The 72,089-nt window shown below is 36.6% G+C and overlaps 1 protein-coding gene and 1 long non-coding RNA gene across 2 annotated transcripts in view; both read right to left on the bottom strand.

The window, feature by feature from the left end:
* LOC125805035 (uncharacterized) overlaps nucleotides 1-15,184 on the bottom strand; it is a 15,231-nt gene extending 47 nt beyond the window's left edge. Inside the window, exons 1-3 of the long non-coding RNA XR_007441312.1 lie at nucleotides 15,149-15,184; nucleotides 14,720-14,986; nucleotides 1-65 (exon numbers count right to left, since the gene is read on the bottom strand). The exon at nucleotides 1-65 is cut by the window's left edge and continues 47 nt beyond it. This is a non-coding gene — a long non-coding RNA (uncharacterized LOC125805035). The remainder of the gene's footprint in view (nucleotides 66-14,719; nucleotides 14,987-15,148) is intronic.
* A 17,120-nt stretch (nucleotides 15,185-32,304) lies between these two features.
* LOC125804988 (uncharacterized) lies at nucleotides 32,305-42,296 on the bottom strand. Its single transcript, XM_049485125.1, has 9 exons — nucleotides 42,267-42,296; nucleotides 41,899-42,129; nucleotides 37,711-38,046; nucleotides 37,401-37,619; nucleotides 35,617-35,730; nucleotides 35,435-35,534; nucleotides 35,052-35,067; nucleotides 33,405-33,631; nucleotides 32,305-32,350 (listed from the first exon to the last, which is right to left on the bottom strand). Exons 2-9 carry the CDS (start codon nucleotides 42,002-42,004, stop codon nucleotides 32,305-32,307), a joined length of 1,164 nt encoding a protein of 387 aa, XP_049341082.1. The 5' UTR covers nucleotides 42,005-42,129; nucleotides 42,267-42,296.
* Nucleotides 42,297-72,089: the final 29,793 nt, after the last annotated feature.

The following is a 72,089-nucleotide window of genomic DNA, read 5'->3' as shown; positions in this document are numbered from 1 at the left end:
ACCTTCCAGAGCACACACACTATCAGGAGTGTAAGTCACTCCCCACTGCTTCTCACCCAGTTCACCTGGAACACAGAATTACAGTCAGTACAGTGCTGATCAGTCAGTACTGAAACAGTTCTGAACAGTAAAATCAGAAACAGTTAAATGAAGAATAATATTTACTAAACACATCAGTGGGAACAGCAGAACTGAAATACTGAGTGTGAGTAAAACACTGTAATATCTACCCTACCTGTGGGCAGATCTGCACTGATTGTGGGCGGAGCTTCTATTCTAAATCAGATAAATCAGTGACTGTGTTCTGCTTTTGGTTCTATAGTGTAGTTTTAGTGTTTAGCTTCATTCACTTCATTACATTTTATTATATTTAGTTAATCTCATGAATCACTGAGGAAAGCAGGGCGTCTTCTGTCTTGTTTTTCCTGTTGATTATCTAGACAGACAATTTAATCCATTTTAAATCTGAGGTTGTTTTGTTGTTTTGGTAAATGCTCAATCCTAAAGCAATATAGCATGTTCATCCTGACATAATGTTTTTTTTTTATTATTACATTTATACTGTGTCATAATATAAACAGTGTCTCTTATTTGATCTGGAAGAAGATGAAAGCACTAAATTTATTTCATAGATTGATCATAATAATGATGATAATAATAATATTAATAATAATAATAATAATAATAATAATAATAAGAAGAAGAAGAAGAAGAAGAAGAAGAAGAAGAAGAAGAAGAAGAGCTTAATTTGTAGAGAATGTTTAATATATTGAAATGCATGAAAGGTGAAAGATGGAAAATTGCTTCACAATGCAGCACATTAAAACATTAAGCCGTGTATTTAAAACAATAAAAAAGAATAGAAAAGGGGTAATAATGTATGTGAATATGTGTAATATGTGTAATATATATCTAAAAAAGGTAATAATAAAACGTTAAAAACAAGATTCCCTGCCCTGTTAGTTCTGGAGAAATCACTGCCTTGTTACATTTGTTGGAAATCAAGTACTGGTATCAAGTACTGAAAAGTCTGACAACCATCAAGACATGCCTGAAAATAATTTTTAAACAGTTTTTACACCAAAAATCTGAATCCTCTCCAGCTCACACTGTCTGTCAGAAACTAAATATTAATAGAATAATAATAATAGATGAACATCAATTAAAGCACTGATACTGGACTGAGTTTTCTGACTTAGTCCTGCTATTTATTACATATTTTCCTTCTTTTTTCCACATTTCAGGCAGCTGAACATTTTAAAAAGTAGTCACGAAAATGTTCAAATTAGAAATATAAAAATATTCAACATAAATAAATAAAAACAAATAACTTAAAAACTCAGTGTTCAGAAAATGAATCAGGATAGGGGTCAGTGTGAAGCTGCTGGTGTTTCCTGGGCTTTACACGGAAAAGCAATTTCTCATATCAGGCTTACTCTCTGAAATGAAATATGCAGTCACTGTTCTTACAGCACTGTTGTTAGCATGGCTTCACTGATGCTGTTGTGTTTGTGGCTGTGTTCCTCTTCTGCTGGTATTTAAAGGGTTCTGTAGGTTTCTCTATTAGAGAAAATCTTTATGCAACCTTTGTTTATTCATATTTATTTTAGTACTAATTAGGTTTAATAATTAATTCTGAATAACCAACAAAAGCTGCATAAAATCACAGACTTACTACTGCTAAAAAAGATTAAGATTTTAGAATGGATAACATTTTGAGTAAGTGAGATCTGAAATAACTTTAGTATAAATGTTCTCCTCAATTTAATCAGCTCTCAATTAAAACCTTCAGCAGATAAAAACGTGGGAGGAGACTAAGAGGCAGTATCACAGTCAGCTTCTGCTTACAGCTAGAAAACTAGACCTCCTCTGATAAATACAGACTGAGACACACTACTGAGTCAGAGGGAGGAGAGGGGGGGTGGGGTTACACCAAAAACACATGATTTATAAAGTGTTAGATTAAGAAGGGGAGTAGCTTCAGGGATTAAAGTTATTTCATAACTTCACTTAAAATAATGAACAAGAAAATTATCTGAATTATTATTATTATTATTTATTGTACAGGAATCGAAAGTATTAATATAAGGAAACTAATTATTCTACTGAACTCAAATCTTTGGTACTCAGTTTCTCAGAACTGCACAGAATACAGAATGAACCTCATCGTTCTAAAGTAGAACCTGATTTCCTGGTTTTAAACAGTCTGAATGATTCTCTTTAGTGACACTGAGAGACAGACTGACTCTGTACTTACAGTCTGAAGGAGGCTGGATGTAGTTATTGACAGTACAGGAGTATTTGTCCTGAATAGATGAACTGGTGGATTCGATCCAAACTGTGGCAGTAGCTGAACATCCCATGTTAGCTGAAGTCTGCCAGTAACCTCCAGCTCTGTACTGGTAGTCTGAGATCCAGCGATGTCTGAACCAGATGTAGTAACAATTTCCACTGCAGGTGGGACTACAGGCTAATTTTTTCACTCCGTGTCCTACAACCTGCTGATCCACCGTCCCCTGCTGAGCTACACACACACACACACACACACACACACACACACACACACACACACACACACACACACAAACACAATTATTATTATTTTTTTTCAGGAACCCTTGTTGTGGCACAAGGAGTGTGTGTGTGTTTGTGTATGTGTGTGTGTGTGTGTGTGTGTGTGTGTGTGTGTGTGTGTGTGTGTGTGTTTATTTACCTTCTTGTCCAGATGAAGCTGGTATCTGGTGGCCTGGTGGAGAGAGTGTTAAATCCACAGTGTTAAATACTGCTGCTTATATTTAATATATAACATTAACAGAATCATGAGCTGCACAAAGACATGTGAAGGTTGATGGAGATTTTTGATGAACACAGAAGAACTGAGCTCAGTTTATAGTGTTTCAGAGCTTTACAGTACTAACATCTCCCCCTTAAAACTATAGGACATAATTTATATAATTAATCTTTTAATCCTGAAAGTAATCAGTAGATTTAATGCTCTGATTAAATAATGACTTGGACTGGACAGCATACAGTACCTGCCTGTCTACCTCACTACCCCATAATTTCTGCAGTGCATTTCCAGAGCATGTTCATGAGGCAGATTTTTAAATGTCACAGCCCATTTCACACAAACACACACTATTTACTGTGTTAGGAGCTAGCCTTACAAGCTAACACAGCAGAGACCGTCTAAAAAAAACAAGATAATCTTGTTTTAACACCCTTGATTGGTGGACAAAACAAAAAATTAACAGCTCTCCCAATACTTTAGTTAATATAGTTCTGGATTCATTGAGTCTTTTAAAATCTATACTCAGAAACACTTATATATATAGTCTATAATCAATATAAAGTCCTCAAATAATGGTAATACCCTCCTAACATTCTTATTGCACCTTCTATCTTTAGCTAGAGAACAGTATGTGGGTGAAGAGTTAGTTATCTGATATTAAATGTGAGAGATTATTAATGTTTTTCATTCACTGTGAGGCTAAGCTTCACTCTCTACTGTCTGTGTGTGATGTGGTAAAGGCTTAGGGCCCAATTTTAGAGATATGTAGGTGAGCCATAAACCAATCAACATGTGTATTGATTTAGGGTGTGTCAGTGTGTCTTTGCTTTCGGGAAAAGTACACCTTGTGCGGCTCGAAGCTCGGAAAGGGCATGTACTTACTCTCTTAATTAATCATGGGTGTGTTTTGGGCGTAAAGTGAAATAAACCAATTAGTGTGTTACTTGACATTCGCTTTAAGAACCAGTTGAGGTCTGACTTTGGCATTTTGGTATTTTAATGTCGCAGATACCTGGACGTGTCCAGCTCTTCTCAGCAGAGGAAACCAATCAGATCATTTACGAGAACACCAATATTTATTTATTTTGTATAATGTTTATTTTTTATTTAAAAGATGAGTTTGTGCACTTCAGCATGTCCTTGTGTGTGTGATAAGTGGAAGTATACACACGTTGAGCAGATAGTAACTAACATCATAATGTGTCTTGCGCAGGGTGTAAGAATAAGTGCCCTTAATTTTCTATTGATTGATCAGTCTGAACCATGGTTCTTCTAGTAGAAACTCATATAAACATAAAACATGGTGGTGGTAGTGTTATTAATGTGGGGATGTTTTCCCATCTCAAAACCTGTACAACCTTCTTTTATTAAATAAATTCTGAATTCAAATCCTGAATCCTGTATTAAAGAAATATTAATTAGTCTGTCTGTTCATGAGCTGAACATAATCAGGTTCTGCAGAAAATCAAAGACTCAAAACAGAAAAGCAAACCCACATCTGAGCAGCTGAACAGAAACTATATGAATATTTAGGAGAGGCCTGGTTAAAGTTTCTGCAGAGAAAAGTGGAGTTTAATTTTCTCCACAATGATGTGAATGACTGAAATATGTTTTACACACAGGTGATTCACATATTGGTTAATATTACTCCATAAATAAAATGTGTTTATTATTTATCATGGATTAATTTAGCATTGTGCTTAAAGATCTACACACACTCACTGTAACAAATCTGCAACAATAAAGAAAATCAGTGAGATAAAAAAAACCTGACTCAGACTTAGTCTAAACACTTTCAGTTCACACACATGCATATTAAACACTTGAAACTAATTAATATGAAAAAGATCAGAAATGGTAATAAATATAAAAGTTTACCTGCCAGTAAAATGAGGATCACTGCTGCTGTGATATTTGCTGATCTTTGGGGAGACATGGCAGCATCACTCTTTAAACACAGCTGATATCAGAAGATCCAGAAGATCCTCAGTCCTACTGTCCTTCACTTCTGATCTGCTCTGGTCTAAATAGAGAGAAGAGTCAGAAGAAAAGATGAAGGCGTGTTCTGCAGTTTTAATTCTGTCCTCACATCTCCCCATTTAGCTCAGAGATACTTCCTGTCCTCTGCTGCTCTTTTTTTACTCCCCTTAAGACTGAAGGGACTTTTAAACATTATATTAAAATAGTCAGTAGATCAGTAAAGGGCTAATGATGTTCTGCTATCAGATTTGGGTTTTTATTTATCTGTGGGGAGAATTTGTATGAATAATAAAGCTGTAATCTCACCGTGCAGTGAATTCTACACTTAATACTCTAATATAGAAGAGATGCAGAGCTGTACATGTGAATGAGGCGTAATGAAACAGGAAACAGAAGATGAGAAACGAGCTCATTTCACACAGTCAACAAGTGCAGTGTTTGACCACATGACTTTAGACACTCTTTAGACAACTCTTATACTGGGGAGATCTTTATACAAGTTTATTACCAGTAGTTTTAATAATTTCTTTGACTGCTGCTGAAATATTAACATAATGATTAGTAGAGGTGTAAGAAAATATTAATAAATTGAAGTATTGTGACATTATAATTGAAGTATTGTATTCATTCCTAAAAAACACTGTATAGATTTTGAATTAATGATTTATTTAGTATTATTTAGTGTCAGACAGTGGATCATTTCATTTTGTGTTTAAACCGGTATGAAATAATGTTGGACTGATTTGACTGGATAAAAAGTGTGATTTTGATAAAAGTCCATTTTTATTCATATAATATTGTGTTTTTCATACCATAATAGTTTTGCTATTTTCTTTTAAATAGCAATATATTGCCTTTTTTTCAGTACAACAATATATTGAATCAGAATGTATTATTGTATCACTAGGTTGTTTCTAGTACACAGCTCTTGGTACAGATACAGATAATAATAACTATAATATTAATGTTACACTTACTGCTGGACAGGAGGCATGAAATAAACTATGTTTACTGATGTTTTTATCCAAAGTCTGATCTGTAGCTTTAAAAAAAATAATAAAACATTGTCACTTCCTTGTTTAATCTACCAATTAATCAGAAAATCATTTTTCAGTTTTTTATTTCTTCGTGAAAAGAGAAGAAAACTGAGTCACTATGTGTTCATACTGTGTTGAATCTACACAGATTAGATACGGTAGTTTATGTGACTGTCAGACTCTGAATATTTAATAATGATAAGTATAACATTTGCTGAATAAAAATACAGTTAGTGTGAACAGAATACAGGTGTTTCCGTTATTGTGTCCAGCAGTAGCTCTGAAACAGGGCAGGAGACAGCAGGTTCCAGTGGACTGAAGCAGAAATGAAAGGGAATCCTGACTGTTAGAACTTGCAGACCTTAAACTAGAGTAAATATCCAACACTATTAAAATATGATGTATAAAACAATCTAATTAAACAGCTGGATGGAAATCTGGACCCTGCTGACTTTAACATGGACTGACCTCATATTACTGACAGGTTGATCTACACAGGTGGAGTTTGGGAGGTAAACAGGTGGAGAACTGACTCCCTCTACTGGATTTATGGTGTTAAAACTGCATCTCTGTTCACTTCCTGCTCTCACTGCAGTCCTGTAGCATAGCAAAGAGTCTTAACTATCAATACGTAACTAAAAAACACAAAAATATTATATATTAATAAAAACAATAACAACAATAATAATGATACATACAACAGTATTGCTTTATTACTTTATTTTCAGTCCATGTTAGAAATAACAATAATGCATGAAAATTATGAAAAAAAGTAAATATATTTATGTACAACTTTGAAAAAAATAAGAGACCACTTCAGTTTGATAAAATAAAAATATTGTAATTTAGAGCATTTATTTGCAGAAAATGAAAAATGGCTGAAATAACAAAAAAAAAACTTTCAGTCCTCAAAAAATCAATTCAAGCAGTTCAGCTTGGTTTGCTGGCTTTTGATAATCCATCTTCCTCTTGGTCATAATTTAAATTTGTTAAAATCAAAGAAACTCATAATTTTAAGTGGTTTCTTTTTTTTCTCAGAGCTGTACATGTATGACAAATTAAAAATTAAAAAAATATATAAAAAAAACGCCCAATATAAAAGTAAGTACAATATTGACTAAATTAGTTAAGACAAACGAAATAAAAGCATCTTAAGATATTCCTTATTTCTTACTGCTTTAGATAAAATATAAAAGTTCTCATTTTCTGAAAGACTCATGAAACTAATTTATATTTCTATATTTATTATATATAAAGAAACACTATTATACAGCAACAACTTTGATTACAAAGTTGATAAAACATTATTTACAGATAATACAATTTTATACAATAGTGAGTTTATCCACTTTATTTTCTATGATTGGTGAGGGGGACTGAAAGAAGAGGAGAATTTCACTTAAACAGCAGAGATTCAAATACAAGACTAATAGACTAATAGATGAGAGTTTTGTGGAACTCCATATAACTTCTATCCACCACCAGACAGAGGAGCTTTGAGTGAATCTGACTGAATCTCTTTATGACTTTAGGACAGAATCTGATGAGTGATGATCTCTAAAAGCTGTCTAATCCCAGAAATGCTCCTCTGTTCCTCTATAAAGATCTGAATCTTCAGCAGTGAATAAAGAGGAACTGAACACGGCTGTTAGTTATTCTCCTCGTCTGGAGCTCCGCTCTGCACCGGGGGAGGACCAACAACCTGAACACAACACACACAGATCACAGAAACTGTTATATACTGAACACTCACACACACACACACACACACACACACACACTGCAGGCTTACCATCAGAGTGTCGTACTCAGAGGACGTCCTGGTTGCAGGGTTGAGAGTTGAGTATGTGTCGTTGGCAGAGTGTGTAGCGTGCTGAAGATAAAACAATATTAACATTATTCATAACTAAATATACTTCATTTGGTTGATGTTATATCAGTTATTTAGGATATCTGCAGGATAGAAACAGCTAATAGTAATAGTATAATGGTTTCTCTTTAACATTAAGAAAACACGTACAGTAATTTAACTAATTTAATATTTAATTATTACATGTTTTAAGATATTACAGATGTATTTCAGTGTATTTTCAGTTCAGGAATCAGTGTTTTATAGTTTTACAGTATTTTTGTGTTTATCAGGTTGGTGCTTCATCTCTTTGACTGGGAAAATACAAGTGATACCTGAGTGTTCCTGTTCTGCACTGTGTGAATGTAGTCTGATCCCAAAAGAAAGTTTCAGAGCTGGATTCTTTTTGTTAACATCTTTTTATTCATTTTAAATTTTCTTACAATTAGTAAGAGACCACTCCAGTTTCTGAATCAGTTTCTCTGATTTTGCTATTTATAGGTTTATGTTTGAGTAAAATGAACATCACTGTTTTATTCTATAAACTACAGACAACATTTCTAACAAATTCTTGATGAAAATATTGTTATTTAGAGCATTTATTTGCAGAAAATGAGAAATGTCTGAAATAACAAAATGTATGCAGATGAAAGATGCAGAGGTTTCAGACCTCAAATAATGCAAAAAAATAATAAAAACAAGTTCATATTCATAAAGTTTTAAGAGTTCAGAAATTAATATTTGGTGGAATAACCCTGGTTTTTAATCACAGTTTTCATGCATCTTGGCATCATGTTCTCCTCCACCAGTCTTACACACTGCTTTTGGATAACTTTATGCTGCTTTTCTCCTGATGCAAACATTCAAGCAGTTCAGTTTGGTGGTTTGATGGCTTGTGATCATCCATCTTCCTCTTTATTATATTCTAGAGGTTTTCAATTTGGTAAAATTAAATAAACTCATCATTTTTAAGTGGTCTTTAATTTTTTCCAGTGCTGTATATGACTATGTTTTGTATTTAAAGTAATCCTAGGGGAACGCTGGTGGCCGTCTGAGATGTTTTGCTAAGGGATCTGTAACGTAATGATGGTCCACTGTGGATTAAATTCAATGTCATCTAAATATACTATCAATAAGAACACACAAACACACACATACACTGCACTGACTTACTGTCAGAGTGTCGTACTCAGAGGACGAGGTGGTGGCGAGGTTTAGAGCTGTGTACGTGTCGTCTCCAGGCTTTGGAGTCTTTTAGAGAGAGATGAGGAAACACAGATTAAAGTCTATATTCAGTAAAACTCTATAGGAACATTTTCATAAACAGCTTCAGTAGAATCTTCTCTCAGTACCTGAACATCAGCACCTCTCTCTGCTCTCCTCTTCCTCCTGATCTCACATTAAACACAAAACACATCTTTAACTGTTTCCATTTGAGGCTGAAGTTTTATTTTGAGGTTAAAACTGTATTTAGACAGACAGTTCAGATATTCAGTGTAATAATAAAAGAATAATGTTACTCACTGAACGCACAGAACAGCAGTAAGAAGAGAGAGAGCCAGAGCAGGAACCAATCCAACAGCTGCCCAGGCTGCATACTGCTTCCACCAATCAGCTAAAAGAGATCAATTAAATATTCAGCACTCAACATTTAACTTGCTGCAGTTAAGCCCCACCTATTCAGCCTACAGCAGTTTAGCTCCACCTATGCAGAATTGTTAAGGTTTCAGATTTGGTATTTATATATGCAGTCCACTCCAAAAGTATTGAAACAGTGAGGTCAATCCCTTCATTTGTGTTGTAGACTGAAAATGTTTTATGAATATGAGAATATGAAAATTTTATATTTCCAGTTATTTACATCTGGATCTGAAACACACTTCAGAAAACAACACCTTCTGTCTGAACCCACCCATTTTTCATGTGAGCAAAAGTATTGGAACATGTGACTGTCAGGTGTGTTTTATTGCCCAGGTGTGTCCTGATACATTGATTATTCAAACAACAATTAGCGCTGAATATCAGATTCAGATTTGGGTTTTGCCTGTGCAGACTGAGCACTTACAGAAAAGCAGAGTGGTATGTGAATGAAAATAAGCAATTGTGATGTTAAGAGAAGGTGTAAAAATCAGAGCCATTGCAAAAATGTTGGCAATAGCCGGTTGGACATTCCATTTGTAATGTTCTGAAGAAGAAAGTCGTCACTGGTGTACTGCATTAAAGATGTTAAACAGGTAGACCAAGGAAAACAACCACAATTGATGACATAAACATTGTGTCTGCTGTAAAGAAAGACGCTAAATCAACTATAATGGCATCAGCAACAACCTACAGGCCAGAAGTCAGACTAATTTTAATAGAAAATTCATGCTACCCCAGAAGATGAAAACCACAATTAGCAAGAAGAATAGGAAGGCCAGGCTGAAATTTGCCAAGAAGTACAGAAACAAGCTTATTTACTGATTATGGACTGATGAGACAAAGATTAATCTTTACCAGTGTAATGGAAAGGCTTAAGTGTGAGAAAAAAAAGATCTGCTCAAGATCCCAAACATACCAGCTCATTTGTGAAACTCAGTGAACTCATTAATCTTCAATAATCTTTGCAGCAGGAAAATTAACTCACAAATCTAGAGAAACTTTTTTTTTCTGTCAGTTTAAAAGAATCAGCAACCAAACGGACTGGGAGATATTTTATCATGCAGCAAGATAATAAAAAAAGAATACAAAAGTTTAGTGATTTCAGTGATTCAAAGGATTGATGCAGTTATTGCAAGCAAAGTATTTTTAACTAAATATTAATTATTATTTATTATTATTTATTATTATTCACTTAAATCTATTTTACATTTATGTGTTACAACAGTTTTGCTCACAAAAAAGGATGTGTTCAGGCAAAAGGTGCTATCTTCTGAACTGTTTATCAGATCCATAAGTAAATACCTGGAAATTAAAGCCGAAATATTGATCATATTTAATGTCAAATCCAAATATTTTCAGTCTACAGCAGAAATTGGCCTCACTGTTCCAGTAGTTTTGGAGGGGAGTGTATATGTAAATGACACAAGTAGCAGAAGTAGAAAATATTTGTAATGAATAGCTGATAATAGTGCAAAAAGTGATTAATGAATCCATAACACTTCGGATGTAAACGATCAGTAGAAAACTCCAGCTGTTCCAGCAGCTACAGTTAAATTAGAGCCGTTTCTAAAAGGTTCAGAGCTGCTTCCTGTCTTCCTGAACCAGGTGTAGGAGCTGGCAGGGTTGGAGTCGCTGACGCACACCAGCGTGATCGAGCCGTTAAACCCGTTAAACTCAGATAGAGATGGAGGTCTGGGAGGATCTGAACAGCACAGAGACTGAGCTAATCACTGAACTTCTTACACTCAGAAGAAACAGGATCATACAGAACAAACTGCACTTACAGAACACGTCCAGACGGGCGGGTGCAGAGCTGTGCTGTCCGAGCTGGTTGAGAGCGGTGCAGTAGTACAGTCCGCTGTGCTGGGAGCTGATGTTGGTGATGCTGTAATTCTGGCCTGTTCCCAGTGATTCATTTACACTTTGTTTAAACCAGTTGAAGGTGAGAACAGGAGGATCTGCATCACTGCTGCAGGTCAGAGTCACTGAATCTCCCTCCTTTCTCTCTCCAGAGGGAAGAACAACTGCTCTGGTGTCTTTAGGAGAATCTGAATGAAGAACAGATATTAAAATACTCCTGATTTTCTACAAACTACTAAATGGACAAAAACATAAATACATCACTAACACGCTGAAAGAAGGTAGCTCTACTAGAATCTCAGTTTACATGGTCAGATAAACATGATAAAGCTGTTCTTACTCACATTAGCTATTTGTTTCAGTCCAGACGACTGACTAAGAGGTAAATTTGTGAATGGTAAAAGACAGTTTAGAAGAGAAAAATGAGATGAAAAGGGTAAGGCTGTTCTGTCTTTAAAATATATGGGGATGGGTGGAGCTACACATCATACAACAGCCAGCTAGACCTGTGGTGACATCACTTTTGAGAGACGATCCACTGTCTATTTTTTGTCTATTGTTTAGACAGTGTTTTACTGCTCAAATACTACAGTATCACATGTGGTCACTGAGGTGTTGCGACTTCTAATACAAAATATGAGAGTAACTGAATAAACTGAGTGTAATCCAGTAGAATCTGACAGTGAGATGATAACAGAGTGAGTGCAGTGTAAAGTGATGTCTTACAGACAGCAGCAGAGCGGATCTCCTTGTGTTCTTTCACAGCACAGGAGTAGCTGCCTGCATCCACAGTGCGGTCCCTCAGATACAGTACAGCTCTGTTCTGCTCAGATACAGGCTGTTCGTTCCTGTACCAGATGTAGGTGGGGTTAGTCAGAGTGCAGGTGGAGCTACAGTTCAGCTGCTTTCCTCCTCCCTGTGTGTCTGATACTTCAATCTTCAGACCTGCAGGTGATTTTAAACAGGATTTAGTCAAACTTTTATCTGTAGAAATCTCTCATAGTTAAATAAACTTGTTTTATATAATCCAGAACTACCTGTGACAGACAGACGGACTCCAGATCTGCCAATGTATTTACCATCAGGATCATCAGTGATGAATCTGAACTTATATGTCTGAGCATCGCTCACTCTCAGACCAGTGATTCTCATTCTACACTGAGTCTGGTTCTGGTAATACTGCACTCTCCCCTTATACTGATCATCCTCTCGCAGATCTACATGCTGCTCATTAATGAACCAGAATGATTCAGTCACTGTGAGTCCTCCAGGGTGTTTATAAGAGCAGGAGAGATCAACTGATGAACCTTCCAGAGCACACACACTATCAGGATTGTAAGTCACTCCCCACTGCGGGAGACCCAGTTCACCTGGAACACACAGAGTCACAGTCAGTACAGTGCTGATCAGTCAGTACTGAAACAGTTCTGAACAGTTAAATCAGAAACAGATAAATGAAGAATAATATTAACTAAACACATCAGTGGGAACAGCAGAACTGAAATACTGAGTGTGAGTAAAACACTGTAATATCTACCCTACCTGTGGGCAGGTCTGCACTGATTGTGGGCGGAGCTTCTATTCTAAAGCAGATAAATCAGTGACTGTGTTCTGCTTTTGGTTCTATAGTGTAGTTTTAGTGTTTAGCTTCATTTACTTAATTACATTTTATTATATTTAGTTAAACTCATGAATCACTGAGGAAAGCAGGGCGTCTTCTGTCTTGTTTTTCCTGTTGATTATCTAGACAGACAATTTAATCTGTTTTAAATCTGAGGTTGTTTTGTTTTTGTTGTTTTGGTAAATGCTCAATCCTGAAGCAATATAACATTTTCATACTAAAATAATGTTGTTTTTTATTATTATTAGCCGTGTCTCTCATTTGATCTGGAAGAAGATGAAAGCACTCTTAATTTATTTTAATAGCGTGATAATAATAATAATAATAATAATAATAAGAAGAAGAAGAAGAAGAAGAAGAAGAAGAAGAAGAAGAAGAAGAAGAAGAAGAAGAACAAGAACAAGAAGAAGAAGAAGAAGAAGAAGAAGAAGAAGAAGAAGAAGAAGAAGAAAAGCTTTATTTTCAGAGAATGTTTAATATATTGAAATGCTTGAAAGGCGAAAGATAGAAAACTGCTTCACAGTGCAGCACATTAAAACATTAAACTGTGTATTTAAAACAATACAAATAGAATAGAAAATTTACTAAAAAAGGGGTAATAATATTTGTAAAATAAAACGTTAAAAAACAAGATTTCCTGCCCTGTTAGTTCTGGAGAAATCACTGCCTTGTTACATTTGTTGGAAATCAAGTACTGGTATCAAGTACTGAAAAGTCTGACAACCATCAAGACATGCCTGAAAATAATTTTTAAACTGTTTTTACACCAAAAATCTGAATCCTCTCCAGCTCACACTGTCTGTCAGAAACTAAATATTAATAGAATAATAATAATAGATGAACATCAATTAAAGCACTGCTACTGGACTGAGTTTTCTGACTTAGTCCTGCTATTTATTACATATTTTCCTTCTTTTTTCCATATTTCAGGCAGCTGAGCATTTTAAAATGTAGTCACGAAAATGTTCAAATTAGAAATATAAAAATATTCAACATAAATAAATAAAAAGAAATAACTTAAAAACTCAGTGTTCAGAAAATGAATCAGGATAGGGGTCAGTGTGAAGCTGCTGGTGTTTCCCGGGCTTTACACGGAAAAGCAATTTCTCATATCAGGCTTACTCTCTGAAATGAAATATGCAGTCACTGTTCTTACAGCACTGTTGTTAGCATGGCTTCACTGATGCTGTTGTGTTTGTGGCTGTGTTCCTCTTCTGCTGGTATTTAAAGGGTTCTGTAGGTTTCTCTATTAGAGAAAATCTTTATGCAACATTTGTTTTTTTTCATATTTATTTTAGTACTAATTATGTTTAATAATTAATTCTGAATAACCAACAAAAGCTGCATAAAATCACAGACTTACTACTGCTAAGAAGGATTAAGATTTTAGAATGGATAACATTTTGAGTTAAGTGAGATCTGAAATAACTTTAGTATAAATGTTCTCCTCAATTTAATCAGCTCTCAATTAAAACCTTCAGCAGATAAAAACGTGGGAGGAGACTAAGAGGCAGTATCACAGTCAGCTTCTGCTTACAGCTAGAAAACTAGACCTCCTCTGATAAATACAGACTGAGACACACTACTGAGTCAGAGGGAGGAGAGGGGGGTGGGGTTACACCAAAAACACATGATTTATAAGGTGTTAGATTAAGAAGTGGAGTAGCTTCAGGGATTCAGTTATTTCATAACTTCACTTGCAATAATAAACAAGAAAATTATCTGAATTATTATTATTATTTATTGTACAGGAATCAAAGTATTAAGATAAGGAAACTAATTATTCTACTGAACTCAAATCTTTGGTACTCAGTTTCTCAGAACTGCACAGAATACAGAATGAACCTCATCGTTCTAAAGTAGAACCTGATTTCCTGGTTTTAAACAGTCTGAATGATTCTCTTTAGTGACACTGAGAGACAGACTGACTCTGTACTTACAGTATGAAGGAGGCCGGATGTAGTTATTGATATTACAGGAGTATCTATCCTGATCAGAGGAACTGGTGGATTCGATCCAAACTGTGGCAGTAGCTGAACATCCCATGTAAGTTGAAATCTGCCAGTAACCTCCATCTGTGTACCGGTAGTCTGAGATCCAGCGTAGTCTGAACCAGCTGTAGTAACAGTTTCCACTGCAGGTGGGACTATAGGTCAATTTTCTCACTCCGTGTCCTACAACCTGCTGATCCACCGTCCCCTGCTGAGCTACACACACACACACACACACACACAATTATTTTTATTTTTTTCAGGAACCCTTGTTGTGGCACAAAAAGTGTGTGTGTGTGTGTGTGTGTGTGTGTGTGTGTGTGTGTGTGTGTGTGTTTGTGTATGTGTGTGTATGTGTGTGTGTGTGTGTTTATTTACCTCTTTGCCCAGATGAAGCTGGTATCTGGTGGCCTGGTGGAGAGAGTGTTAAATCCACAGTGTTAAATACTGCTGCTTATATTTAATATATAACATTAACAGAATCATGAGCTGCACAAAGACATGTGAAGGTTGATGGAGATTTTTGATGAACACAGAAGAACTGAGCTCAGTTTATAGTGTTTCAGAGCTTTACAGTACTAACATCTCCCCCTTAAAACTATAGGATATAATTTATATAATTAATCTTTTAATCCTGAAAGTAATCAGTAGATTTAATGCTCTGATTACATAATGACTTGGACTGGACAGCATACAGTACCTGCCTGTCTACCTCACTACCCCATAATTTCTGCAGTGCATTTCCAGAGCATGTTCATGAGGCAGATTTTTAAATGTCACAGCCCATTTCACACAAACACACCCTATTTATTGTGTTAGGAGCTAGCCTTACAAGCTAACACAGCAGAGACCGTCTAAAAAAAACAAGATAATCTTGTTTTAACACCCTTGATTGGTGGACAAAACAAAAAATTAACAGCTCTCCCAATACTTTAGTTAATATAGTTCTGGATTCATTGAGTCTTTTAAAATCTATACTCAGAAACACTTATATATATATATATATAATCAATATAAAGTCCTCAAATAATGGTAATACCCTCCTAACATTCTTATTGCACCTTCTATCTTTAGCTAGAGAACAGTATGTGGGTGAAGAGTTAGTTATCTGATATTAGATGTGAGAGATTATTAATGTTTTTCATTCACTGTGAGGCTAAGCTTCACTCTCTACTGTCTGTGTGTGATGTGGTAAAGGCTTAGGGCCCAATTTTAGAGATATGTAGGTGAGCCATAAACCAATCAACATGTGTATTGATTTAGGGAGTGTCAGTGTGTCTTTGCTTTCGTATCGACAGGAAAAGTACACCTTGTGCGGCTCGAAGCTCGGAAAGGGCATGTACTTACTCTCTTAATTAATCATGGGTGTGTTTTGGGCGTAAAGTGAAATAAACCAATTAGTGTGTTACTTGACATTCACTTTAAGAGCCAGGTGAGCTCTGACTTTGGCATATGGATATTTTAATGTCGCAGATACCTGGACGTGTCCAGCTCTTCTCAGCAGAGGAAACCAATCAGATCATTTACAAGAACACCAATATTAATTTATTTTGTATAATGTTTATTTTTTATTTAAAAGATGGGTTTGTGCACTTCAGCATGTCCTTGTGTGTGTGATAAGTGGAAGTATACACACGTTGAGCAGATAGTAACTAACATCATAATGTGCCTTGCGCAGGGTGTAAGAATAAGTGCCCTTAATTTTCTATTGATTGATCAGTCTGAACCATGGTTCTTCTAGTAGAAACTCATATAAACATTAAACATGGTGGTGGTAGTGTTATTAATGTGGGGATGTTTTCCCATCTCAAAACCTGTACAACCTTCTTTTATTAAATAAATCCTGAATTCAAATCCTGAATCCTGTATTAAAGAATTATTAATTAGTCTGTCTGTTTATGAGCTGAACATAATCAGGTTCTGCAGAAAATCAAAGACTCAAAACAGAAAAGCAAACCCACATCTGAGCAGCTGAACAGAAACTATATGAATATTTAGGAGTGGCCTGGTTAAAGTTTCTGCAGAGAAAAGTGGAGTTTAATTTTCTCCACAATGATGTGAATGACTGAAATATGTTTTACACACAGGTGATTCACATATTGGTTAAGATTTATCCATAAATAAAATGTGTTTATTGTTTAAAATGGATTAATATAGCACTGTGCTTAAAGATCTACACACACTCACTGCAACAATAAAGAAAATCATTGAGACTCAGACTTAGTCTAAACACTTTCAGTTCACACACATGGATATTAAACTCTTGATACTAATTAAGATGAAAAAGATCAGAAATGGTAATAAATGTAAAAGTTTACCTGCCAGTAAAATGAGGATCACTGCTGCTGTGATATTTGCTGATCTTTGGGGAGACATGGCAGCATCACTCTTTAAACACAGCTGATATCAGAAGATCCAGAAGATCCTCAGTCCTACTGTCCTTCACTTCTGATCTGCTCTGGTCTAAATAGAGAGAAGAGTCAGAGGAAAAGATGACGGTGTGTTCTGCAGTTTCCATTCTGTCCTCACATCTCCCCTTTAGCTCAGAGCTACTTCCTGTCCTCTGCTGCTCTTTTTTTACGTCCCTTAAGACTGTAGGGACTTTCAAACATTATATTAAAATAGTCAGTAGATCAGTTAATGATCTACTATTAAAGGGTTAATGATGTTCTGCTATCAGATTTGGGTTTTTATTTATCTGTGTGGAGAATTTGTATGAATAATAAAGCTGTAATCTCACTGTGCAGTGAATTCTACACTTAATACTCTAATATAGAAGAGATGCAGAGCTGTACATGTGAATGAGGCGTAATGAAACAGGAAACAGAAGATGAGAAATGAGAAATGGGCTGATTTCACACCATCAACAAGTGCAGTGTTTGACCACATGACTTTAGACACACTTTAGACAACTCTTATACTGCGGAGCTCTTTATACAAGTTTATTACCAGTAGTTTTATTAATTTATTTGACTGCTGCTGAAATATTAACATAATGATTAGTAGGGTGTAAGAAAATATTAATATATTGAAGTATTGCAACTTTATAATTGAAGTATTGTATTCATTCCTAAAAAACACTGTATAGATTTTGAATTAATGATTTATTTAGTATTATTTAGTGTCAGACAGTGGATCATTTAATTTTGGGTTTGAATCGGTATGAAATAATGTTGGACTGATTTGACTGGATAAAAAATGTGATTTTGATAAAAGTTCATTTTTATTCATATAATATTGTGTTTCTCATACCATAATATTTTTCCTATTTCTTTTAAATCTCAATATATTGCCTTTTTTTCAGTATAACAATATATTGAATCAGAATGTATTATTGTATCACTAGGTTCTTTCTAGTACACAGCTCTAGGTACAGATACAGATAATAATAACTATAATATTAATGTTACACTTACTGCTGGACAGGAGGCATGAAATAAACTATGTTTACTGATGTTTTATCCAAAGTTGTTATATATCATACTCCTGCCAGTAGGTGTCACTACTAAGTTAAAAAGAGCTTCATGTACTAGAGTGGGCAGAGTGTGTGAGAGCAAGTAAAGGAGAAGAACCTAAACTCTACTGCTGAGTCCTTTGTGTTATTTTCTACATTTATTTCACCACTACACAACATATTGGCGACGAGGATGGCTTTACTTGGACTTCCACCACCACCTGCTTTTCTGGAGAGCCCTGGTGAGCCTGCTATGCCATTTAACTCCTGGGTTCGAATGTTTGATAACTACATTGTGGCACTCTGCTCAGACGACGTTCCAGAAACAAGAAAGAGAGCTTTACTTATCCACTGCCTTGGTACAGAGGGCCAACGCATATTCTACACTTTGGAAGTGGAGAATGATACTTACGCAGCTGCATTAAGTGCCCTGAAGTCATTCTTTGTGCCCAAAATCAATGTAGTTGCTGAACGCAATAAATTCCGTCAACGTGCTCAGAGACCGGGTGAGTCTGTTGTCCAATTTGTGGCTGCTTTGCGTGGACTGCTTGTGAACTGTGATTTTGGTGCTCTAGCAGATGACATGGTAAGAGATCAGCTTGTGGAGAAAACATGCAACCCTCGAATTCGAGAGCGCTTGCTCTTAGAGACTGATCTTACTTTGCAAAAGGCTGTAACAATTGCAGGACAAATGGAGTCGGCAGTTACTGAAGCTAAAGCAATGACATGCCCAGGTGATGTTACAGTAAAGGCTGTAAATGCTCGTGCACATTCAACTGTAAAGCCTCAGAAATTTTCTCAGTTTGCGAAGGCACCAAAGCAGCTATCCAGTTCTCATCGACCAGCCCAGGGTAAGATGTGCTATCGCTGTGGTTCATCTTCACACCTAGCAAACTGTTCAAAATGTCCAGCAAAGCAAGTGAAATGCAAAAAGTGTGCGAAAATAGGTCACTTTGCAAGGGTCTGTCGTAGTTCTGAAAATGCATGCAATATACAAGAAGTGACCATACCAGACCTTACAGTTCTGAGTATTGCAGACCCACTTACTGAAGAGCAAAGGAACAAACTTACCTGTAAGGTGACTCTGAGTGATGATGATGGACAGTCCATTCATGTAGACTTGCTTGTCGATACTGGTTCTGCTGTTTCAATTCTGCCTGAACACATTTACCACCAGTTCTTCGCTACTCTGCCACTCTCTACCCCAAAAGTTCGTCTGATGACATACTTGAAGAAGCAAATTCCGGTGCTGGGGTGCATTGCTCTAAATGTTGCATGTCATGCTCACTGTACACGACTGGACTTTTACATTGTGGAGAACGGAACACCATTGCTTGGCATGGACTTGTTCACTGCACTGCAACTTGAAATACGAAATGGCCTTGTAATGCCTCAGAATGCTGAGTGTCCTGCTGCTGTCAACCTTACTGATACTTGTGGTGTAGCTGTAGGATTTGTACACAAAGTCAAACTGCGCTCAGATGTGCCACCTGTGCAACAAAAGCTGCGCAGACTTCCATTTGCTGTGCGTGACTCTGTCTCACAAGAGTTAAAAAGGCTGGAAAGAGAAGGCATTATTGAGAAAGTAGACTCCTCTGAATGGGTCTCACCCCTGGTGGTCATCCAAAAGAAGTCGGGAGGGATCAGGTTGTGTGTTGACTTGAGAGAGCCAAACAAAGCTGTTGTGATTGATAGCCATCCATTACCCCACATTGAAGAAGTTTTTACAGATCTCAGGGGGTCAGCTGTGTTTTCGACTATTGATTTGCAAAATGCATATCACCAAGTGACTTTGCATGAGGACAGCAGAGACCTTACAGCGTTTATTACGCATGATGGATTGTTTCGTTTCACTCGGGTCCCATATGGACTGGCCTCAGCACCTAGTGCATTCCAGAGGATGATGTCTCAGATCTTGGATGGACTGGTCGGCGTCCAATGCTACCTTGATGACATCATAATTCATGCTGACACACCTGAAACACATGAGCGGAGACTTCGTGCTGTGCTACATCGCCTACAAGACCGTGGCCTTAAGCTCAACATGGAGAAATGCTCCTTCAGAAAAACAGAGCTTCCTTTTTTAGGCCATGTCATTTCGGCGGCTGGCCTTCATCCAGATCCTGAGCATGTTCTGGCCGTGACGCAAGCCCCGCCTCCACAAGACGCACACGCCCTACGCTCATTTCTTGGACTGACAGGATGGTATTCCAAGTTCATACCAAACTATGCTACTTTGGTGGAGCCCCTCCGTGCTGTGCTGCGTAAATCTACTGGATTTTGTTGGACAAATGAAGCACAGGCAAGTTTCTCCTGTGTAAAGCAGATCATTTCCACCAGCCCTGCTCTGGCACTGTTTGACCCCTCCTGCCAAACCACTGTCACCACAGATGCGTCAGATTATGGCATAGGTGCAGTGCTTACACAATGGCATGGTGACACTGAAATGACAGTTGCCTTTGCCTCGAGAACGCTAACTGAATGTGAGCGAAAATACTCTGCAACTGAGAAAGAGGCCTTGGCATGTGTATGGGCTACTGAGAAATGGCGCACATACCTTTGGGGACGTCATTTTACACTGCAAACAGACCACAGTCCTCTAACAACCTTGCTCTCTACAAAAGGTCTTGGTAGAGCAGGTATGCGAATTGCCAGATGGTCTGCACGCTTGCTATGCTTTAATTACAGCATTGCCTACAAACCTGGAAAAGAAAATGTAACTGCTGACTGCTTATCTCGTTTGCCATTACCCAACGTGAAGGGAGAACAAGAACAGGAGCCTGAAATGGTTGCACTAATTTTACCTGATTTTGCTGCTGTAACAGCTGCTGAACTTCAGCATGCTGTTGACCACTGCCCTGTCTTACAACAGGTTAAGGCTTACATGCTGAAAGGATGGCCTTGTACTGCTAAAGGCATGGATTCAAGATTTACACCCTTTTACCGCTTACGAGATGAACTTGCTGTGCATGAGGGATACATAATTCGTGGCACTCATCGCATAGTGGTACCTGCAGCTTTGCAGCCCCAGTTCATTCAACTCGCACATGACACACATCAAGGAATTGTCAGAACAAAACAGCGCTTGAGAGACCTCTATTGGTGGCCAGGCATGGACTTGCAAGTAGAAGATGCCATTAGAACATGCACCACATGCTTGCAGCATGATAAGACCGCCATAACTCGTGCAGCCCCGCTCCATCCAGTACCTACCCCTACAGCGGCTTGGGAAAAAGTTGCCATTGACATTGTTGGTCCCTACAACCATGCTTCTCATGATTGCCGCTATGCCATTACACTGATTGATTATCACAGCAGATGGCCTGAGGTGGCATTTGCATCTGAAGTTACCTCTGCTACGATCATTGCTTTTCTTTCTGCTGTATTCAGTCGTGAAGGAAATCCCTGTGAGATTGTTACGGACAATGGTTCGCAGTTCACCTCTTCTGAGTTTGAAAGCTTTCTAGCAAAGAGAGATATCAAGCACTGTCGCAGCTCAGTGTACTATCCTCAAGCTAATGGGGAAATTGAGCGATTCAACAGGGTTTTTAAAGACTGCCTTCAAACTGCCACCATCGAAGGTAAGCCATGGAAATCCTTTGTCACTGACTTCCTTCACATTTACAGGGCGACACCCCATGCAGTCACTACCTGTTCCCCTGCTGAATTGCTTCATGGTCGCACAATCCACACAAAACTTCATGTCCGAGATCTTCCTGCTGGGGTACCTCCACAGTCCACGAAGTCCTGGAAGTTGACAGTTCAACGTAAGCAGCAAAAGGCAAAAGTGTACACTGACAAACGTCGTGCTGCTACTCATCCTGGGATTCAGGTGGGTTCCTTTGTCCGCATTAGGAAACCAGGAATTGTGAGCAAAGGACATTCCAAATTCAGTCTGCCTTATAAAGTCGTCGCAAAGCGTGGCTCAGCCACTTATCTTCTATCTGATGGGAAAGTGTGGAATGCTGCTCATCTTGCCCCAACATCGTTGTCCTCTGTTGCTCCATCCACATCAACGTTGCCTGAGGACACTTACATCCCACACCAGATGCATGTGCCTGATGCTTTGCTTCCGGACCCTCCTGCTACAAACCATCGACCTAGGGTTCGCCGTGCTCCCTTCTGGGCTAAGGACTATGTTACTTAATAGTGTAGAAAGAAGGAAGTAAGAAAACTAAAACTGTTCAGTATGTTTTGTATATGTGCTACAAGAAAATTGTTGTTCAAAAGAAATGTTCATTCTGTTTTGTATACTACTGTATATGCACAACATACATGTTTAAGTGGTTTTTTGTGCACAGTTCTTGTGAAGAAACATTATGCTTTTCTACATAAGGGGAAATATGTTATATATCATACTCCTGCCAGTAGGTGTCACTACTAAGTTAAAAAGAGCTTCATGTACTAGAGTGGGCAGAGTGTGTGAGAGCAAGTAAAGGAGAAGAACCTAAACTCTACTGCTGAGTCCTTTGTGTTATTTTCTACATTTATTTCACCACTACACAACAAAAGTCTGATCTGTAGCTTTAAAAAAAAAAAAATAAAACATTGTTACTTCTGTAATGTGTGGCATACAGAAATTAAACACTGTCACTTTTAGAGAGTGCTGAGTTGAAAGTAGTTCCGACCGTTGTTGTACTGTGGGCATTCAGAGAGCGGAGGTTGAGGAATAAACACCCTGTTAAGTGAACGCAGACTGTCGTCTCCTTTTATGTCTCGTGAGATATACGGACATTACATGGTGTCAGAAGAAACTGGTGCCTGAAGGAGCAGTTACTTGTGCGTTAAAGGAAGGCAACGCTATGGCGAAGTTTAATCCACCGAGTGAGTTCAAGTTTGACCGCCCAGCGGAGTGGCCGGAGTGGAAACAGAGATTTTCGCGCTATCGGCAGGCAACGAAGCTGAGTAAGGACAGCGGAGAAATACAAGTGAGTTCTCTCATTTACTCCATGGGGAGCGAGGCTAAAAAGATATTTAGCTCGTTCCACTTCGCCAGTGAAGAGAAAGACTTTGATAAAGTTCTCAAAAAATTCGACGAGTACTTTATTCTCCGCCGTAACGTTATACATGAGCGGGCATGTTTTTATCAGCGCAGCCAGCAGCCTGGGGAAACCGCGGAGCAGTACATACGCGTGCTGTACGAGCTGGCGGAGTACTGCGAGTTTGGGGAAAGGCGAGATGAACACATCCGAGACCGCCTAGTGGTGGGCATTTTAGACAAAGACCTGTCTCGTAAGTTTCAGCTTAAAGCGGATTTAACGTTAGCTGAAGTCATTGATCAAGTGCGGCAGGCGGAGGAGATTACTAAGCAGGTCAGTCTCCAGTCTAACCCACCGGAGCCGCAGTATGCAAGCGTGAATGCGCTACGTCATCACGGCAGCCCGCAGTCAGACAGACGGGGGAGGGGCAAGCAGCGGCAGAGCGGCAGCAGCCACCAGGGGCGCTATGAAGCAGAGAGTTGTGTGAGATGTGGAAAACCCAAGCACAGTGATATGAAAAGGTGCCCTGCACTCAAGAGTAAGTGTAATAAGTGTCAAAAACAAGGACATTGGGAGCGTGTGTGTCACTCGAAGCAAGTGAGAGAAGTCACACAGGAGGTAAAACAGCCATACTTCCTTGTGGAAATCGGCAGAAAGACCCACAGTGAGGAAGATTGGACAGTTAGCCTGGAGGTGAGCAATATCCCAATCACCTTTAAAATAGACACTGGAGCAGATGCCACAGTTATCAACCTGAACACATTTAAAATGATGAAGCCTAAAATCAAACTTACTCCACCCGACACCAACTTTATTAGCCCAGGAGGACACCTCAGCTGCATGGGGCTATTTCAGGCTATACCACAAAATACAAGGAAAAGCAATACTCCTTTAAAGTATATGTTATGAGAGGTCGAGTCAGTTGTCTTCTAGGCCGTCCCGAAGCTGTTGACATGGGTCTCGTGAAACGAGTGGATGAGGTCAACAGTGTCTTCAAGTCAGGGGGACTACTGAACACAGAACCAGTGGAAATAGTCCTTCAGGATGATGCCAAACCATATTCGGTGCACACGGCAAGGCGGATACCTTTGCCGCTTGTCCCTCTTGTGAAGACAGAGCTCCACCGTATGGAAAGTGAAGGCATCATAGAAAAAGTGACTAAGGCAACCGAGTGGTGCGCGGCCATGGTGCCGGTTCTAAAGCCCAACAGAAAGGAGGTTCGCTGCTGTGCAGATCTCCGGAGGCTCAATCGAGCAGTGAAACGCGAAAAGTATGTGCTACCTACTGTCGAGGAAATACTGCCTAGACTTGCAGGATCGACTGTATTCACAACACTGGATGCAGCAAGTGGCTTTTACCAGATACCTTTACATGAGAACAGTAAAAAGCTCACCACCTTTATCACACCGTTTGGGAGGTATGCCTTCCGGCGCCTTCCGTTCGGGATCACGAGTGCACCAGAGATTTTTCAAAGAAAAATGGTAGAGACTCTGGCAGGATTGGAAGGGATAGAGCTGTTTATGGATGATATCCTCGTTCATGGAGAAAGCGAGGAAATCCACGACCAGCGTCTAGCAGAGGCTCTGAAGGTCATCGAAGCATCAGGGCTCAAGTTGAACGAGCACAAGTGCAAGTTCAGGCAGACCAAGGTCCGTTTTCTGGGCCATGTCATCGACAAGACCGGCGTCCGGCCCGACCCGGAGAAGGTGGCTGGGATAGAGAACTTTCCCCAGCCAAACAATGTCACGGAACTGAAAAGATTCCTGGGGATGGTGAACTATTTGGCCAAGTATGTTCCAGAGCTGTCTACAGTAGCAGAGCCACTCTACGCGCTGTTTCAAAAGCTCCAAACCCTGTTGGCCACAGCCCCAGTTCTAGCTTTCTATGATGTGACGAAACCCACTGCCGTGTCAGCTGATGCCAGCAGCTACGGGTTGGGGGCTGTTCTTCTCCAGCACGGTGACCAGTGGAAACCTGTGGCCTATGCGTCTAGGCGGCTGAGCGACACTGAGACAAGGTACGCCCAAATTGAGAAAGAGTGCCTGGCCAGCGTCTGGGCGTGCGAACGATTTGACAAATACCTGTTCGGACTTGCCAATTTCAGACTCATAACTGACCACAAGCCCCTTGTACCCCTTATTAACAGTAAAGACCTAGATAATGTTCCCATTAGGTGTCAGAGGCTGTTGATGAGGCTTATGCGGTTTAGTGGAGTAGCTGAGTATTGTCGTGTGTTATTTCACGACTCTTCTAGGCCTCCCAGAAAGGGAAGCCTGGGCTAGCTTAAATGAGCTCTAACCTGGCTAGCTTAAATGAGCTCTAAAACTTATCTAGTCATGCATCACTACAAAAGTTTTAAATTCAAAAGAAAGAAGATAAACATCAGACGAGTGCCTTGAGTCAAAGAAAGGAGAAGACGAGTCGTTCCGAAGTTCTAAGTTAATCTTTTATTGTCTTGAAGTCAGCCAGATTCAGTCAGAAGGATTCAGTCTTCTGATGAGACAATGGTTTACACACATTTTTATACAGTCTTTGGGTGAACAAAGGTGGGGGCTTTAAGCACCACCTTTAGACACCTGGTATGACTCAGCAGTTATGAAGAGCTTTCCTGGGCCCTTCTCCAACTATGGCCAGTCCTTATCGCATTTCTTAACTGTCTCCCCCTCAGTTCACAGCAGCCTGGTACAGACTGTACAGGCCTCAGAGATAGGGTCAGACACCTGTTTTAACAGAACTTAGTGAACTCTAGACTTTTTATCCAAATATACTATTATAAAGGTAATATAGCATATATTGATCACCAATTTAGGGCCCACAGTATGCACCAGGGAAAACACTAGCAGTGGCTGACGCTTTGTCTAGAGGCCCAGAGCAGTGTTATGGTGAGGGAGATCTTCAAGATGATGTGGCAGCACACATAGATGCAGTTATAAGCCAGGTACCAGCCACACCACAAAGGTTCAGTGAAATAAAGCATAGTACAAATAATGATCCACAGCTTCAGGCAGTACGCAGCTTTATTAGGTCAGGTTGGCCTGAGTATGTAGACAGAGTTCCAGAGTCAGTAAGGGATTTTTACCAGGTCAGAGGAGAGCTATCTGAGCTAGATGGCTTGGTAGTGAGAGGGAATCGCATAGTTATCCCAGAGGGTATGAGAAAGGTGATTCTAGAGAGAATTCACGATGGGCATCAAGGTCTAAGTAAGTGTAGAGAGAGAGCACTTCAGTCAGTTTGGTGGCCCAAAATGGGACAGGACATTATTACCAGAGTGCAGCAGTGTTCATTCTGTGTAGAGAATAGAAACACGCACAGGAAAGAGCCTTTAATTTCAACTGAGTTACCATCTAGGCCGTGGCAGAAAGTGGCAGTAGACCTATGTGAGTTTAAGAAACAGAACTACTTGGTTGTTTCTGATTACTTTTCTAGGTTCTTAGAGGTCTTACATTTACCTAACACTACTAGCAGCCAGGTTATCTCGAGGCTTAAGGCTACTTTTGCACGTTACGGTATCCCAGAGGTGTTAGTGAGTGACAATGGTCCTCAGCTAGCTTCTGTAGAGATGAGAGAGTTTAGTAAGAACTATGACTTTACTCACGTCACTTCTAGTCCCCATTTCCCTCAGAGTAATGGCCATGCAGAAAGGGCTGTTCAAATTGCAAAGACTATCCTACGCTCAGGACGACCCTCTTCTCGCTCTGTTGACATATAGAGCTACACCCAACTCCTCTACAGGAGTCAGTCCAGCTGAACTGTTAATGGGCAGGAAAATCAGGACAACCTTGCCGATGCTACAGGATAACCTGAAACCTTGCTGGCCCAACATGGACAAAATTCAACAAGCTGATGGAAGAGCCAAGCAACGGCAGGCGTACTATTACAACAGACGCAACGGAGTGCGTGAGTTGCCACCGTTGAACACAGGAAATTCTGTACTCACGAAACTGGATGGACAGAAACAGTGGACAACTCCTGCTGTTGTTCATGGCACAAGCTCCACACCAAGGTCTTACATTGTGGAGACAGCAAAAGGCGAGCGTTACAGAAGGAACAGACGGCACCTACTGGCTGTTCCCGACCATCACACATCAGACAGCAAAGATTCTGATGTGGCTACTACATCAGTGGAGGTTGACATTGACGGGACCACTGAAACTGTGACGCCGACTTGTGTCACACAAGAGACTCTTACACCTGGACATACAGTCACACGTTCTGGCAGAATATGCAAACCGGTAGTTAAGCTTGATCTGTAGCCAGACATGTTTAGCCATGTTGATAAAGTACAGTGGTTCAGGTGCTGTAAGAATCTGTTTTTTCATTTTGTTTTCCCCATGGTAGGGAGGTAAAGATATTGCAGGATTTTTTTTTGTTGCCAAAGTAATCCACTGTGTGTTAGGTAAAGTTTTTCTACTTTCAGAAAAGGGGGGATAAGGATAATGGAATGAAAATTTGTGATTACAGTAAATGATTTTCAGTTACCACTGATTCATTTTTGAATGTTAGAAAGCATTTACAAAATAAGTTAATTTGATTGTTTACATTTATATATATATATATATGCTATTCATGTTTATACAGAGGAGCTCTTTTAAAGAGGGGAGATGTAATGTGTGGCATACAGAAATTGAACACTGTCACTTTTAGAGAGTGCTGAGTTGAAAGTAGTTCCGACCGTTGTTGTACTGTGGGCATTCAGAGAGCGGAGGTTGAGGAATAAACACCCTGTTAAGTGAACGCAGACTGTCGTCTCCTTTTATGTCTCGTGAGATATACGGACATTACAACTTCCTTGTTTAATCTACCAATTAATCAGAAAATCATTTTTCAGGTTTTTATTTATTTGTGAAAAGAGAAGAAAACTGAGTCACTATGTGTTTATACTGTGTTGAATCTACACAGATTAGATACAGAAGTTTATGTGACTGTCAGACTCTGAATATTTAATAATGATAAGTATAACATTTGCTGAATAAAAATACAGTTAGTGGGAATAGAATACAGGTGTTTCCGTTATTGTGTCCAGCCGTAGCTCTGAAACAGGGCAGGAGACAGCAGGTTCCAGTGGACTGAAGCAGAAATGAAAGGGAATCCTGACTGTTAGAACTTGCAGACCTTAAACTAGAGTAAATGTCCAACACTATTAAAATATGATGTATAAAACAATCTAATTAAACAGCTGGATGGAAATCTGGACCCTGCTGACTTTAACATGGACTGACCTCATATTACTGACAGGTTGATCTACACAGGTGGAGTTTAGGAGGTAAACAGGTGGAGAACTGACTCCCTCTACTGGATTTATGGTGTTAAAACTGCATCTCTGTTCACTTCCTGCTCTCACTGCAGTCCTGTAACATAGCAAACAGTCTTAACTATCAATACGTAACTAAAAAACAGACAAAAAAATTATAAAAAACAACAATAAAAATACATACAACAGTACTGCTTTATTACTTTCTTTTTAAATCCATGTTAGTAATAAAAAATACATGAAAACAATAAAAAATAAATACATATATTTATAAACAACTCTGGAAAAAATTAAGAGACCACTTCAGTTTCTGATTCAGTTTCTCTGATTTTGCTATTTATAGGTTTATGTTTGAGTAAAATGAACATTATTGTTTTATTATCTAAACTATAGACAACATTTCTCCCAAATTCCAAATAAAAATATTGTTATTTAGAGCATTTATTTGTAGAAAATGAGAAATGGCTGAAATAACCAAAAAAAAGAGAGCTTTCAAACCTCAAATAATAATAATAAAAATATATAAACATTTATTATAAAGTTTTAAGGGTTCAGAAATCAATATTTGGTGGAATAACCCTGGTTTTCAATCACATTTTTTATGCATCTTGGCATTTTCTCCTCCTCCTCCTCCAGTCTTACACACTGCTTTTGGATAACTTTATGCCACTCCTGGTGCAAAAAAATCAATTCAAGCAGTTCAGCTTTTCCTGACAAACTTTAAATAAAGAAAATATAAAAAACAGCCCAATATAAAAGTAAGTACAATACTGACTACATTCGTTAAAACAAACAAAATAAAAGCATCTTAAGATATTTCTTATTTCTTTATATAAGAGTTAAAAATTCTCATTTTCTGAGAGACTAATTTATATTTCTATATTTATTAAATATATATAAAGAAACACTATTATACAGCAAAACCTTTGATTATAAACTGGATAAAATATTTTTTACACATAATATAATTTTATGCAATAGTTTAATAGTTAATTCATCTTATTTTCTATGATTGGTGAGGGGGACTGAAAGAAGAGGAGAATTTCACTTAAACAGCAGAGATACAAATTCAAGACTAATAGACTAATAGATGAGAGTTTTGTGGAACTCCATATAACTTCTATCCACCACCAGACAGAGGAGCTTTGAGTGAATCTGACTGAATCTCTTTCTGACTTTAGGACAGAATCTGATGAGTGATGAAAATTGTATGAATAGAAAATATTTACAAAAACATTTTGTTCAACAGCAAATTTCACAACCTCACAAGCAAAAAAAAAAAACACACAAAAAAGCATTGTTGAAATAAAAAATATATATATATGGCTTTCCCCACAGCATATTTGAAGTTTATCAAAATATCTATTTAATTCAACAATAAAAAATGCAGATTCAAATATGTATAAAAGGACGGGACTCTTATTGTGACGTTCTAGCTCCGGTAAATCTTAATTGTGCCTGATTCACTTACCTGTTCCAGAAACAGAGCTGACCACATTTAGTAGGCTCAGAGTTAAAGTTAGAAGCTGACCCTCATCCATCTTAATCTTAGTTCTTCAAGTCTTCATAGTACATTTCTCACAGTCAATGATGAAACGTAAGTCATGCTGTTGTGTTTTTTGCATGTATCTCCGTTTCTGTTTACTTTTTTATCCGTATATATGCTGAGCTAGTCAGGATATTGTCTGGATGTATTGTGTAGCCTACATTTCCTAACATGTCTTAAGGTGTAGAGTATAGTCCCTACATGATTCTAAGTTACATGTTATAAGTGTTTTAGCACTATCTGCCTCGATGTTATGTGAGAATATTACGAGTTAAAGTTTCTTTGTCCTCGTGAAATACACGTCACGTGCGTGCTCTAGTTGCGCTACCTAATTTGGCCACTAGGGGGCTTCAGAGACTGTTGAATAGCTGCTCTATGACTGAGCTGTTCTCTTTATTAGAAATTCCCAGTAATTCAAGTTTGCATTGTAAAAGAAGTGTGGCACTTATGTACTTTATGTATGTAAAGTAAATGCAGACCCTTATTTTTATTTTATAGTGCCTTATTTCTTATTACTATTTCTTTTCTTTTCCTTTCCAGACTGTAGATGTATATGTAAACCTTAAAGGGGATGTCCAGTAAATGTGAATGTGAACCTGTGAATACATGTGAATTCAGATCTGAGCTTCTTCAGTAAATGTTATCATCACCTTTAAAAATAAACCTCATCGTCTCCTCATCATTCCCCTACCTGGCATTCTAATCGATGCCCCATCTTGGATAACTCCTAATACCTAAACGAACCTCCTATCCCGAAACCCTTCTCAATAAAATACTTAGGCCAGTTTTAAGCTCCATAACCTTTAACACACTTATGGGCTATCTTTGTTGTAATTTCAGCAGGTTTTAATAGCCAGGGTAGATTCACACTTCTCTAATAATACTCTCGATTGCTAGAGAAGAGCTCTAAATATAGGTTTGTTTGCTAAAGCTTGTAAACCGCTGCACTGGAACTGGGTTACTGACCAAAGTATTGTGGGTTTGATGACCAAGTTCACTAAGCTGCCACTGTTTTAGGTTATACATTAAGAGCCATAAGAAAAAAAACAGGTTATGAAAGTCTCATGCATGTTACAATATTGTGATAGGTTAAGGTAAAAGGAAATTAAGGTAAGACAGTTTTCCTGCACTAATACATTTCCGGTCAAACTTTATTTTAAGGAACACAAATTAGGCGCTTATTAATGTCTTATTATTTGCTTAATAAAGCCTTAATTAGACATTTGTAAATTGTGTATTCACTACTTATTAGGCTTTATTCTGTGCAAGTGTTATTGGTGCTTAATTAGGGGTCTGTGATTGATTAAATATTTATTCAGTTCTTTTTAGTGTGTAATTAGTGATGAACAGAAGCTCATTTTAGAATATGGTACTTTAGTCACATCTTGGTCTATTAGTGATTATTAACCCCTTATTAACTCTTATAATAAACTCCAGCACAGCCATAACCTTACCAAACTCACACTCAGATCAAACTGCTGCCAATTATAATAACACTAATAACATGTAGAATTAGCTAATAGTTAATGCTTAATAATCTGTTTACCAGGGTGCAGACATAACTGTTCACTGTGCACTATAAGAACTAATACAGCCATTATTAATCATTTCCACATAACAGACCACTAATTAAGCACCAATAACACTTAGAGTAAACACACAGAGTAAAGCCTAATAAGTAGAGAATAAATCATTTACAAATGTCTAATTAAGGCTTTATTAAGCAAATAATAAGACATTAATAAGCACCTAATTTGTGTTCCTTAAAATAAAGTGTTACCACATTTCCTTGTAGGCAAAGGAGCAAGAATAACACACTAAAATTCATTTTGGTGAAAAACAAAACAATAATAAAGCAAAGTAAAATCACAAATACAATATTTACAACAAAAATGAAACAATGCTGTATATGATTTAAACGGATAAAGCCATTAAAACATCATAATCTGTAAAATAAATAAAAAAAATCCCTCCATGGTCACACCCTCCGAGATGCCTCATTATACTATTCATATTTTTTACCCTATTCTGCACTACTAGCTAATCTAATCTCACTAGCCTATCTAATCTCAATTGTGGGTTACCACTCAGAAGGTAAATTATCAAACTAAATCTGTAATATAATACCAGTACCAGTGTAAAATAGAGAGCACAGGATGTAAACAATGGATATTTTCCTCTGAATATTTTTATATAGTTTTAAAGTGAAGTGCTGTTTTAATATGGATCTGTGTATTTGCTCTTCACTCTAATAAACTGCATCTGTTTGGAGAGGCTGTATGTTGATGGTGGAAAATGTTAATCTTAGGCAGAGTTCTGGACCATGCTGTAGACTGGGGATTCTTCATACCTGCAACATTTAAAACATTGAGATTATATATTATTTTCGTGCGGTGGCAAACTCAAAACCAACTATCAGAGAATCCGTGACTAAGGGGTTTTAAGAACGCATACGTCAACATCAACAGAATCAATTCTACTTTCAAATACAGCTCTGGAATAAATGAATAGACCACTTCAGTTTCTGAATCAGTTTCTCTGATTTTCCTATTTATTGGTATATATTTGAGTAAAAAGAATATTGTTGTTTTATTCTATAAATATGGACAACATTTATCCCAAATTACAAACAGAAATATTGTCATTTAGAGCATTTATTTGCAGAAAGTGTAAAATGGCCGAAATAACAAAAACAGACGCAGAGCTTTCAGACTTCACATAATGCAAAGAAAACAAGTTCATATTCATAATGTTTTAAGAGTTCAGAAATTAGTATTTGGTGGAATAACCCTGGTTTTATTTACAGTTTTCACAATTGGCATTTTGGCATGTTCTCCTCCACCAGTCTTACACACTGCTTTTGGATAACTTTATGCCTTTACTCCTGGTGCAAAACATCAAGCAGTTCAGTTTGGTTTGACGGCTTGTGAACATCCATCTTCCTCTTGAATATATTCCAGAGATTTTCAATTTGGTAAAATCAAAGAAACTCATCATTTTTAAGTAATCTCTTTTTTTTTTCCAGAGCTGTACATACACCTCTTAAACCGAGTACTACTTTACACATCTTCCCTTAAATAGCTTTAAACTCTAACTCTATAAATGATCAGACTGTTCTTCACACCCTTTTTGTCACAGATTTGTGCTTCTAGGAAAACTAGTAAACAGTTTTATTTGTCTTTACAGTTCTGGACCTTCTGTTTATTTTAATAAAAAAAATGAAAAGTATGAAGTCAGCATGAAGCTGAAGGTTCTGCTTTCGAGTTGGTCTATCTGACAGTGTATGTGACATTAATAATCAGATTTCACAGAAAGCAGAATTGGGTTGTGGGTGTGTAAAAGAGAGAGAGAGGGTTTGAAAGAGAAGGAGAGATAGAGATATATGAGTGATCTGTATTGCTTACCGAGCAGTTTCTGCTCTAGCTTTGTTCACTGTGGCGTACTCAACTTCCTCTTCTTTATTAAAAGCGAGAGTCTGATGAACAGTGGGGCAGAGAGGCTCTTCCTGTGGGCGAGACTGTTTGAACTGAATGGTTGAGTACTGAACTTCATCTGAGGATGCAGCTCCTGTGCAGGGCCTGGAGGTCATAGCCAGATCTGAGACGGTTTCATACACTGGAGCAGAAGCTGGCTGAGAGAGAGAAGAGAAAGAGAGTATTAACCATCTATGGTATAATGTTGCCCTCGGGCAACAAACCTTATTGTTATTACAGCATTCTACAACATCCATTTTTCGAACTTTAGGGCGCACCCAAAATCCTTTAATCTTGCCAAAATCATCAGTGTGCCTTGTAATCTAGTGCACCTTATGTATGAATTCTACCAGTCAGGTATTAGGGTAAAATTACTCCAATAAGTTTACTGTAAATAAACAGAAGTCCTTTACTCTCTCAAATGAACTCTCTCAAATTTCTCTCAGGAGAGAAATCTTTGTAGATTAACATTCAGCACTTGTTTGATTTAAAAAAAAATGTTTTTTTTTTTTTTTTTTAGAATTACAGTTTTATTTACTTAGCCTAGCTCTTAGTTACCCCCTACCACCACTTAGCAGCGAGAGCTGCTGAATTAGAAGGGAAAAATGGCGACACCCCTGTTCCTTACTAGTGTAATGTTATAATGCGGTGTATCTTATGTATGAAAATTGACCAGAAAATAGACATTGATAGTGATAATGCGCCGTCTAATCCGGTGCGCCTTATAGTGCGAAAAAATACGATAGCTTATTTTTTCTGTATTTTTATTTTAGTCCAATACAGTAAAGCATACAAGTAGGTCATAATTGCAAATAGGTAAATAGCAAGAATGTGTAAAGAAATATATTTGGCTGTTTATATTTTTACAATAATCTTTCATTCTTGTTGTTAGCTTACTAACACTATTTTTTTGCCTGTGGGTAATATCTACATCACTTTATTTAATACCATCATGATAAAATAGCAGTGATTGAAATAATCAGCTTGTTATCAAAATAATTTAAATTAAATTTAAAATATTAGACTTCACATTTTATATCACATTATTTAAAAATCAAATCTCAATTTCAGAAACAAAAATAATACCAGACTCTTACAGTGCTCATATACAACAATATAAAACTGAACTAATTAATCATTAGACTCATTAAGGATCTATATTTGATGCATTAGATATTTTATAATTGTTTCTCTGCTGTGTGTTCACTCCAGCATTAAAACTCACTCCATCAGTGTTGTCTTCACTTCGGCTGTGGGACAGAGCTGCTTTTCTCCTGTAAATGACATTAGTGTAAACACAACTTTTACCACAAAAATGCTCGTGTTCATATTTTGTGACCATGTGTAGTGCCTTATGAAATCTTTCACATTGTTTAAACTCATCTATCTATCTATCTATCTATCTATCTATCTATCTATCTATCTATCTATCTATCTATCTATCTATCTATCTATCTATCTATCTATCTATCTATCTATCTATCAAAAGACTGCAGGAAACAAAGGGCTACTGTGTATTAGACTGTTCAGGATGTAGCATTAGAATATCTTAAATCTCAAATGTTCAGAAATTCTTACCTCATCCACAAAAGGACTGTGAGGAATATCAGAAACAAAACCACAAGGACTCCAGAAGCGATATATAGTGAAGATGTTTTATCTGTATTAAAGTGGAGAACTCAACATGTTAAACAAGAGTAAAATGGACCAAAATTAAATGTCTAGTAAAGCCATCAAACAGACTGAAAACTAGAGCTTTAATAATCAATAACCACCCAGCAGAGAAAAAAAAAACAATAAAATCAAACTATAACACATCTGATGTAAACATCCACTCTGATGAGTTGGATGATCCATATTGATTCTCTGCCAGACAGTAGAAAACTCCACCAGTTCCAGCAGGTAAAGTTAAATTAGAGCCGTTTCTAAAAGGTTCAGAGCTGCTTCCTGTCTTCCTGAACCAGGTGTAGGAGCTGGCAGGGTTGGAGTCGCTGACGCACACCAGCGTGATCGAGCCGTTAAACCCGTTAAACTCAGATAGAGATGGAGGTCTGGGAGGATCTGAACAGCACAGAGACTGAGCTAATCACTGAACTTCTTACACTCAGAAGAAACAGGATCATACAGAACAAACTGCACTTACAGAACACGTCCAGACGGGCGGGTGCAGAGCTGTGCTGTCCGAGCTGGTTGAGAGCGGTGCAGTAGTACAGTCCGCTGTGCTGGGAGCTGATGTTGGTGATGATGTAATTCTGGCCTGTTCCCAGTGATTCATTTACACTTTGTTTAAACCAGTTGAAGGTGAGAACAGGAGGTTCTGCATCACTGCTGCAGGTCAGAGTCACTGAATCTCCCTCCTTTCTCTCTCCAGAGGGAAGAACAACTGCTCTGGTCTCTTTAGGAGGATCTGAATGGAGAACAGATAATAACATTCTCCTGATTATATATTAATAATTAAACAGACTGAAAACTAAACACATAATTGGCATGTTGGAACAAGAATACAACTCCACTAGAATATTTCAGTTCACATGATCAGTTAAACATGATAAAGCTGCCTTCAGTCACATTAGTTATTTGTTTCAGTCCAGACGACTGACTGAGAGGTAAAATTTTAAATAATATAAGAGTTGATTATTATTATTTTTTAAATAATTATTATTATTATTATGTATTGGCATATCAAATCTGTTGTATATTTAAATTTTCTCCACTCTTTTTTTAAAAAAACTTTGGGTCCTGCGCTTTTAATTTTTTTCTACTGAGAGCACTTCTTACAATGCTGTTTGTTTATAATAAAGAATGTAACTTTACGTTTCATGGAGATTTTTGGCAGAAGTTAAGATAAACGTTAGACCTCAGGACTTGTGGTCTTACTGTGGTCGTACTGTGAACCACAACTGAACAGAAGCCAGGATAGATCAGTGTTTCTACACCCTGTTCCTGCATATTCCCACTGTTCTGCATATTCGAGTTTTCTCTGCTTTAAAGGCACCTAATAAAGTAAGTGGTGGTATACATAATGACTGATTTATGATCCATAGGGGCTAAGAGATTTTAACAGGTAAACTCAGTAAAATGACTGTTTATTAGCTAATCAGTTGGATCTGGTGGAAAACACAATTTTAGGGCAGATATCATGGTTAAGAAACTGCTAAACATAAAGTTTTGTACTAAATTCTGGCTATCCTCTACATCCAGCTTCTAGCAAACTAGTTATCTAAATGAATTGTTGTTCATTATATCTTACAGTAAGTCCTGCAATCCTAAATTAATAAACACAGTTTGAAAATGAAATAGTGATTAGCTGATCAAGTACATCAGGGCAAGTTGTGCATTGCATATATAGTTATTTTTTTCTTAAACCTTGACTCCCTATTTAGGTAATTCCAAAGTTAAGATAACTGACTAACACAGCTGAATTAATCACACAGTGAGTTTAATCTGTGTGTTTTGATTCGGAGACGAGTCTTTTTAATCAGAAACAGTGTCATCACAGTTTACATGGTTAGCTCTGTTACCTTTCTTAAAAAAAAAAAATCGCCGTTTATCCAGATCTGTTTTAAAATCAGCTGCTGCTTTCCGATCACGCTGCTAAATCTCACAGCAAAGGGCGGGCTTCACCACACCAGCACACTGACTTTACTCCGCGCGCCAAAAACCAGCAAGCTGATTGGCTGTTTCTACTGAAAGGCGGAACTTAATTCCTGAACCGGCTTCGTAATTGGCTTTAAGAGATTTCCCATTTACACACAGCGATCTGTCTCCTCATTAATAATACAGCTGAGCTGAGCGATCATTTTGGTGGGGACAAATCCACCGGTTTCTAATCCCCCCGGTTCCTACGCCAATGTGGCTGAATATAATCCAGCAGAATCTGACAGTGAGATGATAACAGAGTGAGTGCAGTGTAAAGTGATGTCTTACAGACAGCAGCAGAGCGGATCTCCTTGTGTTCTTTCACAGCACAGGAGTAGCTGCCTGCATCCACAGTGCGGTTCCTCAGATACAGTACAGCTCTGTTCTGCTCAGATACAGGCTGTTCGTTCCTGTACCAGATGTAGGTGGGGTTAGTCAGAGTGCAGGTGGAGCTACAGATCAGCTGTTTTCCTCCTCCCTGTGTGTTCAACACTTCAATCTTCAGACCTGCAGGTGATTTTAATCATGATTTAGTCTATTTTTATCTGTAGAAATCTCTCATAGTTAAATAAACTTGTTTTATTTCATCCAGAACTACCTGTGACAGACAGACGAACTCCAGATCCAATACTGTTAATACCATTCACATCATCAGTGATGAATCTGAACCAGTATGTTTGAGCGTCGCTTGCTCTCACACCATTGATACTTGTTTTGCATTGGTTCTGGTAATACTGCACTCTCCCCTTATACTGATTATCTTCTTGCAGAACCACAGGCCCAACTTCATTCTTGTTAACAAACCAGAATGATTTAATCACTCTGAGTCCTCCAGGGTGTTTATAAGAGCAGGAGAGATCAACTGATGAACCTTCCAGAGCACACACACTATCAGGAGTGTAAGTCACTCCCCACTGCTTCTCACCCAGTTCACCTGAAATACACAGAATTACAGTCAGTACAGTGCTGATCAGTCAGTACTGAAACAGTTCTGGGGTGGGTTTCCCGAAAGCTTCGTAACGCTAAGAACTTCGTTAACTCGTACTTAAGATTGATCGTTAATTAAAGAGTGTTTCCCAAACCCGTGCGTAACTAAAGTACTACGTAAACTCGATCGCAGATTAACGAGTGCCCTCACGCAGTCATTATTTCTAACGAGCTTCTTTAGGGGATCTCGACTTGCAGTTCAGCACCTTAAACACCAGGGACCACCAATTTTGAGGAAGAAAAATGATAATTTCCGTGTTTGAAGCAATTATATTACATTACTATTAATCATAATCAATTATATTACTATATAATTATTAATATTATTATATTATATTATATTACTATTAATTATAATCAATTATATTACTATATAATTATTATTATATTATATAATTATTATATTATATTATATTATATTATATCCCGTGTCTGCGGGTGCTCCGGTTTCCTCCCACAGTCCAAAGAAATTAGTTCAAGCTAATTAGATGTCGGATAAAAATAGCCCCTTAGGTGTGAGTGAATGTGTCTGTGTGTCCGTCTGTGTCTGTCTGCCCTGTGATGGATTGGCATCCTGTCCAGGGTGTATACTGCCTTCAGCCCGATGCCAGCTGGTATAGACTCCAGCCACCAAGCATCGACTCCAAACCCCCCCCCCCTCCCCCGCGCCCCTTAACGGATAAAGCGGTTGACGAGTGAGTAAATGAATGAATAAGTTATATTATATTATATTATATTATATTATATTATATTATATTATATTATAATAATATATATATATAATGCCAACTATGGCTTGTAGTCTAACTGGGCAATCAAACCAACGAGTAATTTATTTAAATCCAGATTAGCGATGATAGAAGTCTTGACATTAATGCTGCAAGAAATGCAATCAGTATGCAGATGATGCTCACGGTCTAAGCAAAGCTGCAAAGTCACCAAGTTCATCTGGGCAAACTCTGGGGTGTGTCAGCTCGCAAATATCAGTCAAAAGTTGGACATGTCTCATTCCATGTTCTTTTTTTTTTTTACATTGTCGATTAATATTAAAACCATGAAAACTAATTGACGCAAATGGAATTAGTAGACAAAAAGGTGCATGGCTTTGACAATCCCCTGACATAAACCCAACTGAGATGGTGATTGCTGGAGCTTCACAGTATAAAGTACAAAACATATTTCTGTTGGTTTAAAATGTAATATATATATATATATGTATATGTATATATACATATATATATACACACACACACAGGAACATATGTATTATTATATTATTTTTATAATAATAAAAAATTAAAATAATAATAAATTAATATTACTATCAATATTACTGTTAATAATATTAGTATAATATCTATTAATATAATATATATTAACAATAATAGTTTTAAAAATGTAAAAATAAGTTTAATGTTTTAAAATAGATTAGATTTTCGAGTATTTATTTAGTCATATGTATCTTTAGGAGTATAATGTTGTTAATTACAACACATTTCTACGTTTTTATGGTGTAATAGTGAATAAATACTGCATATTGCAGTGTTGAATCGATATTTGTGGATCGATTGAGTGCGCTGTTTCGGGGGAGGAGTCAACAAAGACGTTCTTTAACCTCGTTCGTTAATTTTCACTTTGCGAAGCTCTTTGGGAAACACTCGCAGAACTGGCTCGTTCTTTACACACGTCATTCGTTAGTTCATTCGTTATTCCCTAAGATTGATCGTTTTCGGGAAACCCACCCCTGAACAGTTAAATCAGAAACAGATAAATGAAGAATATTTACTAAACACATCAGTGGGAACAGCAGAACTGAAATACTGAGTGTGATTAAAACACTGTAATATCTACCCTACCTGTGGGCAGGTCTGCACTGATTGTGGGCGGAGCTTCTATTCTAAATCAGATAAATCAGTGACTGTGTTCTGCTTTTGGTTCTATAGTGTAGTTTTAGTGTTTAGCTTCATTCACTTCATTACATTTTATTATATTTAGTTAAACTCATGAATCACTGAGGAAAGCAGGGCGTCTTGTTTTTCCTGTTGATTATCTAGACAGACAATTTAATCTGTTTTAAATCTGAGGTTGTTTTGTTTTTGTTGTTTTGGTAAATGCTCAATCCTGAAGCAATATAACATGTTCATACTAAAATAATGTTGTTTTTTATTATTATTAGCCGTGTCTCTCATTTGATCTGGAAGAAGATGAAAGCACTCTTAATTTATTTTAATAGCGTGATAATAATAATGATAATAATAATAATAAGAATAAGAAGAAGAAGAAGAAGAAGAAGAAGAAGAAGAAGAAGAAAAGCTTTATTTTCAGAGAATGTTTAATATATTGAAATGCTTGAAAGGCGAAAGATAGAAAACTGCTTCACAGTGCAGCACATTAAAACATTAAACCGTGTATTTAAAACAATACAAATAGAATAGAAAATGTACTAAAAAGGAGTAATAAAATATGTAAAATAAAACGTTAAAAAACAAGATTTCCTGCCCTGTTAGTTCTGGAGAAATCACTGCCTTGTTACATTTGTTGGAAATCAAGTACTGGTATCAAGTACTGAAAAGTCTGACAACCATCAAGACATGCCTGAAAATAATTTTTAAACTGTTTTTACACCAAAAATCTAAATCCTCTCCAGCTCACACTGTCTGTCAGAAACTAAATATTAATAGAATAATAATAATAGATGAACATTAATTAAAGCACTGATACTGGACTGAGTTTTCTGACTTAGTCCTGCTATTTATTACATATTTTCCTTCTTTTTCCATATTTCAGGCAGCTGAGCATTTTAAAAAGTAGTCACGAAAATGTTGAAATTAGAAATATAAAAATATTCAACATAAATAAATAAAAAAAATAACTTAAAAACTCAGTGTTCAGAAAATGAATCAGGATAGGGGTCAGTGTGAAGCTGCTGGTGTTTCCCGGGCTTTACACGGAAAAGCAATTTCTCATATCAGGCTTACTCTCTGAAATGAAATAAGCAGTCACTGTTCTTATAGCACTGTTGTTAGCATGGCTTCACTGATGCTGTTGTGTTTGTGGCTGTGTTCCTCTTCTGCTGGTATTTAAAGGGTTCTGTAGGTTTCTCTATTAGAGAAAATCTTTATGCAACCTTTGTTTATTCATATTTATTTTAGTACTAATTATGTTTAATAATTAATTCTGAATAACCAACAAAAGCTGCATAAAATCACAGACTTACTACTGCTTAGAAGGATTAAGATTTTAGAATGGATAACATTTTGAGTTAAGAGAGATCTGAAATAACTTGAGTATAAATGTTCTCTTCAATTTAATCAGCTCTCAATTAAAACCTTCAGCAGATAAAAACGTGGGAGGAGACTAAGAGGCAGTATCACAGTCAGCTTCTGCTTACAGCTAGAAAACTAGACCTCCTCTGATAAATACAGACTGAGACACACTACTGAGTCAGAGGGAGGAGAGGGGGGTGAGGTTACACCAAAAACACATGATTTATAAGGTGTTAGATTAAGAAGTGGAGTAGCTTCAGGGATTAAAGTTATTTCATAACTTCACTTAAAATAATGAACAAGAAAATTATCTGAATTATTATTATTATTATTTATTGTACAGGAATCGAAAGTATTAAGATAAGGAAACTAATTATTCTACTGAACTCAAATCTTTGGTACTCAGTTTCTCAGAACTGCACAGAATACAGAATGAACCTCATCGTTCTAAAGTAGAACCTGATTTCCTGGTTTTAAACAGTCTGAATGATTCTCTTTAGTGACACTGAGAGACAGACTGACTCTGTACTTACAGTATGAAGGAGGCTGGATGTAGTTATTGACACTACATAAGTATCTATCCTGATCAGAGGAACTGGTGGAGTCGATCCAAACTGTGGCAGTAGATGAACATCCCATGTAAGTTGAAATCTGCCAGCGTTGTCTGAACCAGTTGTAGTAACAGTTTCCACTGCAGGTGGGACTACAGGTCAATTTTCTCACTCCGTGTCCTACAACCTGCTGATCCACCGTCCCCTGCTGAGCTACACACACACACACAGACAATTTTTTTTTTTTTTTCAGGAACCCTTGTTGTGGCACAAGAAGTGTGTGTGTGTGTGTGTGTGTGTGTGTGTGTGTGTGTGTTTGTGTGTGTATGTGTGTGTGTGTGTTTATTTACCTCTTTGCCCAGATGAAGCTGGTATCTGGTGGCCTGGTGGAGAGAGTGTTAAATCCACAGTGTTAAATACTGCTGCTTATATTTAATATATAACATTAACAGAATCATGAGCAGCACAAAGACATGTGAAGGTTGATGGAGATTTTTGATGAACACAGAAGAACTGAGCTCAGTTTATAGTGTTTCAGAGCTTTACAGTATTAACATCTCCCCCTTAAAACTATAGGACATAATTTATATAATTAATCTTTTAATCCTGAAAGTAATCAGTAGATTTAATGCTCTGATTACATAATGACTTGGACTGGACAGCATACAGTACCTGCCTGTCTACCTCACTACCCCATAATTTCTGCAGTGCATTTCCAGAGCATGTTCATGAGGCAGATTTTTAAATGTCACAGCCCATTTCACACAAACACACACTATTTATTGTGTTAGGAGCTAGCCTTACAAGGTAACACAGCAGAGACCGTCTAAAAAAAACAAGATAATCTTGTTTCAACACCCTTGATTGGTGGACAAAACAAAAAATTAACAGCTCTCCCAATACTTTAGTTAATATAGTTCTGGATTCATTGAGTCTTTTAAAATCTATACTCAGAAACACTTATATATATATAGTCTATAATCAATATAAAGTCCTCAAATAATGGTAATACCCTCCTAACATTCTTATTGCACCTTCTATCTTTAGCTAGAGAACAGTATGTGGGTGAAGAGTTATTTATCTGATATTAAATGTGAGAGATTATTAATGTTTTTCATTCACTGTGAGGCTAAGCTTCACTCTCTACTGTCTGTGTGTGATGTGGTAAAGGTTTAGGGCCCAATTTTAGAGATATGTAGGTGAGCCATAAACCAATCAACATGTGTATTGATTTAGGGAGTGTCAGTGTGTCTTTGCTTTCGCAACGACGGGAAAAGTACACCTTGTGCGGCTCGAAGCTCGGAAAGGGCATGTACTTACTCTCTTAATTAATCATGGGGGTGTTTTGGGCGTAAAGTGAAATAAACCAATTAGTGTGTTACTTGACATTCACTTTAAGAGCCAGGTGAGCTCTGACTTTGGCATATGGATATTTTAATGTCGCAGATACCTGGACGTGTCCAGCTCTTCTCAGCAGAGGAAACCAATCAGATCATTTACGAGAACACCAATATTAATTTATTTTGTATAATGTTTATTTTTTTATTTAAAAGATGGGTTTGTGCACTTCTGCATGTGTTTGTGTGTGTGATAAGTGGAAGTATACACACGTTGAGCAGATAGTAACTAACATCATAATGTGTCTTGCGCAGGGTGTAAGAATAAGTGCCCTTAATTTTCTATTGATTGATCAGTCTGAACCATGGTTCTTCTAGTAGAAACTCATATAAACATTAAACATGGTGGTGGTAGTGTTATTATTGCGGGGATGTTTTCCCATCTCAAAACCTGAACAACCTTCTTTTATTAAATAAATCCTGAATTCAAATCCTGAATCCTGTATTAAAGAATTATTAATTAGTCTGTCTGTTTATGAGCTGAACATAATCAGGTTCTGCAGAAAATCAAAGACTCAAAACAGAAAAGCAAACCCACATCTGAGCAGCTGAACAGAAACTATATGAATATTTAGGAGTGGCCTGGTCAAAGTTTCTGCAGAGAAAAGTGGAGTTTAATTTTCTCCACAATGATGTGAATGACTGAAATATGTTTTACACACAGGTGATTCACATATTGGTTAAGATTTACCCATAAATAAAATGTGTTTATTATTTATCATGGATTAATATAGCATTGTGCTTAAAGATCTACACACACTCACCGCAACAATAAAGAAAATCAGTGAGATAAAAAAAAACCTGATTCAGACTTAGTCTAAACACTTTCAGTTCACACACATGCATATTAAACACTTGATACTAATTAATATGAAAAAGATCAGAAATGGTAATAAATATAAAAGTTTACCTGCCAGTAAAATGAGGATCACTGCTGCTGTGATATTTGCTGATCTTTGGGGAGACATGGCAGCATCACTCTTTAAACACAGCTGATATCAGAAGATCCAGAAGATCCTCAGTCCTACTGTCCTTCACTTCTGATCTGCTCTGGTCTAAATAGAGAGAAGAGTCAGAAGAAAAGATGACAGCGTGTTCTGCAGTTTTCATTCTGTCCTCACATCTCCCCTTTAGCTCAGAGGTACTTCCTGTCCTCTGCTGCTCTTTTTTTACTTCCCTTAAGACTGAAGACATTACATTAAAATAGTCAGTAGATCAGTAAAGGGTTAATGATGTTCTGCTATCAGATTTGGGTTTTTATTTATCTGTGTGGAGAATTTGTATGAATAATAAAGCTGTAATCTCACCGTGCAGTGAGTTCTACACTTAATACTCTAATATAGAAGAGATGCAGAGCTGTACATGTGAATGAGGCGTAATGAAACAGGAAACTCTCTTTTCACACAGTCAACAAGTGCAGTGTTTGACCACATGACTTTAGACACACTTTAGACAACTCTTATACTGGGGAGCTCTTTATACAAGTTTATTACCAGTAGTTTTATTAATTTATTTGACTGCTGCTGAAATATTAACATAATGATTAGTAGAGGTGTAAGAAAATGTTAATATATTGAAGTATTGTATTAATTCTTAAAACACTGTATAGATTTGAATTAATGATTTATTTAGTATTATTTAGTGTCAGACAGTGGATCATTTCATTTTGAGTTTGAATCGGTATGAAATAATGCTGGACTGATTTGACTGGATAAAAAATGTGATTTTGATAAAAGTTCATTTTTATTCATATAATATTGTGTTTTTCATACCATAATAGTTTTCTTATTTCTTTTAAATCTCAATATATTGCCTTTTTTACAGTATCACAATATATTGAATCAGAATGTATTATTGTATCACTAGGTTCTTTCTAGTACACAGCTCTAGGTACAGATACAGATAATAATAACTATAGAATTAATGGTACACTTACTGCTGGACAGGAGGCATGAAATAAACTATGTTTACTGATGTTTTATCTAAAATCTGATCTGTAGCTTTAAAAAAAAAAAAAAAACATTGTTACTTCCTTTGTTTAATCTACCAATTAATCAGAAAATCATTTTTCAGTTTTTTATTTCGTTGCAAAAAGACAAGAAAACTGAGTCACTGTGTGTTTATACTGTGTTGAATCTACACAGATTAGATACAGAAGTTTATGTGACTGTCAGACTCTGAATATTTAATAATAATAAGTATAACATTTGCTGAATAAAAATACAGTTAGTGTGAACAGAATACAGGTGTTTCCGTTATTGTGTCCAGCCGAAGCTCTGAAACAGGGCAGGAGACAGCAGGTTCCAGTGGACTGAAGCAGAAATGAAAGGGAATCCTGACTGTTAGAACTTGCAGACCTTAAACTAGAGTAAATGTACAACACTATTAAAATATGATGTATAAAACAATCTAATTAAACAGCTGGATGGAAATCTGGACCCTGCTGACTTTAACATGGACTGACCTCATATTACTGACAGGTTGATCTACACAGGTGGAGTTTAGGAGGTAAACAGGTGGAGAACTGACTCCCTCTACTGGATTTATGGTGTTAAAACTGCATCTCTGTTCACTTCCTGCTCTCACTGCAGTCCTGAAACATAGCAAACAGTCTTAACTATCAATACGTAACTAAAAAACACAAAAAACTGATTAATAAAAACAATAACAACAATAATAATAATACATACAACAGTACTGCTTTATTACTTTATTTTTAGTCCATGTTAGAAATAACAAAAATGCATGAAAATTATGAAAAAGGAAATACATTTATATACAACTTTGAAAAAATGAAGAGACCACTTCAGTTTGATAAAATAAAAATAGAGCATTTATTTGCAGAAAATGAAAAATGGCTGAAATAACAAAAAAAACTTTCAGTCCTCAAAAATTCAATTCAAGCAGTTCAGCTTGGTTTGCTGGCTTTTGATAATCCATCTTCCTCTTGGTTATAATTTCAATTTGTTAAAATCAAAGAAACTCATCATTTTTAAGTGGTCTCTTATTTGTTTTCTCAGAGCTGTATATGTATGACAAATTAAAAATTAAGAATATATATATAAAAACAGCCCAATATAAAAGTACAATATTGACAAAATGTGTTAAAACAAACAAAATAAAAGCATCATAAGATATTACTTATTTCATACCTCTTTAGAAAAAGGATAAAAATTCCCATTTTCTGAAAGACTCATGAAACTAATTTATATTTATATACACACACACATATATATATATATATATATATATATATATATATATATATATATATATATATATTCCATACATATAACTTCTATCCACCACCAGACAGAGGAGCTTTGAGTGAATCTGACTGAATCTCTTTATGAGTTTAGGACAGAATCTGATGAGTGATGATCTCTAAAAGCTGTCTAATCCCAGAAATGCTCCTCTGTTCCTCTATAAAGATCTGAATCTTCAGCAGTGAATAAAGAGGGACTGAACACGGCTGTTAGTTATTCTCCTCGTCTGGAGCTCCGCTCTGCACCGGGGGAGGACCAACAACCTGAACACAACACACACAGAAACACACAGAAACTGTTATATACTGAACACACACACACACACACACACACACACTGCAGACTTACCATCAGAGTGTCGTACTCAGAGGACGTCCTGGTTGCAGGGTTGAGAGTTGAGTATGTGTCGTTGGCAGAGTGTGTAGCGTGCTGAAGATAAAACAATATTAACATTATTTATAACTAAATATACTTCATTTGGTTGATGTTATATCAGTTATTTAGGATATCTGCAGGATAGAAACAGCTAATAGTAATAGTATAATGGTTTCTCTTTAACATTAAGAAAACACGTACAGTAATTTAACTAATTTAATATTTAATTATTACATGTTTTAAGATATTACAGATGTATTTCAGTGTATTTTCAGTTCAGGAATCAGTGTTTTATAGTTTTACAGTATTTTTGTGTTTATCAGGTTGGTGCTTCATCTCCTTTGACTGGGAAAATACAGGTGATACCTGAGTGTTCCTGTTCTGCACTGTGTGAACGTAGTCTGATCCCAAAAGAAGGTTTCAGAGCTAGATTATTTTTGTTAAAATCTTTTTATTCATTTTAAACTTCAGTTTCTGAATCAGTTTCTCTGATTTTCTATTTATAGGTTTATGTTTGAGTAAAATGAACATTGTTGTTTTATTCTATAAACTACAGACAACATTTCTCCCAAATTCTAAATAAAAATATTGTCATTTAGAGCATTTATTTGTAGAAAATGAGAAATGGCTGAAATAACAAAAAAGATGTAGAGCTTTCAGGCCTCAAATAATGCAAAGAAAAAAGACAAGTTCATATTCATAAAGTTTTAAGAGTTCAGAAATCAATATTTAGTGGAATAACCCTGGTTTTTAATCACAGTTTTCATGCATCTTGGCATGTTCTTCTCCACCGGTTTTACACACTGCTTTTGGATAACTTTATGCTGCTTCACTCTTGGTGCAAACATTCAAGCAGTTCAGTTTGGTTTGATGGTTTGTGATCATCCATCTTCCTCTTGATTGTATTCCAGAAGTTTTCAAATTGGTAAAATCAAAGAAACTCATCCTTTTTAGGTGGTCTTTAATTTTTTTCCAGTGCTGTATATGACTATGTTTTGTATTTAAAGTAATCCTAGAGGAATGCTGGTGGCAGGCTGAGATGTTTTGCGAAGGGTCCACTGTGGATCGAATTCAATGTCAACTAAATGTACTATCAATAAGAACACACAAACACACACATACACTGCACTTACTGTCAGAGTGTCGTACTCAGATGATGTCCTGGTTGCAGGGTTCAGGGTTGAGTAGGTATCACTGGGGGAGTGTGTAGCATGCTGATGAAGCAAGATAAATCGACATTAAACATTGTTAATGTTCATAATGTACTATGTCTAACAAGAAATACACACAAACACACTGCACTGACTTACTGTCAGAGTGTCGTACTCAGAGGACGAGGTGGTGGCGAGGTTTAGAGCTGTGTACGTGTCGTCTCCAGGCTTTGGAGTCTTTTAGAGAGAGATGAGGAAACACAGATTAAAGTCTATATTCAGTAAAACTCTATAGGAACATTTTCATAAACAGCTTCAGTAGAATCTTCTCTCAGTACCTGAACATCAGCACCTCTCTCTGCTCTCCTCTTCCTCCTGATCTCACATTAAACACAAAACACATCTTTTTAACTGTTTCCATTTGAGGCTGAAGTTTTATGTTGAGGTTAAAACTGTATTTAGACAGACAGTTCAGATATTCAGTTTAATAATAAAAGAATAATGTTACTCACTGAACGCACAGAACAGCAGTAAGAAGAGAGAGAGCCAGAGCAGAAACCAATCCAACAGCTGCCCAGACTGCATACTGCTTCCACCAATCAGCTAAGTAAATCAGCGGAAGTAAAACAGATTTTCTTCAATTATCACTGTCTTGATTGTTGACAAATAGCTGACAATAGTGCAAAATTGAATAAACCAGTAACACACCTGATGTAAACGGCAACTCTGATGAGTTGGATGATCCATATTGATTCTCTGCCAGACAGTAGAAAACTCCACCAGTTTCAGCAGGTAAAGTTAAATTAGAGCCGTTTCTAAAAGGTTCAGATCTGCTTCCTGTCTTCCTGAACCAGGTGTAAGAGCTGGCAGGGTTGGAGTCGCTGACGCACACCAGCGTGATCGAGCCGTTAAACCCGTTAAACTCAGATAGAGATGGAGGTCTGGGAGGATCTGAACAGCACAGAGACTGAGCTAATCACTGAACTTCTTACACTCAGAAGAAACAGGATCATACAGAACAAACTGCACTTACAGAACACGTCCAGATGGGCGGGTGCAGAGCTGTGCTGTCCGAGCTGGTTGAGAGCGGTGCAGTAGTACAGTCCGCTGTGCTGGGAGCTGATGTTGGTGATGCTGTAATTCTGGCCTGTTCCCAGTGATTCATTTACACTTTGTTTAAACCAGTTGAAGGTGAGAACAGGAGGATCTGCATCACTGCTGCAGGTCAGAGTCACTGAATCTCCCTCCTTTCTCTCTCCAGAGGGAAGAACAACCGCTCTGGTCTCTTTAGGAGAGTCTAAGTGGAAAACAGATATTAAAATACTCCTGATTATATATTAATCTTTAAATGGACTGAGAACTAAACACATCATTGGCATGTTGGAAAAAGAATAAAGCTCTACTATAATATTTCAGTTTTACATGATCAGATAAACATGATAAAGCTGCCTTCAGTTACATTAGCTATTTGTTTCAGTCCAGACGACTGACTGAGAGGTAAATAAGTGAATGTGAAAATCTGAACTCACACACTGGAGGAGAGCAGAGACCACGGCCTTCAACAGCACAGCTGTAGCTGATCTCTCCTCTGAACACAGCTACAGAGCAGGAGGCAGATCTGCAGCCAGTTATAGGCTGTCTGTTCCTGTACCAGATGTAGATGGAGTAGGACTGAGAGCTACAGGTCGAGCTGCAGGTCAGTGATACTGTCTGTCCTTCTGCAGGAGCAGCTACAGCACTTTCCACCTGCAGACCTTCAAACACACCTGAAACAAAGAGACTTATAGAGTTTATCTGTGTGTAACTTACTTATGTTAGCTGGTTGGGTAACAACTGATAAGATCACATTGCCCATTTTACACTCAGGCTTGAAACTAACACACTCAGTATGAAACAACATTAATAAAAAAACAATAATTTTACACTAACTCCAGACTTACTGAAAAAAAAAACAAGAAATAACTTCACATGGGACCAACAGCACAATAACACCACATGATCAATTATAGTAATAATAATAAAATGATGATTAATTAACCAGTTTCCTGACAGCTCTGGTGTGTTGCAACTTCTAATACAAAATATGAGAGTAACTGAATAAACTGAGTGTAATCCAGTAGAATCTGACAGTGAGATGATAACAGAGTGAGTGCAGGGTAAAGTGATGTCTTACAGACAGCAGCAGAGCGGATCTCCTCGTGTTCTTTCACAGCACAGGAGTAGCTGCCTGCATCCACAGTGCGGTCCCACAGATACAGTACAGCTCTGTTCTGCTCAGATACAGGCTGTTCGTTCCTGTACCAGATGTAGGTGGGGTTAGTCAGAGTGCAGGTGGAGCTACAGGTCAGCTGCTTTCCTCCTTCCTGTGTGTCTGATGCTTCAGTCTTCAGATCTGCAGGTGATTTTAAACATGATTTAGTCTATTTTTATCTGTAGAAATCTCCCATAGTTAAATAAACTTGTTTTATTTGATCCAGAACTACCTGTGACAGACAGACTGACTCCAGAGCTGCCAGTGTATTTACCATCAGGATTATCAGTGATGAATCTGAACTTATATATCTGAGCATCGCTCGCTCTCAGATCAGTGATTCTCACTGTGTGGTAGAGCTGAGTCTGGTGATACTGCACTCTCCCCTTATACTGATCATCCTCTCGCAGATCTACATGCTGCTCATTAATGAACCAGAATGATTCAGTCACTGTGAGTCCTCCAGGGTGTTTATAAGAGCAGGAGAGATCAACTGATGAACCTTCCAGAGCACACACACTATCAGGAGTGTACATCACGCCCCACTGCTTCTCACCCAGATAACCTGAAATACACAGAATTACAGTCAGTACAGTGCTGATCAGTCAGTACTGAAACAGTTCTGAACAGTTAAATCAGAAACAGATAAATGAAGAATATTTACTAAACACATCAGCGGGAACAGCAGAACTGAAATACTGAGTGTGAGTAAAACACTGTAATATCTACCCTACCTGTGGGCAGGTCTGCACTGATTGTGGGCGGAGCTTCTATTCTAAAGCAGATAAAGAAGTGACTGTGTTCTGCTTTTGGTTCTATAGTGTAGTTTTAGTGTTTAGCTTCATTAACTTCATTACATTTTATTATATTTAGTTAATCTCATGAATCACAGAGGAAAGCAGGGCGTCTTCTGTCTTGTTTTTCCTGTTGATTATCTAGACCGACAATTTAATTCAAAGATGGAAAATTGCTTCACAATGCAGCACATTAGAACATTAAACCGTGTATTTAAAACAATAAAAAAGAATAGAACATTAGCTAAAAAAGGGGTAATAATATATCTAAAATAAAACGTTAAAAAACAAGATTTCCTGCCCTGTTAGTTCTGGAGAAGTCACTGCCTTGTTACATTTGTTGGAAATCAAGTACTGGTATCAAGTACTGAAAAGTCTGACAACCATCAAGACATGCCTGAAAATAATTTTTAAACTGTTTTTACACCAAAAATCTGAATCCTCTCCAGCTCACACTGTCTGTCAGAAACTAAATATTAATAAACATCAATTAAAGCACTGCTACTGGACTGAGTTCTCTGCTAGTTCTTTTTTAATCTTTAGTCCTGCTATTTATTACATTTTTGCCTTTCATTCCATATTTCAGGCAGCTGATCCCTTTTAAAAGGAAGTAAGGAAAATTCTGAAATTGGAAATATAAAAATGTTCAAATATTCTATGTAAATAAATGAAATAAAATCTCTTAAAAACTCAGCGTTCAGAAAGTGAATCGGGATTGGGCTGTTTCTCAGTGTGGATCAGGTTTGGGGCGCTGAGTCCACAGAAAGCTGCTGGTGTTTCCCGGGCTTTACATGAAAAAGCAGATTTGCATTTGAAAAGAATTTACAGATGTCTACAGCATTGCTCTGCTGATGTGCAAGTGAACACAGCACATGACATCAGGCTTACTCTCTGCAATGAAATATGCAGTCACTGTTCTTATAGCACTGATGAACTATATGCTTAAAAAGTATATCTTCGATATGACATGGACATTTATAATAATACAATAAAATATGATAGTGCCCACTTCTAGTACGGACCAATCAAACTGCTCGTTAGCATGGCTTCATTAATGCTGTTGAGTTTGTGGCTGTGTTTCTGTAGGTTCCTCTATTACAGAAAATCTTCATGCAACATTTATTTATTCATATTTATTTAGGTTTAATAATTAATTCTGAATAACCAACATAAACTGCATAAAATCACAAACTTACTACTGCTAAAAAGGATTAAGATTTTAGAATGGATAACGGTAACACTTTATAATACTGTTCCATAGTTAATAGGTAACTAAGCAGGAACTAAGCAGTAACTAATTAATAGTGCTGCATTAACACCTAAATATTTTCTATTAACTACCAGGGAGTACTGAATAATTACTCAGTAGATAGTACTGAACTAATGATTATAGTAGTTCACTAATAACTACACTACGGTGGCCGAGAAAGCCCAGCGCAGTGCAAATTGAAATGCGCTGCAAAAGCACAAAAAACATCCATCAAAATTACAACACAGGCGCAGCAAATAGAAAAACGCGCTGCAAATAGAAAAACGCGCTGCAAATAGAACCACAACACAACGGAAGTGAGTCACAACACAACGGAATTTTCCCGGGGGTCCTTAAAAGATGCTGTACCAGCTGTATACAAAGGACAAACAATCTTCTGAAAAGTAATTTATGTTTATTACCTGTGATTACCACGGTTGTGTGCATATTATTAAAAGTTCTGCTTCACAAAACACCTTGTTTGCCACTTATTGTCCTTTGTACACATAGTGAAGTCCGAGACGTTACTGAAGACGCTTAGCTGGTACAGCATCTTTTAAGGTCCCCCGGGAAAATTCCGTTGTGTTGTGACTCACTTCCGTTGTGTTGCATACCTGTCAAGTTTTGGACTTAAAAATAAGGGATTTTTTCCGCCACCCCAACAGCCCAAACGAGGGAAAAAAAAAAAAAAAAATATATATATATATATATATATATATATATATATATATATATATATATATTTTTTTTTTTTTTATATATATATATTTTTTTATTTAATAGATTTAAAATTGAAATTGAAGGGTGCACAAATTTACAAAAAGGACATGGATCAGATATATTCCATAAGTAAATAATAGTCCTAAGGGGCCTACACAATTAATAATCTTTCATTAATACTTCTTTCTATCGTTCAGTCCACTCCTGATCAGTTCAGTTAATTTCAGCCCTCTCCACATTTTCTCTCTCTCCAGCTCAACCATCTCTTCTACCCCTTCTAAATAATACATTACATTACATTATAATACATTACCACAATACTTGAGATTTAAACAAATTCTAACAAACCCTAAAACTAGCCCTGAACTAATAGAGTTTGGAAATGGTAGTTATTGGCTGATCAGGCACATCAGGGCAGGGCATTATATATATATATATATATATATATATATGTGTGTAGATTTTTCTCAAACCCTGAATATCTATCTAGCTAATTCTAAAGTTAAGCTAACTGAGTCACAAGCTGTATTTTATTAAACACACAGTGGGTTTAATTTATGTTTTGATTCAGAGAAGAGTCTTTTTAACCAGCTATCAGAAACAATCTCATCACAGTTTACATGGTTAATTACCTTTCTTTTAGAAAAATCTCCGTATATCCAGATTAGTTTTAACGACAGCTGCTCCGACTAGCTGCCTGAACTCACAGCGAGGGGAGGGGCGGGGCTTCCCGCACACTAAACTGCGCTCCGCAAAACCAGCTAGCTGATTGGCTGTTTCTCCTGAAAGGCGGGACTTTCTCCTTGAACCGGCACCACGATTGGTTAAGAGACGCACAGCGGTCAGTGCATTGTCGCCTGTGGCCTATATATTTTTTTATTTAGTATAATACGGGAAATTTACGGGAAAATACTAATACGGGAGGACGGCGGGAAAGAGGAGTAAAATACGGTAGTTTCCCGGCCAAAACGGGAGACTTGACAGGTATGGTGTTGTGGTTCTATTTGCAGCGCGTTTTTCTAGTTGCAGCGCGTTTTTCTATTTGCTGCACCTGTGTTGTAATTTTGATGGATGTGTTTTGTGCTTTTGCAGCGCTTTTCAATTTGCACTGCGTTGGGCTTTCTCGGCCACCGTACTCCACAATAATTACTGAGACTTACATATCTCCCAGAGAACTACTTACTAATTATGTCTCCTTTATAATAACTATTCATTAATTACTGCTCAAATCAACATTAATTACTGAAAACCCTTACATGCCACCTGGGGAACTATAGATCTAAATCAGGCATATTTGAGTTAAATGCATATTAATTGAAGGCATATTTGAATTAAGCAAGTGACACCATTTGTAGTAGTGGTAACCTTAATTACCTTATTATCCTCAGTTTCTTCCAAATATTAGCAACATATAGTAAAATACTACAGTGTGTATTACTCTGCTTAACCATCAATTTTTGGAAGAAAAAAAACAACATTATAACGTAATATTATTGCATAGAAGACAAGTTCATAGAAGAAGAAGTTCTCCAGAAGGCATCTAAGACTCTAAGAATGACTATAAGACTGTAAAAATGTAACAATCATTGCTTTAATACTAGGTATCAGCCTTATAAAAGTGTATCTTCAGCGTTTGCAGTCTCACAGAGATTTATTTTGACTGCGCACTATTAGGGTAATTACGGTAATTTCACAGCGGACGCAGCTCTCCAGGTCCTTCGTGTAAATTCTTCTGTGCGCTGCTGCTGCTGCTGCTGGAGGAGGATTAAGAGAGACTCTGCTGTTTCATATTTCTGTATTTGATTGAAAATAAACTAGTAATCAAGAAATTGAGATCTTTTCCAGCTGATTTTACCCCCGGATCAGATGAGGACTCTTTGTGGGTTGTTAACCAGCTTTAGGATGTGTGTTAGCTAGCTAAGTTAGCTAAGTTAGCTAAGTTGTGTGTGTGTTAGTTAACTGGCTAAGTTAGCTAGGTTATGTGTGTGTTAGTTAACTGGCTAAGTTAGCTAGGTTATGTGTGTGTTAGTTAGCTAGTTTAAATGTGTGTTAGTTAGCAAGCTAAGTTAGCTAGGGGAAATGTGTGTGTGTTAGCTAGGTTAATTGTGTGTGTGTTAGTTAGCTAGGTTAAATGTGTTATTATTATTATTATTATTAATGTATATTTCCCTTTATAATACTGTGGTATGATCTGCAGTAACTCCTAAAGAAGAACACAGTAATTCCTCAGTCATTAGTAATGGGTTACCATGTGGTGCTGTTAACTCCCGAAAAAAGAAGACAGGGACCCTTTATTAATTTATTATTAACCCTTTATCTATAAAGAACACAGGGACACCTAGTCCTTTATCTAACACAAATATTTATTCATTTAAACATGATTTCCCCCAGAATAAGGATGTAGGACACAACCTAGAGTAAAGCTGTATGTGAGCCATCACTTCTACTGAGCACATCTCCAGGAGGACTGAAGAAGAGCACAGGTTTAGAATAAACACCTGTAACACACTGACAGAACATTACAAAAATGGGGGTTAAGCAGACTACTGCACATTTCAGTGTGTCTAACATTTGGAAGATATTGAGCATACTAAGGTAAGTAAGGTTAATATATGATAAGTGGTGTCACTGACTCTAATATATGGAGTCAAAAAAGGGTCATAAAGATTTTGAGTTTGTAAAACAGAAGTCACAAATGTACTGAAACTTGTAACTGCGTTTAAACAACTGCATGCACGAAAATCCAAATCCACAAATTAACTGGAATGTGCAAACTTGAAACAGAAAGTAATATTAATAATAATTCAAATGTACAAATGTGAAAAAATATTTTAATTATATATAAATATATATTTTTTAATTTGTAAATCCAATCTCTTGAATGTGTGAATCAGTACTGCTCAAATGGCTTAAGCTGGGTCAGACCAAAAATCACATTGAATTTGTGAGGTTGTAAATGTGACAGTGGGTGTTTTTCACTGTGGAGCTAAAAATCCTCTCATTCATCTTCTCTGCTGCGGGTGCGAAGCTCTAGCTGCAGTTGCGAATTTTGACCCTGTTTTGACGCCTGATTGATGAACCAATAGGAAAGCTTTATCTGGACCAATCAGATTACGGGGTTTGTTTAACCAATCAGAACAATGGGTGGGTCTCTGCAGCTCAGAGTACTGGGCATGTCGAAAGGTGGTCGTCTATTGGTCTATTGGAGCTGACGTTCCACGTGGCCGCCATTTTGGAGTCGGCCACCATGCGCCCCCCAGTGGATCAATTTACACTGAGGAAGGAGTTTAATAAACCGATAATATTCACAACTCTACCAATTTTTACCCGATTTACACACGGTTTGGTTTGTTACAAACAGCAGAGATGTAGTAATGATACAGGACGCTGTCACACATTACAAATATGTGCTTTCATGCTGAAATACTTTACATTATGCTCTTTATCAAAGACAGACATATGGTATAGCATATTAATTAGTACATAAATTAATTAATTTATTAATATATATATATATATATATATATATATATATATATATATATATATGTGTGTGTGTGTGTGTGTGCATCTATGTACATAAATATAAAATTAATTCATATAATTAGAACATAATATAAAGTATTTCAGCATGAAAGCACGTATTTGTAATGTGTAAATCAGGTAAAAAATTGGTAGAGTTATGAATATTATTGTTTTATTAAACTCCTTCCTCTGTGTAAATTAATCCACCGGGGGCGCATGGTGGCTGACTCCAAAATGGCGGCCACACTTTCGACACGCCCACACCTTTCGACACGCCCAGTACTCTGAGCTGCAGAGACCCACCCATTGTTCTGATTGGTTAAACAAACCCCGTAATCTGATTGGTCCGGATAAAGCTTTCCTATTGGTCCATCAATCAGGCGTCAAAACAGGGTCAAAATTCGCAACTGCAGCTAGAGCTTCGCACCCGCAGCAGAGAAGGTGAATGAGAGGATTTTTAGCTCCACAGTTAAAAACACCCACTGTCACATTTACAACCTCACAAATTCAATGTGATTTTTGGTCTGACCCAGCTTAAGCCATTTGAGCAGTACTGATTCACACATTCAAGAGATTGGATTTACAAATTAAAAAATATATATTTATATATAATTAAAATATTTTTTCGCATTCGTACATTTGAATTATTATTAATATTACTTTCTGTTTCAAGTTTGCACATTCCAGTTAATTTGTGGATTTGGATTTTTGTGCATGTAGTTGTTTAAACGCAGTTACAAGTTTCAGTACATTTGTGACTTCTGTTTTACAAACTCAAAATCTTTATGACCCTTTTTTGACTCCATACTAATATCACCACTGATAGAATAACCTGCAACAGCAGATAAACACACTGATAGAGGCTAGCGGTCCGGCGCTGTGGAATTACCGTAATTACCCTAATAATGCGCACTAAAAGTCTGCGAAAAGACTGCAAGGCTAAAGATGAACGTTTATAAGGTTGGTGCTTATAATTAAAGCAGTGACCATTAAAACAAAATTGAGTACAGTCAGTCTTAGAGTCTTCTGGAGAACATAAATAATGTCTACTATGTAATAATATTACGTTATTAAGTTTTTTTTTTTCTTTCAAAAATGGGGTTTAAGCAGATTACGACACACTGTAGTATTTTACTATATGTTGCTAATATTGGGAAGATAATGATGATAATAAGGTAATTAATGTCACTACTACTACAAATGGTGTCACTCAAATATGCCTTTAATATCACCACTGATATGAATTGTTTGTGTAGACTGATTTAGATCTATAGTTCCCCAGGTGGCATGTAAGGGTTTTCAGTAGTTAATGTTGATTTGAGCAGTAATTAATAAGTAGTTATTATAAAGGAGACATCATTAGTAAGTAGTTCTCTGGGAGATATGTAAGTCTCAGTAATTATTGTGGAGTTAATAGTGAACTACTATAATAATTAGTTCAGTATTATCTACTGAGTAATTATTCAGTACTCCCTGGTAGTTAATAGAAAATATTTAGGTGTTAATTCAGCACTATTAATTAGTTACTGCTTAATTACTGCTTAGTTACCTATTAACTATGGAACAGTATTATAAAGTGTTACCATGGATAACATTTTGAGTTAAGTGAGATCTGAAATGACTTAAGTATAAATGTTCTTAATTGGCTCTCAATTAAAACCTTCAGCAGATAAAAACGTGGGAGGAGACTAAGAGGCAGTATCACAGTCAGCTTCTGCTTACAGCTAGAAAACTAGACCTCCTCTGATAAATACAGACTGTAATGTATTTACTGTACAGGAATCGAAAGTATTAAGATAAGAAACTAATTATTCTACTGAACTCAAATCTTTGGTACTCAGTTTCTCAGAACTGCACAGAATACAGAATGAACCTCATTGTTCTAAAGTAGAACCTGATTTCCTGGTTTTAAACAGCCTGAATGATTCTCTTTAGTGACACTGAGAGACAGAATGACTCTGTACTTACAGTCTGAAGGAGGCTGGATGTTGTAATTGACCCTACAGGAGTATCTAGAACTTGTGGAGTCGCCCCAAATTGTGTCAGTAGTTGAACATCCAATTCTAGTTGGAGTCTGCCAGTAACCTCCATCTCTGAACCAGCTGTAGTAACAGTTTCCACTGCAGGTGGGACTACAGGTCAATTTACTTACTCCTACAACCCGTTCACACACACACACACACACACACACACACACTTATGTTTTTTTTTTTTCAGGAATCCTTGTGTGTGTGTGTGCATGTGTGTGTGTGTGTATGCGTGTGTGTGTGTGTGTGTGTGTTTTTTACCTATTTGTCCAGATGAAGCTGGTCTCAGGTGGCCTGATGGAGAGAGTGTTAAATCCACAGTGTTAAATACTGCTGTTAATATTTAATATATAACATTAACAGAATCATGAGCTGCACAAAGACATGTGAAGGTTGATGGAGATTTTTAATGAACACAGAAGAACTGAGCTCAGTTTAAAGTGTTTCAGAGATTTACAGTACTAATTTCACAGCTCTGATCAGCAACATCTCCCCTTAAAGCTATAGGACATAATTTGTGTGAAAAAAAACATTTATTTTCACATTTTTTTAAATAATATTTTAATCCTGATATTAATCAGAAAATGTAATGCTCTGATTACATAATGACAAGTGGAGTTTAATTTTCTCCAAAATGATGTGAATGACTAAAATAGGTTTTACACACAGGTGATTCACATATTGGTTAAGATTTTCCATAAATTAAATTTGTTTATTATTTATCATGGATTAATATATGCATAAATATTAATATGTGCATAAATATCTACTCACACTCACTGCAACAAATTTGTAACAATAAAGAAAATCAGTGACATGAAAAAACTTGACTCAGACTTAGTCTAAACACTTTCAGTTCACACACATGCATATTAAACACTTGATACTAATTAATATGAAAAAGATCAGAAATGGTAATAAATGTAAAAGTTTACCTGCCAGTAAAATGAGGATCACTGCTGCTGTGATAGTTGCTGATCTTTGGGGAGACATGGCAGCATCACTCTTTAAACACAGCTGATATCAGAAGATCCAGAAGATCATCAGTCCTACTGTCCTTCACTTCTGATCTGCTCTGGTCTAAATAGAGAGAAGAGTCAGAAGAAAAGATGACGGTGTGTTCTGCAGTTTTCATTCTGTCCTCACATCTCCCCATAGCTTAGAGCTACTTCCTGTCCTCTGCTGCTCTTTTTTACTCCCCTTAAGACTGTCAGAACGTCAGTCATCAATTAATTAATTAATTAATTTATTGTGAGGACTATCTGATCATTCTCATATCATTATCAGTAAAGGGTTAATGATGTTGAATTTGTATGAATAATAAGGCTGTAATAACTTGTGTAATACACGTATATAGAAGAGATGCAAAGGTGTAAACGTGGTTAAAGGGTAATGAAACAGGAAACAGAAGATGAGAAATGGGCTGATTTCACACCATCAACAAGTGCGATGTTTGACCACATGACTTTAGACACACTTTAGACAACCCTTATACTGCGGAGCTCTTTATACAAGTTTATTACCAGTAGTTTTAATAATTTATTTGACTGCTTCTGAAATATTAACATAATGATTAGTAGGGGTGTAAGAAAATATTAATATATTGAAGTATTGCGACATTATGCTTAATGATTTTATTCATTCTTAAAAACACTTTATACATTTTGAATTAATGATTTATTTAGTATTATTTAGTGTCAGACAGTGGATCATTTCATTTTGAGTTTGAATCGGTATGAAATAATGTTGGACTGATTTGACTGGATAAAAACTGTAATTTTGATAAAAGTCCATTTTTATTCATATAATATTGTGTTTTTCATACCATAATAGTTTTCCTATTTTCTTTTAAATCTCAATATGTTGCCTTTTTTGCAGTATCACAATATATTGAATCAGAATGTATAATTGTATCACTAGGTTCTTTCTAGTACACAGCTCTAGGTACAGATACAGATAATAATAACTATAATATTAATGTTACACTTACTGCTGGACAGGAGGCATGAAATAAACTATGTTTACTGATGTTTTATCCAAAGTCGGATCTGTAGCTTTAAAAAAATAAAATAAAACATTGTTACTTCCTTGTTTAATCTACCAATTAATCAGAAAATCATTTTTCAGTTTTTTATTTCTTTGTGAAAAGAGAAGAAATCTGAGTCACTATGTGTTTATACTGTGTTGAATCTACACAGATTAGATACAGTAGTTTATGTGACTGTCAGACTCTGAATATTTAATAATAATAAGTATAACATTTGCTGAATAAAAATACAGTTAGTGTGAACAGAATACAGGTGTTTCCGTTATTGTGTCCAGCAGTAGCTCTGAAACAGGGCAGGAGACAGCAGGTTCCAGTGGTCTGAAGCAGAACTGAAAGGGAATCCTGACTGTTAGAACTTGCAGACCTTAAACTAGAGTAAATGTCCAACACTATTAAAATATGATGTATAAAATAATCTAATTAAACAGCTGGATGGAAATCTGGACCCTGCTGACTTTAACATGGACTGACCTCATATTACTGACAGGTTGATCTACACAGGTGGAGTTTGGGACGTAAACAGGTGGAGAACTGACTCCCTCTACTGGATTTATGGTGTTAAAACTGCATCTCTGTTCACTTCCTGCTCTCACTGCAGTCCTGTAACATAGCAAAGAGTCTTAACTATCAATACGTAACTAAAAAACACAAAAAAAAACTGATTAATAAAAACAATAACAACAATAATAATAATACATACAACAGTACTGCTTTATTACTTTATTTTTAGTCCATGTTAGAAATAACAATAATGCATGAAAATTATGAAAAAATAAATGTATTTATATACAACTTTGAAAAAATGAAGAGACCACTTCAGTTTGATAAAATAAAAATAGAGCATTTATTTGCAGAAAATGAAAAATGGCTGAAATAACAAAAAAAACTTTCAGTCCTCAAAAAATCAATTCAAGCAGTTCAGCTTGGTTTGCTGGCTTTTGATAATCCATCTTCCTCTTGGTTATAATTTCAATTTGTTAAAATCAAAGAAACTCATAATTTTAAGTGGTTTCTTTTTTTTCTCAGAGCTGTATATGTATGACAAATTAAACATTAAGAAAATATATATATATATATAAAAAACAGCCCAATACAAATGTAAGTACACTATTGAGTAAATTTGTTAAAACAAAAAAAATAAAAGCATCTTAAGATATTCCTTATTTCTTACTGCTTTAGATAAAATATAAAAGTTCTCATTTTCTGAGAGACTCATGAAACTAATTTATATTTCTATATTTATTATATATAAAGAAACACTATTATACAGCAACAACTTTTATTACAAAGTTGATAAAACATTATTTACAGATAATACAATTTTATCCAATAGTGAGTTTATCCACTTTGTTTTCTATGATTGGTGAGGGGGACTGAAAGAAGAGGAGAATTTCACTTAAACAGCAGAGATTCAAATACAAGATTAATAGACTAATAGATGAGAGTTTTGTGGAACTCCATATAACTTCTATCCACCACCAGACAGAGGAGCTTTGAGTGAATCTGACTGAATCTCTTTATGACTTTAGGACAGAATCTGATGAGTGATGATCTCTAAAAGCTGTCTAATCCCAGAAATGCTCCTCTGTTCCTCTATAAAGATCTGAATCTTCAGCAGTGAATAAAGAGGAACTGAACACGGCTGTTAGTTATTCTCCTCGTCTGGAGCTCCGCTCTGCACCGGGGGAGGACCAACAACCTGAACACAACACACACAGAAACTGTTATATACTGAACACACACACACACACACACACACACACAAACACACACACTGCAGACTTACTATCAGAGTGTCGTACTCAGAGGACGTCCTGGTTGCAGGGTTGAGAGTTGAGTATGTATCGTTGGCAGAGTGTGTAGCGTGCTGAAGATAAAACAATATTAACATTATTCATAACTAAATATACTTCATTTGGTTGATGTTATATCAGTTATTTAGGATATCTGCAGGATAGAAACAGCTAATAGTAATAGTATAATGTTTCTCTTTAACAATAAGAAAACACGTACCAGTAATTTAACTAATTTAATATTTAATTATTACATGTTTTAAGATATTACATTATTTAGAGCATTTATTTGCAAAAAAAAATTGAAATGGCTGAAATAACAAAAAAGATGCAGAACTTTCAGACCTCAAATAATGCAAAAAAAACAAAACAAGTTCATATTCATAAAGTTTTAAGAGTTCAGAAATCAATATTTGGTGGAATAACCCTGGTTTTTAATCACAGTTTTCATGCATCTTGGCATCATGTTCTCCTCCACCAGTCTTACACACTGCTTTTGGATAACTTTATCCTGCTTTACTGCTGGTGCAAAAAAACAAGCAGTTCAGTTTGGTTTGATGGCTTGTGATCATCCATCTTCCTCTTAATTATATTTCAGAGGTTTTCAATTTGGTAAAATTAAAGAAATCATTTTTAAGTGGTCTCTTATTTTTTTTTCAGAGCTGTATATGACTATGTTTTGTCTTTTAAGGGATCCTGGGGGAATGCTGGTGGCAGGCTGAGATGTTTTGCGAAGAGATCTGTAACGTAATGATGGTCCACTGTGGATTAAATTCAATGTTACCTAATTATACTAATAATAAGAACACACAAACACACACATACACACATACACTGCACTGACTCACTGTCAGAGTGTCGTACTCAGAGGACGAGGTGGTGGCGAGGTTTAGAGCTGTGTACGTGTCGTCTCCAGGCTTTGGAGTCTTTTAGAGAGAGATGAGGAAACACAGATTAAAGTCTATATTCAGTAAAACTCTAAAGGTACATTTTCATAAACAGCTTCAGTAGAATCTTCTCTCAGTACCTGAACATCAGCACTTCTCTCTGCTCTCCTCTTCCTCCTGATCTCACATTAAACACAAAACACATCTTTAACTGTTTCCATTTGAGACAGAGGTTTTAGGTTGAGGTTAAAACTGTATTTAGACAGACAGTTCAGATATTCAGTGTAATAATAAAAGAATAATGTTACTCACTGAACGCACAGAACAGCAGTAAGAAGAGAGAGAGCCAGAGCAGGAACCAATCCAACAGCTGCCCAGACTGCATACTGCTTCCACCAATCAGCTAAAGGAACTAAATAAAACAATATACTGCAGTTTAGCTCCACCCAGCCTACACCAGTTTAGCTGTATATATACACTCCACTCCAAAAGTATTGAAACAGTGAGGCCAATCCCTTATTTGTATCATAGACTAAAAACATTTGAGTTTGACATTAAAAGATGAATATGAGAATATGAGAAATTAATATTTCCAGTTATTTACAACTGGATCTGAAACACACTTCAGAAAACAGCACCTTCTGTCTGAACCCACCCATTTTTCACGTGAGCAAAAGTATTGGAACATGTGACTGTCAGGTGTGTTTTATTGCCCAGGTGTGTCCTGATACATTGATTATTCAAACAACAATTAGCGCTGAATATCAGATTCAGATTTGGGTTTTGCCTGTGCAGACTGAGCACTTACAGAAAAGCAGAGTGGTATGTGAATGAAAATAAGCAATTGTGATGTTAAGAGAAGGTGTAAAAATCAGAGCCATTGCAAAAATTTTGGCCATAGCCGGTTGGACATTCCATTTGTAATGTTCTGAAGAAGAAAGTCGTCACTGGTGTACTGCATTAAAGATGTTAAACAGGTAGACCAAGGAAAACTACAGCAATTAATGACATAAACATTGTGTCTGCTGTAAAGAAAGACGCTAAATCAACTATAATGGCATCAGCAACAACCTACAGGCCAGAAGTCAGTCTAATTTTCATAGAAAAATTCATGCTTCCCCAGAAGATGAAAACCACTATTAGCAAGAAGAATAGGAAGGCCAGGCTGAGATTTGCCAAGAAGCACAGAGACATGCCTATTTACTGATTATGGACTGATGAGACAAAGATTAATCTTTACCAGTGTGATGGAAAGGCTAAAGTGTGAGAAAAAAGGATCTGCTCATGATCCCAAACATACCAGCTCATTTGTGAAACTCAGTGAACTCATTAATCTACATAAATTTTCGCAGCAGGAAAATTAACTCACAAATCTAAAGATTTTATTTTTTTTTTCTGTCAGTTTAAAAGAATCAGCAACCAAACGGACTGGGAGATATTTTATCATGCAGCAAGATAATAAAAAAGAATACAAAAGTTTAGTGATTTCAGTGATTCAAAGGATTGATGCAGTTATTGCAAGCAAAGTATTTTTGACTAAATATTAAATTCTTATTCACTTTAATCGTTTTAATATTTATCTGTTACAACAGTCTTGCTCACAAAAAATGATGGAAAAAAAAGCTGAAATATTGATCATATTTAATGTCAGATCCAATTATTTTCAGTCAACAGCAGGAATTGGCCTCACTGTTCCAGTACTTTTGAAGGGAGTGTATATGTAAATGACACCACAGAGAAACAAGTAGCGGAAGTAAAACTGATTTTCTTCAATTTAACACTGAATTTCCTACAATAATTTATGTCTTGATTGTTCACAAATAGCTGAAAATAGTGTAAAATTTATTAAACATATAACACACCTGTTGTAAACGGCCACTCTGATGAGTTGGATGATCCATATTGATTCTCTGCCAGACAGTAGAAAACTCCACCAGTTTCAGCAGGTAAAGTTAAATTAGAGCCGTTTCTAAAAGGTTCAGAGCTGCTTCCTGTCTTCCTGAACCAGGTGTAGGAGCTGGCAGGGTTGGAGTCGCTGACGCACACCAGCGTGATCGAGCCGTTAAACCAGTTAAACTCAGATAGAGATGGAGGTCTGGGAGGATCTGAACAGCACAGAGACTGAGCTAATCACTGAACTTCTTACACTCAGAAGAAACAGGATCATACAGAACAAACTGCACTTACAGAACACGTCCAGACGGGCGGGTGCTGAGCTGTGCTGTCCGAGCTGGTTGAGAGCGGTGCAGTAGTACAGTCCGCTGTGCTGGGAGCTGATACTGGTGATGCTGTAATTCTGGCCTGTTCCCAGTGATTCATTTACACTTTGTTTAAACCAGTTGAAGGTGAGAACAGGAGGATCTGCATCACTGCTGCAGGTCAGAGTCACTGAATCTCCCTCCTTTCTCCCTCCAGAGGGAAGAACAACCGCTCTGGTCTCTTTAGGAGAGTCTAAGTGGAAAACAGATATTAAAATACTCCTGATTATATATTAATCTTTAAATGGACTGAAAACTAAACACATCATTGGCATGTTGGAAAAAGAATAAAGCTCTACTATCATATTTCAGTTTTACATGATCAGATAAACATGATAAAGCTGCATTCAGTTACATTAGCTATTTGTTTCAGTCCAGACGACTGACTGAGAGGTAAATAAGTGAATGTTAAAAACTCAACTCACACACTGGAGGAGAGCAGAGACCACGGCCTTCAACAGCACAGCTGTAGCTGATCTCTCCTCTGAACACAGCTACAGAGCAGGAGGAAGATCTACACTCAGATACAGGCTGTCCGTTCCTGTACCAGATGTAGGTGGGATTGATCAGAGAGCCAATCGGGCTACAGGTCAGTGTTACTGTCTGTCCTTCTGCAGGAGCAGCTGCAGCACCTTCCACTTTCACCTGCAGACTTTCAAACACACCTAAAACATAGAGACTCAGAATTAGTGACCCAAACTCTCAGACTGAGCAGGACAGATGTCGTAAACAGCACAATGAATAATAACTAGATTTATTCAGTTTAGTAACTGTTTTCGATATTGGATTGTTTACATTCTGTCCTGCTCCCAGTGCTTCATTTACTCTATGCTAAAACCAGTGGAAGGTGAGAACAGAAAGATCATGGAATCTCCCTCCTCTCTCTCTCCAGAGGGAAGATTGACCACTCTGGTGTCTTTAGCAGAATCTGAATGGAGAACAGAATTACACGTTAAAATACTCCTGATTATCTACAAATTACTAAACGGACTGAAACCTAACATATTACTGATATGCTGTAAGAATACAGAACCAAATTCTCAGGTCAAATTATCAGATAAACACGTTAAAGCTGCCTTTAGACACGTTAGCTGTGTTCTCGTTTAGATATCAGCCTAAAAGGTAAATTAGTGAACTCTGAATACTCTGACTGAGCAAGGGCGTAGGAGCAGGTTTCATATTGGGGGGGGAACACATTTGCTAATATGAACCAAAGCCTACCGTATAGTTTTCAAAAACAACATTTGTGGAATTACTTTTAATTACAAATAATCACATTTTTTCTGTATTCTGTTTATTATTAGTTACATCCAAGTAAAGGTGACTTTACAACCTAAACATTAGAAAATACTCCATTAAACATTAAAAATACTCCACTTTACATTTACTGTTGTTAAAAAAAAATATGTTCATATTATATACACATGACAAAAACATACAAACATTTTTTTTTATATAATAATTATTATTATTATTATTACTATGTATTGGCATATCAATTCTGTTGGCTTCACCACACCAGCACACTGACTTTACTCCGCGCGCCGCAAAACCAGCAAGCTGATTGGCTGTTTCTACTGAAAGGCGGAACTTAATTCCTGAACCGGCTCCGTAATTGGCTTTAAGAGATTTCCCATTTACACACAGCGATCTGTCTCCTCATTAATAATACAGCTGAGCGAAACTATATCATTTTTGAGGGGACAAATCCACCTGTTTCTAATCCCCCCGGTTCCTACGCCAATGTGACTGAATATAATCCAGCAGAATCTGCCAGTGAGATGATAACAGAGTGAGTGCAGTGTAAAGTGATGTCTTACAGACAGCAGCAGAGCGGATCTCCTCGTGTTCTTTCACAGCACAGGAGTAGCTGCCTGCATCCACAGTGCGGTCCCACAGATACAGTACAGCTCTGTTCTGCTCAGATACAGGCTGTTCGTTCCTGTACCAGATGTAGGTAGGGTTAGTCAGAGTGCAGGTGGAGCTACAAGTCAGCTGCTTTCCTCCTTCCTTTGTGTTCAACACACCAATCTTCAGATCTGCAGGTGATTTTAAACATTATTTAGTCTAATTTTTATCTGTGGAAATCTCTCATAGTTAAATAAACTTGTTTTATTTGATCCAGAACTACCTAAGACAGACAGACGGACTCCAGAGCTGCCAATTAATTTAACATCTGGATCATCAGTGAAGAATCTGAACTTATATGTCTGAGCATCACTTGCTCTCACACCAGTGATTCTTATTCTACACTGAGTCTGGTTATACTTCACTCTCCCCTTATACTGATCATCCTCTCGCAGATCTACATGCTGCTCATTAATGAACCAGAATGATTCAGTCACTCTGAGTCCTCCAGGGTATTCATAGGAGCAGGATAGATCAACTGATGAACCTTCCAGAGCACACACACTATCAGGAGTGTAAGTCACTCCCCACTGCTTCTCACCCAGATAACCTGAAATACACAGAATCACAGTCAGTACAGTGCTGATCAGTCAGTACTGAAACAGTTCTGGGGTGGGTTTCCCGAAAGCTTCGTAACGCTAAGAACTTCGTTAACTCGTACTTAAGATTGATCGTTAATTAAAGAGTGTTTCCCAAACCCGTGCGTAACTAAAGTACTACGTAAACTCGCTCGCAGATTAACGAGTGCTCTGACCCACTCGTTATTCTTAAGAGCTTCTTTAGGGGATCTCGACTTGCAGTTCAGCACCTTAAACACCAGGGACCGCCAATTTTGAGGAAGAAAAAATATTATTTCCGTGGTTGAAGCAATTATATTATATTACTATTAATTATAATCAATTATATTATTATATAATTATCAATATTATTATATTATATTATATTATATTATGTTTTGTTATGTTATGTTATGTTATATTATTTTATATTATATTATATTATATTATATTATATTATATTATATTATAATATATTATAATATAATATATTATAATGCCAACTTTGTCTGTGGCTTGTAGTCTAACTGGGCATATTGGAATTGACCAATCAAACCCACAAATAAATCATTAAAATCCAGATTAGCGATGCTAGAGTTCTTGACATTAATGCTGCAAGAAATGCAATCAGTGAATTCCTGCAGATGATGCTCACGGTTTAAGCAAAGCTGCAAAGTAGGTCCGGTGCAGGGGACTTTAATCCCACCTATACGTATTGTAAAGGGTATCGGTGAATGTGCAGGTAATATTTAATAATATTCCTTATTCAGGTGCTTCTAACCAACATTGTGGCCGTTCATCTGGGCAAACTCTGGGGTGTGTCAACTCGCAAATATATAAATACCAGTCAAAAGTTGGACACGTCTCATTTAATTATTTTATTTTTTATTTATTTTTTTACATTGGCGATTAATATTAAAACCATGAAAACGATTAATTGACGCATATGGAATTGTCTAGTAAACAAAAAGGTGCATGGCCTTCACAATCCCCTAACCTAAACTCAACTGAGTGATTTAGGAGGAGCCTCATAGAGTGTATATAAAACATATTTTGGTTGGTTTAAAAAAAAACAGGTACATACGTATAAGTATTATTATTATAATTTATTTTTTATATATTTTATATTATTTTTGTATAATTATTCATAATAATAATAATAATAATAATAATAATATATTAATATTACTATCAATATTACTATTAATAATATTAGTATAATATCTATTAATATAATATATATTAACTATAATAGTTTTAAAAAAGTAAGAAAAGTTTAATGTTTTAAAATAGATTAGATTTTTTATTATTTATTTAGTCATATGTATCTTTAGGAGTATTTTATTAATGCCAAAGTACATCATTTTGTAATTTAAATTTCAGAATATGTATAATGTTGATGATTACAACACATTTCTACGTTTTTAGGGTGTAATAGTGAATAAATACTGCATATTGGCAGTGTTGAATCGATATTTGTGGATTGATTGAGTGCGCTGTTTCGGGGGAGGAGTCAACAAAGACGTTCTTTAACCTTGTTCGTTAATTTTCGCTTTGCGAATCTCTTTGGGAAACACTCGCAGAACTGGCTCGTTCTTTACTCACGTCATTCGTTAGTTCGTTCGTTATTCCCTAAGATTGATCGTTTTCGGGAAACCCACCCCTGAACAGTTAAATCAGAAACAGATAAATGAAGAATATTTACTAAACACATCAGTGGGAACAGCAGAACTGAAATACTGAGTGTGAGTAAAACACTGTAATATCTACCCTACCTGTGGGCAGGTCTGCACTGATTGTGGGCGGAGCTTCTATTCTAAAGCAGATAAATCAGTGACTGTGTTCTGCATTTGGTTCTATAGTGTAGTTTTAGTGTTTAGCTTCATTCACTTCATTACATTTTATTATATTTAGTTAAACTCATGAATCACTGAGGAAAGCAGGGCGTCTTCTGTCTTGTTTTTCATGTTGATTATCTAGACAGACAATTTAATCCGTTTAAATCTGAGGTTGTTTTGTTTTTGTTGTTTTGGTAAATGCTCAATCCTAAAGCAATATAACATGTTCATACTAACAACATGTTGTTTTTATTATTACATTTATACTGTGTCATTAATATTAACAGTGTCTCTTATTTGATCTGGAAGAAGATGAAAGCACTAAATTTATTTCACAGATTGATCATAATAATGATAATAATAATAATAATAATAATAATAATAATAATAATAAGAAGAAGAAGAAGAAGAAGAAGAAGAAGAAGAAGAGCTTAATTTGAATGTTTAATATATTGAAATGCATGAAAGGTGAAAGATGGAAAATTGCTTCACAATGCTGCACATTAAAACATTAAGCCGTGTATTCAAAACAATAAAAAAAGAATAGAAAAGGGGTAATAATGTATGTGAATATGTGAATATGTGTAATATATATCTAAAAAAGGTAATAATAAAACGTTAAAAAACAAGATTTCCTGCCCTGTTAGTTCTGGAGAAATCACTGCCTTGTTACATTTGTTGGAAATCAAGTACTGGTATCAAGTACTGAAAAGTCTGACAACCATCAAGACATGCCTGAAAATAATTTTTAAACTGTTTTTACACCAAAAATCTGAATCCTCTCCAGCTCACACTGTCTGTCAGAAACTAAATATTAATAGAATAATAATAATAGATGAACATTAATTAAAGCACTGATACTGGACTGAGTGTTCTGACTTAGTCCTGCTATTTATTACATATTTTCCTTCTTTTTCCACATTTCAGGCAGCTGAACATTTTAAAAAGTGGCCACGAAAATGTTCAAATTAGAAATATAAAAATATTCAACATAAATAAATAAAAACAAATAACTTAAAAACTCAGTGTTCAGAAAATGAATCAGGATAGGGGTCAGTGTGAAGCTGCTGGTGTTTCCCGGGCTTTACACGGAAAAGCAATTTCTCATATCAGGCTTACTCTCTGAAATGAAATATGCAGTCACTGTTCTTACAGCACTGTTGTTAGCATGGCTTCACTGATGCTGTTGTGTTTGTGGCTGTGTTCCTCTTCTGCTGGTATTTAAAGGGTTCTGTAGGTTTCTCTATTAGAGAAAATCTTTATGCAACCTTTGTTTATTCATATTTATTTTAGTACTAATAATGTTTAATAATTAATTCTGGATAACCAACAAAAGCTGCATAAAATCACAGACTTACTACTGCTAAAAAAGATTAAGATTTTAGAATGGATAACATTTTGAGTAAGTGAGATCTGAAATAACTTTAGTATAAATGTTCTCCTCAATTTAATCAGCTCTCAATTAAAACCTTCAGCAGATAAAAACGTGGGAGGAGACTAAGAGGCAGTATCACAGTCAGCTTCTGCTTACAGCTAGAAAACTAGACCTCCTCTGATAAATACAGACTGAGACACACTACTGAGTCAGAGGGAGGAGAGGGGGGTGAGGTTACACCAAAAACACATGATTTATAAAGTGTTAGATTAAGAAGTGGAGTAGCTTCAGGGATTAAAGTTATTTCATAACTTCACTTGCAATAATAAACAAGAAAATTATCTGAATTATTATTATTATTTATTGTACAGGAATCAAAGTATTAATATAAGGAAACTAATTATTCTACTGAACTCAAATCTTTGGTACTCAGTTTCTCAGAACTGCACAGAATACAGAATGAACCTCATTGTTCTAAAGTAGAACCTGATTTCCTGGTTTTAAACAGTCTGAATGATTCTCTTTAGTGACACTGAGAGACAGACTGACTCTGTACTTACAGTATGAAGGAGGCCGGATGTTGTAATTGACCCTACATAAGTATCTATCCTGATCAGAGGAACTGGTGGATTCGATCCAAACTGTGGCAGTAGCTGAACATCCCATGTTAGCTGAAGTCTGCCAGTAACCTCCACCTCTGTAATGGTAGTCTGTGATACAGCGTTGTTTTAACCAGCTGTAGTAACAATTTCCAC

This window comes from Astyanax mexicanus, chromosome 11 (assembly GCF_023375975.1).
Source record: "Astyanax mexicanus isolate ESR-SI-001 chromosome 11, AstMex3_surface, whole genome shotgun sequence".
NCBI lineage: Eukaryota > Metazoa > Chordata > Actinopteri > Characiformes > Acestrorhamphidae > Astyanax > Astyanax mexicanus.
The sequence above is the reverse complement of the archived record's forward strand: the minus strand, read 5'-3'. Positions and strand labels throughout refer to the sequence as shown.

Coding starts and splice junctions, on each gene's coding strand:
- LOC125804988 (XM_049485125.1), bottom strand. CDS start 42,004: ATGGGATGTTCATCTACTGCCACAGTTTGGATCGACTCCACCAGTTCC. Junction 38,047..41,898: donor CATCCAGCCTCCTTCATACT/GTAAGTACAGAG, acceptor TGTGTATTTCAG/GTGAACTGGGTGAGAAGCAG. Junction 32,351..33,404: donor GCTAGAGCAGAAACTGCTCG/GTAAGCAATACA, acceptor TAAATGTTGCAG/GTATGAAGAATCCCCAGTCT.